General features: G+C 51.6%; 2 protein-coding genes and 1 long non-coding RNA gene across 3 annotated transcripts; 2 read left to right on the top strand and 1 right to left on the bottom strand.

Moving 5' to 3' along the window:
- Positions 1–219: 219 nt before the first annotated feature.
- Positions 220–8,410, bottom strand: Lfng (LFNG O-fucosylpeptide 3-beta-N-acetylglucosaminyltransferase). The gene is made up of 8 exons (XM_027413513.2): positions 7,890–8,410; positions 3,831–3,879; positions 3,352–3,451; positions 3,090–3,243; positions 2,885–2,970; positions 2,407–2,572; positions 1,479–1,564; positions 220–1,329 (listed from the first exon to the last, which is right to left on the bottom strand). Exons 1-8 carry the CDS (start codon positions 8,316–8,318, stop codon positions 1,263–1,265), a joined length of 1,137 nt encoding a protein of 378 aa, XP_027269314.1. The 5' UTR covers positions 8,319–8,410; the 3' UTR covers positions 220–1,262.
- Positions 8,411–11,285: 2,875 nt separating this feature from the next.
- On the top strand, positions 11,286–15,168 carry LOC118238806. The gene is made up of 3 exons (XR_004769989.1): positions 11,286–11,390; positions 12,551–12,590; positions 14,680–15,168. It is a non-coding gene; the product is annotated as an uncharacterized LOC118238806 (long non-coding RNA).
- A 2,522-nt stretch (positions 15,169–17,690) lies between these two features.
- Positions 17,691–51,559, top strand: Grifin (galectin-related inter-fiber protein). The gene is made up of 6 exons (XM_035444147.1): positions 17,691–17,851; positions 18,148–18,219; positions 47,852–47,945; positions 50,748–50,827; positions 50,911–51,070; positions 51,389–51,559. The coding sequence occupies exons 1-6, from the start codon at positions 17,691–17,693 to the stop codon at positions 51,557–51,559; spliced, it is 738 nt and encodes a 245-aa protein (XP_035300038.1).
- The last annotated feature ends 9,389 nt before the right edge of the window (positions 51,560–60,948 follow it).

The following is a 60,948-nucleotide window of genomic DNA, read 5'->3' as shown; positions in this document are numbered from 1 at the left end:
GTGCCTACTCACCAGTGACAAACCTACATGGAGCTGGTCACACTTCATCTGTTTTGACATCAAGTTTCCCTCCCCAGTATCAGCATATAGGATTCCTACCAACTACTTTCTCCATGGCATAAGCCAGCTTCCCCTTCCCTCATTTGAGTGTCCCCTGGAGTTACCTTGATGGACAGGTGGCTTAGACCCAATTCCCAAGCAAGACTAAGGCCCCTCATGTTGCTGCAAAGAGCACCTTTATTCAGAGGAAGGACATCACCATGGCAACAACACATCAATTCCCTGAGAGCTTTTCCCTTATCATCATTAGCTTGTCTAGCTAAGGTCTTTGCAAAAAGAACGCAACCCATGGGGTAGGGATGAGGTGAGGTGAGCCTTGGGGTGCTGGGGAGGATAGTGGGGGATAGCAGGATTCCAGATACTGGAAGGCATAAATACAGTACAAAGGCATTCATGGTCCAGCGTTCCAAAGACCAAGCCCATTTGGCTTCTGCTTTTTCTGATCCACAGAAAAGATAAAATAAGACCCTCTCCAGCCCACCCAGAAAACAACCCCCCTCCCTTCATACCCACCCCTCCCATCTCATGAAACAGCACAGTAAAAAATACTGTCACAATATTTACAGGAACACCCACTATGGGCGACTTTCTCTCTACTAAGGAGAGGAGATAAAAATGTATAGCTCTGAACCCCCTCGTGTGGGAGACAAAGATAGGATCTCAAGGGGCAGGGCTGAAGACTTCACCCCACCCTGGAGGGCAGGGAGGGAGGCACTATTCACCTGAATGGCCACTAGCAGTGCCCAGGCCAGAAGAAGGGGCCCAAAGTAAAAGGCCTTTTACTACCCAAAACAGCTTCCCTAGCACTGGGCATGGCTCAGCTGACAAGGAAGATTCCAGGTAGGCACTGGCACCCCAACTTAGAGACTGTGCTACAAGATGGCACTCATGTACCCCAAGGTGTGCCCTGATGCCTCCCCCCGACTGCAGAGATCCAAACACAGATCCCACAGAACCCCTCGGAGTGGCTCTGAGAGTGTAGAAAAGATAATTAGGGACAGACATGCCACTCCCTGAAGAACACGACTGCCCAGCAGTCTGCAACATGGGTGGGCACACTACACAAACACACAAATATAGACACACACACATACACACAGCCCTGAAAAGCCTTGTACACCAAGGCCAGGACACACAACAGGGGTCCCTGGGCCCTTTGGATACCAGGGGTGCCCAGGGACAGGGTCTCTCAGCCACGGCTGCTAGAAGATGGCGGTGCGGGGACACCAGGGTGTGTCCGGGTACAGGAGGCAGTGGATAGAACGGAACCTGTAGGGATAGAGCAGAAGACTGGTCTGTGTAGGGTGGGGGGGCATGCACCCTCTGACAGTCCCAACAGCACTGACAGGGATTCCTGGGGGCCCCTCTATGTAATCTGGATGCTTAGGGGTATTTGGTGATTCTCTGCAAGCCTTTACCTGGATGGGTCAGTCTCCACCGAGAAGGGTCCCTTGATATGTACTGCATTACGCTTGTTTTCAAACATGCCATAGCTCAGGGTCACCTGTACCGGGAACAATGGATTGATGCTGAAGGGGAGGCAGCCCTGCCTGCCTGGCTATTCCCTCTGCTCTCCCTTGGATCAAGGACACCTGCTCTGCCCTTCTGGGGATGAAGTCCAGGGTGAGGACTATAGCCATGAACAAGACAGGGCAGGTAGGTTCTCTTAAAGGGCAGGACCAGAGATTTTAAAAGAGTCTATTTCACTATTTTTTGAGGAATTAAACTGTGGCGCCTCATACATGTAGATAAGAGCTCTACCACTGAGCTCCAGCCCCAGCTCTGGGTCAGCAGCTCAGTATAGATTGTGACACCTGAAAATAGGGTATCTCTGACACCCCTATTTAAAGCAGTGACCCCAGACTAGGGATGTAACTCAATTAGGAGAGCACTTGCCTAGCACACACAAAGCCCTGGATTCCTTCCCCAGCACTTCATAAACTGGTTGTGGGGTTGCACACCTGTACTCCTAGCCCAGGGAGGTGGAGGCAGGAGAATCAGGAATTCAAGGTCATTCTCAACTACATTCAAGGCTAGGCTGGAATACATGAGACCCATCTCTGAGTACATAAGCAAATAAATGAAAACATATATACATACATCCCTAAAGGACTTGAGCCAGGTGTGACGGCTCACAACTGAATCTCAGCATATGGGAGGCTGAAGCAAGAGGATCACTGGTTCAAGCCTCAGCTACATAGTGAAACCATCTCAACAAACCAAACATAAGCAAACAAATAAATGAATAAATAAATAAGAACTGTCTCTTCCTTGGAGATGCCCTTTCCCTTCCATCCCCGTTGAGTTCGCTCCTTGGCTACCCAGGCCTTGGGGATGCATGCACACCTGCTCATGGAGCTCGGAGGTGGGCACCTGCTGTAGATTCTCCAGGTGGGAATGGAAGAGGCCACTCCGGATGAGGGGCACTCCCAGCAGTGCTTCCACAATGTAGCCAATGGTGCAGTCATCAGGGAGCCGGATGCGCTCGGCCGTGTTCATGAAGTGTCCCCCACTGCAAAAGGGACAATAAGCGGAGGCTGAAGCCAGCAGCTGTGGAGAGGGTGGACAAGACCTTCCCAAACTGGGCTCCCTCCCTCTATGAACCATAATTCTTCCATGCCAAAGAATTTCACCCAAGGGTGCTCTAGCTAGGGCAGAGGTATCGGGAATGTCTGTAAACACAGCTGCATTTGGGCACCTAATGGAGAGGAGTGGGCAGGTGGGAAAGGATAGCCCAGCAAGCCAGGCCCTGCAGTAGGGCACCCAGGACCACAAATGAACACCCTGCTGTGTGGGTGGTCTTCCGTGTGCAGGGGGCACTCACCTGGCCCATGGGCCCATCTTTAGGGCTAGCCCTCGGCTAATACAGAAGCCAGCTCCTCCGGTGGCGAACCAAAAGTGGACAGGTCGCTGGGGGAAGTGAAATGGCTGTCGTGAGACTCTTGGATTCCACCAGGTTGCAGAGGTGTCTCAGCCCCTCCCTATCTCCTCAGGGTGTGTGCAACTGAGACAGGATGGGAGACACTCACCACCTTGTGCTCGCTGATCCGTTCTGTGGCCTGGATGGGCCGGTCCAGACTGGGTTTGCCGATGTAAACGTCTTGGGTGTGGGGATAGCTGGCTAGCAGCCGCAGCAGCGCCCTGAGGTTGACGTAGTTGTCATCATCCACATGGCAGAACCACCTGAACACAAGGCAGGATGCTGTTAGAGACTGTAGCCAGGGTGGGAGGACTGCCAGGCTGCCAGGGAAGGGGCATGGATGGGACACAGTGGGAAAGGGAGAAACTCACTTCTTCCCAGATTCAATGAAATGGTCATACTCCACAGCCATCTTGCAGGACAGAGCCTGGCGGCTATGGGCCGCAGAACAGTTGGTGAGTACCACATTGCCTGTGGACAGAGGAGGGCTGTAAGCAGGCCTGGGCAGCACAGGCAGTAGGCTCTTTTCCAACTGCCTCAGACTTTACCCCCAAGCCCACCCTCCTCCCCAGGGTAGCCGCCCCTGCCCATTCATTCAGCCAGCTTTCCCCCAGTACTGGGCCACCTGTTGCTGCTTGCAGGACTCAAAGGGTCCCCAGAGGATTGAAAGGGGCTCCTCTGCATAAGAATCGGGGGCCCTGGCAATGGTAGGGCGGGGCATGAAGCAAGCCAGCAGGGTAAACTGGCCTCTTAGATGGGTGACTAGTGACCTCTGAGCCCCAGGGTGCCTCAGGGGAAGAATCTGCTTAGCACCAGGCCCATCTTTTCCTTCTCCAAGCCTGGGACATACCTGTGAGCTTGGCCAGAGCTCCGTCCTCCCCATCAGTGAAGATGAATGTCTGGAAAAAGAGATAGGAACTGAGCTTGCCACTCCAAGTCCCCCACCAGAGTCACAGCCAAGGCACCCTGGAGTGCCCTCAGCTGTAGGTCTATACGCGTCCCATCCCCCAACCATTGCTCAAGTGTCCAGGGTGAGTGGCAGCTGGGCTATCGGGGGAGGGAGATTCACTCCCCAACTTCAAGACAACTGGGCCCCAAGGTCACCATAGGCAGCTGGAAGGCACGAGCCAGGTGGGGTGCCCCACCCACCAGCCAGGTAAACGGGCTGCAGCTAGCCCTCCAGCCAACTTGTGCACCTGGCGGGGCACACACCCTTATTGACACAGCCTGCCTGCCCGCCCAGCCTGCAGGCTTTCCTAGCTGTGGGAGGGGGTGGGGGACAGGAGGAGGAGGTCGGCTTTGGGAAGCTGAGCCTCACTCACTCGGGTCGGGGACAAAGGCCTCTGCTGGGCTGCTGCCAAGCCCTGGCAGACAAAGGGCCCCGGAGGGAGGATGAATCACCAGCCATTGTCCGCCAGCTTTGTCCTGGGCTGGGCTGGCCTTAACTCTGCCGAGTTAAGCAGGAGTGGCCCGACTGTCATTTCCATACAGCTGGCCTGGTTAACTGGGCCGGCTGGACAAGAGGTCCTATACACGGGGTATGGGTAAGGCCACTGGCCATGCAGTACTCTAGCCTGGACGTCCTGTTGTGCCCTATAGGGCAGGTTCCCCCAGCCACAGCAGCCAGCCAGGTTCTGAGAGGTCACTGGTGGTCACTGTGGTGGTGGCAAAAAAGGACTCTTGTTCTCAGGCCCACAGTAGGGCATCCAAGCAGTCAGCCCAGCTTAGAAGAGGAAACCTCTTCCCTGTTCACAGAAGGCCTTGCCCAAGGCCACAGCCAAGATTCCACCTGGCCCGGCACAGGGCCACCCCCTGCCAGGATTACTCTGCGGAAGAGGAGGGGGGTGCCGGGGCGGGGCCAGGAGCTGCCGGCGCCCGCCTGGGCCCGTCAGCACACGGGAAGGAATGTTCCTTCCTCCGCCGGCCCGCCCAGCGCGTGCCGCCTGCCGCACCCTGGCATTGCAGGGTGCAACCCCGGGGCGGGTGGGGGATGCTCAGAGTATAGGCGGCAGTCCCCGTGCCCCCTGTCCCCGCCCTGCAACAACAATCCTCACTTGCCTTTTGTGCACAAAAGAGTCCCAAGGAAACCGGGCTATGTGCAAGCCTGGAAGTCAGCATGTACTCAGCTACCCAAGGAACTAACTACCCCAGGCCTGACGACTGGGTGGCAAACCATGCCCTGAATATCCCCAGTTCTTTGCTCAGATTGACCAAATGCCCAGATGCTCACTCCAGTGAGGCCCAGGGAGGAGAGCAAAAGGTGAGACCTATATCATCTGCAAGCATGCGCCTCCCCTTCCAGGGCTCTGCAGACACCCGGGGCAGCCCACACGCACAGACTCGCATCCAGCCCCCCTGCACCCCAGCATCTCAGCCCAGGAATGCCGTGGGAGGTGCAGCGGGCCGGCCTGTACAGACGCTGCTACTGGATTAAAAGGAAAATGCTTTCTTAATGAGATCAAGAGAGAGGCCTGTTCTCCCGCGCTTCCATGGTGTCCTAAAAACCCAGCCCAAGGCTACGGAGATTAAAGTCACCTTTGTTCAGTTGGGGGGGGGGGTGCAGGAGGCCCGCCAGTCTTTGAGAGGTGGAGCTGTGGAATATGAGGGTGCCCCGCCTGCTGTCTCCCCAATACAGGGCAATCAGGAGAGGAAGGGGCAGGGGCTGCACCTGTGGGTAGCTCTCAGCCCCTAGGTACACTGTAAAGTGGGTTCAACACATCCCGCCTGTGCAGAGCCAAGTTCTAGGAATGGAATCATCTTCTTCCTAGTGTTCCTGGGAGGTGGGTACCATCGTCTCCATGGTATACAGCAAAGAGAGGACCTATGATCACACTCAGGAAGAAATAATGCCTTCCAAGGACCCACATATCCCAGCCCCCCTCAAACTTCCCCAAGGAGGGCCATCAGGGCAGTGAGGGCAACAGAACTGGTGAGGGCAGGCAAGGGGGTGGGGGAGAGACACACAGGAAGCAGCATTGTTCCTGGAGCCGAGATTCAAAGAAACACAGGATGCCAAGTTCTGCCCCAGCCATTGTGGCTGTGGCGGTGGCAGCCTGCAGCCTGGCGCACTCCTTAGTGGTGGGGGAGGAGCAAGCGGGCCAGAGGCCAGGCGGCCCGCCTGTCCCCCACTGACCAGCTTCTCCACCTCTCCAAAGGTTGCCTACTTTTTTTGTATAACCCCACAATCATGCTTGATGCCAAGATTGCCCTTCCTGGGCCATAGGACTCTGGTTCAGCTGGAACCACCACCACCACCACCACCACCTCCTCCTCCTCCAGGAAGCCTTCTTTCCATTCATACCCAACTGGGGCTAATAATGTAGCCTCTCACCTCCCATCAGATGGCAGCTGCCCTGAACAGACAAGAGAGCCTGCCCTTTGCTACAGGTTCCAATAACCCTTGTCCATAGCAAACCAAAAGAGGAGTTTTGCTTGCCATGTGTACATGAGCTGACTATGGAGGTAAATCCAGCCTTTTCTGGGTAGAGGGGACCCTTACTCTGAATGACTTCTGGGATCTAAACAAGCCTCCAAAGTTATAGTCCACTTTATAATACCTTATTAGAAAGACAATTGTTTCCCTTTTCAGAGAGCAAGAGACGGAGGGTCAAAAAGGCCCTAGGCTTTTCTCCAGACCACATAGCCCAACTGAGACTTTTTCTGGGTCTGCTCTGCCAGAGAAAGTGCCCGAATCACAAAATGAGAATTTCTCAGAACTGGTGGTGGGCCCAGAGGGGGATAGATGCTATCCAATATCACACAGCAGGAAGGCTGAAGGCGGGGGTGGGGGGTGGGGGGTGCCCTGGCTCAGAGATCGTGCCCCACGAGGGCTGTCATTCAGGGTTGTGGGGAGGACACAGAGGCCCCCTCATCGCCAGGCAACCTGAGTGGCCAGCACGCCAGCCAACGGTTCCCATGGAGCGCATAGCTGTACACAAGAGGCCGACGCCTTTCTCGGCTGGAGAAAGGGGCTTTGTTGCCTTGCCCAAGGGGCCGGCGTGAGAGCAGCCTAGCGCTGGGAATCCTAACGGCACCGCAGCCAAACAAAACCCATGGCCCCCGCTGCCCCCTCCTGAAGGCCTGCTGAGCCCCTGGGAAAGGGACGCCTCATTCTCAGGAGGCTGCCGTGGGGTTCTCAGGGCCCCTCTCTGACCAAGACTAGATAGGAGCTTGTTCTCTTAACCTCCACTCTGTCCTAAGACAGAGCCTAGCCAAGCCTGATGGCCCTGGCTCCCTGGGGCTGGAGCAGGAAGGAAAATGAGCCTTCATCTTCACACCAAGTACCCACCCCCCCCCACACACACACTTGCAATGCACTCTGCTCTCCCCGCCCCAACGGTCCTGTTGTAGCCTCCAGGGAGATTTTCAAAGTGGGGTGTGTCTTTTTATTATGTGTATGAAGTTGATGTCCAACTGCGGGGAGCTCAGCTACAAAAGAAAAGGTTCTGCACAAGCCTGGAAAGCCAGCACCCTATTTCTTTCACTATATCTGGTCCAAGGGTGCTAAGCCTTAAGGCCCCTCCCTCACTTTCAGGGGAAGTACCCTCTAACCAAGAGGAAGGGATCAGTTCAGAGTGGAGGGGATTCAGGATGATTGCTGAGCCAATTTGTTCATAAAAGTTTGAGAACAAATACGACCATTCGCTCCAGTGTTTAGGGGAAGCATCACAAGGCCAACCCCAAGCTAGAAGCTACTCGTCCAGACCTAGAGTGTGTCTGGGGTGACCCTGGCAACATGGGAAGAAACTTCCAGGGCAAAGTGGGCCTCAGCAGCCACGCCGAGCTGGAATGGGACGGATTGGTGTCATCCCTTCCCAAATAGACCCAAAGCTATTGATGCAGTCAGAGCAGCTATAGACAGAGAGTGATCCCTACTCCATCCCCCTGCCCAGGGCGCGCGGGGTCTCACCATCTCCTTATGGCGCGAGATCCAGGTCTCGAACAACAGGTCGAGACGCGCGCGGTGAAACTTTCTGGTAGTCTTGACCGCGATGAAGACGTCACTGGGAGACAGGACCTCGGCCGGGGGACGCGGGTGGCCATCAGCGGGGCGGGAAGCGACCCCGGGCGGTGGATCCGCGTCTCTGCGCGCGCGAGTGAGTAGACTGAAGTATTCGGAGAGGCTATGCACCTCGCGGACAAGGGCTCCGGGCTCCCCGGCCGCCCTGGACCCAGGACCCGGAGCCGCCCCAGCGGAGCCCGCCAGGCTGCGCAACGCGCGCCGTCCACGCTCGGCTGGTACTGGGGTCGGTGGCGGGTCGGCCGTGAGCACCAGGAGGCAAGCCAGCAACGCGCCCGCCAGCGCCAGCAGCAGGCGCCGGCCGCAGCGCTGGAGCATGGTGGCCGGCGGCAGCACGTTGTGCCCTCCCAGTGCCAGCTGGTCCGGCTGCCCGTGGCTCCCGGTCCAGCTGCGCGCCTCTAGCTCCAAGCGCTCTTAAACTTCCCCTGTCTACCACGCCTCCTCACGCTTATTGGCTGCTACTCTGGGGGCGTGGCCTCTAGGGCGTTCTCTCGCCCCCACGTGGGACATAGACGGGTGATGGGGAGGTGGAGAGGTGGGGAGGTGGGAGGTGGGGGGCGGGCGGACTGGGAACAACCCAGCTGGGCACCCACGGCACCAGCCCCCTTTACGCAGGAGCACGTCCGGCCCGCGCCCTGTCACCCTCCTGAGCTGCTCTGAGCGACATCCAGGCTGAGCAACGCCCGCTACAGCTGCACGTGGAGGGACGCGCACCCACCCCCACCCCGACGCTGGGACCTGGGTGATAGAACCCGTGCTCCTCCGCGGGCGACATCCTTAGCTTCTCGCTATGCACTTCCTGTCCCCGAGCGGGTTTCCTTCCCTGGGGACCGTGCTGACTGAGCCAAAGTGGTGGCCTGCGGGGTGTCCATGAGCGATTGGTTGTGGGCTGCCCCTACTGACTGACATGTGTACCTTAGGTGCGGTTCAGGTGAAAAGGTATATGTAACTAAATTCTACAAACCCCTCAGCAGGCCAGTCCTGACATTATGTTCCTATATGGGAAGGACTGGTCCCCGAAAACCTCAGGCGCCCTTTGGCGAGGAGACACTCAGGCCGCCCCTTCCCTCACGGGATGAAAGGCTACCTTCTGTTCCATTTGGTTCCTCCGCACTCCGACCAGATGTGACCCAGCTGTGCTCCCTTCCAGCCCCGCCTCCCCGGCACACGGCCCCCTTCCCACGGGCGGGGGCCTTGCCTGCGCCCAGCACGAGCGGGGGCGGCAGGAATGCGCGCCTGATGGTAGGGTGAGAGGCTGCGGGTCCGGAAGTGGCCAGAGATCCCCGGAGTGGGATCAGGGTCCGAGCCCGAGCCCGCTGCATCTTCCGGGAGCGCAGCTGGGGGCGGCTCTCTGCTTGGATGCCCCTGAGTCTGGTTGGCTTCAGTTTCCGCGTCCCCCTCCAAGGGAAGTCTGAGCCCACCCTGCCACCATGGATAAATCGCTGTTCCTTCTGTCGCCGATTCCCTGGGACTTATAATTAACACTGGAGTGGCAATTTTAGTTATTTATATACCACACTCTTATTGTCTCTCCCTAAGAATGTCAACATATGGCTGGATCCCAGGCTGGATCAGGTACTCTTAAAAAGACTTATTGAAGGGACTGGCCAGATGCCTCAGTGGGTAAAGGCAACTCCTGCCTGGGCTGCCGATTTTTGAGTTTCACTCCCAGGATCCACGTGGTCAGAAAGAATCAAGTTTGTTTTCTTCTGATCTCCACACGTGCAATTTGGCCTGAACAACATACACAGAACTGCCCTCAAATTAAATAATTTTTTAATTTTAATTAATTAATTTATTTTAGCTTTCTGAAGATAGGCATGTTAGCCCAAAACAGACCCTGAGATTTTAAAGGCAGCCTGACTTACATAGTGAACATCAGGTCAGCCTCTCCTATGTGAAAAAATGGGCTGGAGATATAGCCCAGCCCGAGCAGAGTTCGTAGAGTGCTTGCATAGCATGCAATGAAGTCTTGGTTCCATCCCAGCACTAAATAAAAGCGGGTATGGTGACCCATTCCCGTAAGAGGTCAGAGCGAGATCTTCCTCAGCTAGTAGTTTGAGTCCAGCCTGAACTACATGAGACACTATCTCAAAAATACAATAAAATGACATTGAATTGATGTGTAACCAGGCTCCTTCACCACCCTCCCACCCGGCCCCAGGAGTTGATCTGTGGTCCATTTGCTCTGAGGACCCTGTGGAACAACACTGGCCCTCTGTGGTGGGAGGGAGTGGGATATAGTGGTTCCCAGGCCTCTTTCTGCACACCCCCCCCCCCCGTAATTAGGAGACACCACCTCTGGTAGGCAGATGCCTAAGCAGATGGTGCTGGCTATGCCCGAGTGACAAGTCTCCCATGGCGTCACCTCCTGCAATAAACCTCTCTCCCTCTCCCCTCCCCCCTGTCTGTCAGAGCCCAGTCCCTCTAGGACAAGAAGGAAGAGGTCCTACCTGATGTCTGGTGGGCTGCCCTCCAAACATTAACCCACCCATCCCAGCAGATCTTTTCCCACCACCAAGCCCTGCCTATCTGCCATCCAAATATTTTAGGATGAGGTTCCTCTCTGAATTCTCTCTCCTGGACCACCCTGCTCTGATACCCACCCCCCTCAAAATAGACTATTCTTCCATGGCTCCCTGCTGTCACCTGTGAATCCAATACTCTCCTGGTGTCCACATGTCTTGTGGCAGTCCTAGCCCCCCTCCAGTCTTCTTCATTTCCCAACCACTCAAGCCTGTTACCCCCCTCCCCAACAACAACAACAACTTTCTTCATGGCTTCAATTTAAGCCAAGGGCAAGGATCTTTAGTGGGCAGGTCTGTGAGTGGGAGGAGAACAAACAGGAATTAGCCATACCTTCCACACCCACCTGAGCAGGTCTTAGACTCTGTGGGGCTCCATCCCAGTCCTGGGACTCCCTCAAGCCCCTAAGAACCAAGCCTCCAGGCTCCCCATTTTTCATAGCTATTGTGGCTTTGACACAACCAGGAAGAGTGAGGAGTGTGCCCATTGTAAAGAAAACAAGCCAATGTTCAGACAGGGGCTGGTGCAGCCAGCGTGCAGTAGAGCAGCGGAGACAACAGTCAGCCATGCTCACGAAGCTGGGCTGAGGGGAGTGAGGAGCCCTGTTCTGGCTGTGGCTTCTGATCTGAGAATGGCAGGTCAAAGCCTTACAGCATTCTTGTGGGGGCTGCAGGCTCTGGCCAGAATGACTCAGTGTCTTTGCTGTCAGGAGAATGGAATTTCATGGTTACTCCTTGAGGTCTGAAAACCAGAGGGAGACATGACTGGCCAGCCTCGCTATTGCTTCCTCCGCCCAGCTCTGACCGACACACTCCCTTCCCCTGGACCCCAAGGCTTGCTTCAGGGACCCACTGGGAGTAGGAGGTAGGGCACTTATTCCAGTACAGAAAATGAGGGGCTGTAGAGAGAAGACCAGGACATTCAGGAAGCCCCTTGGGGTCCTCAGTAACTGTCTTGAGAAGAGAGATTCTAGAGTCAGGGGCCCAGGCCTAGGCCCAGGAAGGAGCATAGGGAAGATCCCAGAAGGGCTGCTTAGCAGCTTTATCCTAGGACCTGTGACCTTGCTCTGTCTAGCCTCTGTATTCCCACCTGTGACTGCAGGATGGCATTACTGTCCTGTTTTGTTATTGTTGTTCCTGCTGATGGTAGTGGTCTCCATGCTTGCTAGGAGAAAGATCTACCCCTGAGCCACACGCCCAGTCCCTCACTGGGGGTGGGGGGTCGTAGGCAGGTGCTCTACCACTGAGTTATGCCCCAGCCCCTCACTGAGGGATTCTAGGCAGGTGTTCTACCATTGAGCCACACCCCCAGCCCCTTACTGGGGAGATTCTAGGCAGGTGTTCTACCACTGAGCCACACCCCAGCCCCTCACTGGAGGGCTCTAGGCAGGTGTTCTACCACTGAGCCATATCCCAGCCCCTTACTGGGGCAGAATTCTAGGCAGGTGCTCTACCACTGAGCCACACCCCTAGCCCTTACTCGGGGGATTCTAGGCAGGTGCTCTACTAAGCCACACCTCTAGATTCTTTTTACCTTTTTTTTTTATGACCACATTTATTTTGAGGCTGTGAGGTCTTGGGCTTCAGCTTCATTCCCTCTCCTTACAGTCCTGAGACTTTGCTAGCCTTGAAGCTGGAGAGCAGGTTAGTAGGCCACAGAGGACACCAATGGGAGAGCATCAGGGTTTCAGGAATCACCCTGGGTTCTGATATTACCATGTGCATTCCAGAGACACTCTTCATTCATTGTCATTCAGGCAGCACACTGAGAAAGTAACAGCTGTCTCTCTGACTCTACAGAAGTCCTGTCTCCACGGTCCCATTGCTTTCCATATCTGCTTTCTCCCCTCTAATCCGAACCCATTGCACGATCTTTTCCCTCCACCCTCATAGAGCAGGATTAGAATCCTACATTATCCTCCATGTCAGATTCTATCTGAATCCTCGGTGTCCCCTAATCTGATGCCTGAGTCACAGCTTTCATTAGGTGGCCAAAATTAACTTTACCTTGTTTATTGCCAACAGGGACATACTTGGGTTCCCAGCCTTCTTGGTGACAGAGCAGGTAAGAGTGCCAGCCTGACCCTCACACTCAAGGTGTAGCTTTTGCTTCCTGATTCACTCTGTTGGTTCCTGTCTGGTAGAAGCCCTGTTTAGGACTGTTCAAAACTGGTGTGCTAAGGAACAGAGTGTGTTCAGTGACTACAGTTGCCCTGTAGGCTGATCCAGGGGTCTCCAGTTGAAGTTAGACTCACAAAGTCCTTCCCTTGCCCCACTAGTCTCTTGAGACTAGTTTGGAAACAGCCATCTGCCCACCACCCCTCTCCTGGTTTCTTGAGGCTCCTGCAGCAGCCTGCCCTCCCATGCAGGGTCCTGGGAAGATCCATGAAGACTCAATAAGTGAGCCATTAACTCTGCAGGAAGCCATCCGAGGCAGCCCAGCACTGATCACAGCTTGGAGTTGGCAGTCTGGAAACCAGCCTTCCTTACCAGGGCAGCAGAGCTCAGAGAGGCTGGTCCTGGTGGTGGGAACACCTGCAAGCCCACCACTCAAAAGGCAGGGACAGGAGATTCAAGGCCAACCTGAGTTACATGGAATCCTGTTTAGTGTTTGTTTGTTTTTTTTTTGTTTTTCAAGACAGTGTTTCTCTGTATGACAGCTCTGGCTGTCCTGGAACTAGCTCTGTAGACCAGGCTGGCCTTGAACTCAGAGATCTGCCTGTCTCTGTCTCCCAAATACTGAGATTAAAGGCAGGAACATAAGCATGTGGGGGATGGGTACAAGGGTAGGAACAGCACGGCAGCTGATCCCATCAGCTGAGGTGGACACTGGGGTGGGCACTACGCAAGAACAGATCAGACAGACTCCAGCTGCAAGAGAGTGAGCCTCCCCATTCAGACCTACACATCTGCCCGCTATGCCCAGCACCCCTCATCGCTGCCCACACTCTGTGTGGTCCTGGGCCAGTTCCCAGATCACTGCAGGCTGAGGGCTTCACTCACCCTATAATAAAGACATGGCTGGCACCTTCTACCCTGGTGCTGTGCAGGCATAATTCAAGGGACCCAGTTGCTTGATTGTTCCTGGGCCCCAGTGTGTTTTAGAGCCTGGTCCCTTTGGGTGTTTGGGCAAGGCTTCAGAGAGCACCCTGGCTTAGGGTATCCTGACAAGCCCCAAATGGTGCCCATTTCCCAAACCTTGTCACCTCTCATCTTGGCACTTACCATGTGAATGAGAATACCTAAGTCCTTCTCCCTGAAGTCAGGGTAACATTTTACTCCTTGTCCAGGTCTGACACAAAATAGGGCTCAGTAAGAATGCTACATAAAGGGTAGAAGATGGACAGACAGGCTGTGGGTGGATGAATGGGGTAGCTAGAGGGTGGGAGGATGGATGGATTGTGAATGGATGAAGGTGCAACCAGGTAGATGGGTGGGTGGAAGAGTAGGTGAATGGAGTGGGTAGGTGAATGGAAGGATGGATGAATGGAAGGGTAAGAGAATAAGTGCATGGATGGGCAGTCTGATGGATGGGAGGATGGGTAAATGGAGTAGGATGAATGGATGAGCAACAGAATAGGTAAATGGTGTGGATGGATGGGCAGACACCAGAGAGAGATGTGGATATCTGCAAAGGTGCCAGAAGTCAATTCCATGAGAGCAGAAACTGTCAAGGCTCAGCCCATGCCCAGAGCAAGAGCCTGGCATCTACTATATGAGTAATGGACATGTGTGAGACAGACAGATGGGATAACAGACATACACACATGCTGTGGGTTGAGGAGTCATTCTGTTGCCTCTGTCCTCCAAACCATAAATCTTAGGAGTAATAAGGTGTGGCAGGGCCACCTGCTCTGAGCTGGCCCAGGGCACAGACCTCAGGCAAGCACCTGGGACCAGTGCCTGAGGCTAGCCTTTGGGTATTCTGAACAGAGAATAATACCACAGCTATCACACAGCCTCCCAAGGGTTTCCCTCAGACCTAGGGTTTGAGAGAGAAAAGGAGGCATGTGCTGGGCTCTGCAGCAGGGGGAGAACCCATCTGCCTTGAGCCGGATCGTCCCTGCCTGAGCTGGTGGTTGGACCTCCCTATGACCCTATGAGGGCAGCCAGGCTGGGGGGCTAGCTGGCTTAATGTTATTTGCAATCCCCAGTGATAGAGTTCGACCACCACCCAGATCTGCTTCCTGACATCCTGCAAAGGCCAGACACCCTCGAGGGAGACGCCAGAGCCATCACAACCCAGCCAGCCTTTGTTTCTTTAAGAATGGCTAACTTGTGCAGCTGCCATAGGCAGGCAGGGGTGGGTCTGGTGGTACTGGAGCCTGCTGGTCGTGACCCCATGCCCAGTCAGTGGAACAGGATCCCAGGAACAGTGGGAGGAGGCTGAGGGCTGGGAGGTGGAAGCTGAGGTCAGAGTCTCTGCTCAAATGGGATGCTGCTTATTAAGTGATGGAGTGAGTGTCTCCCTGACTGTCAGCTCTTCCTCAGTAAAGTTACCTGTTGTTGCTCCTTCTCATTTTATTTTATTTATATATGATTCAGTAGTACTAGGTGTTGAATTTAGGGCCTCAATATGCTGAGCAGATGCTCTACTACTGAGCCACACCCTAGCCCGTCACTGGGGAATTCCAGGCAGGTGCTCTACCACTAAGCTACATCCCTATAGCTCTTTTAACTTTTTTTTTAAGATTTTATTTATTATGTATACAATGTTCTGCCTGCATGTATGCCTGCAGGCCGGAAGAGGGCACCAGATCTCATTATAGATGGTTGTGAGTCACCATGTGGTTGCTGGGAATTGAACTCAGGACCTCTGGAAGAGCAGTCAGTGCTCTTAACCTCTGAGCCATCTCTCCAGCCCTCTTTTCACTTTTTGATTTGAGACAGATCTGGCAATCCTCCTGCCTCCATCTCTCGAGTAGGTGGGATGACAGGTTTTCATTACAAGGCCCACTTCCTTTGCTCTGATTAGAGTGAGATAGAAATGGCATTTGAGGTAATCCAGGCTAGTATGAAAAGTGGTGGGGTTGAAGGGACCAGCTTCCCATTTCGGCAGCCATAACAGCCGAACATGTGCTTGTCTGACCTTGCCTTAGTCACTAGGAGGTCAGATGCCTGCCTCATGGCAAGGAACCAATCAGAAGTTAGCTGGTGGTGCTATGCTTTGTGGCTCTGGGTGTACTTTACGGACAAGTGCACAGCAATGACATGCAGAGCATAGCAACCACCCTGGGAGGGCCTATGAGCCATAACAACCAGTTGACCAATCAACACAGGGCAAACCCTCCAAGCCTGGAGGCACACCAATCCTGAGCCTGTGAATACCCCTAGACACTCCCCTTACTCTGCCCTATAAGATCTCTATGCAAATGCTTCGAGCGATCTTTCCTAGCCATCCGCCATGGTGGGTGGATGAAAGACCCGAGCTAACATGGGGTTAGCTCGTTAAACAACTATAATAAAGCCTCATGCAGTTTGCATCAAGCTTTCGACTCTGCCTGGTGACTGGGGTGACCGAGGTCCTGGGCTGAGATCCTGGAAACCTGAGCTTCCAGGGATCTTACAGGGTGGGATGGGGTTGGGGGCTACATACATACCAGAATGACAACTACATCCCCAGAGACAAGCTACCACCATTAGAGTGTCAATGATGGGCTCTGCTCAAGTCTACTCATTTGTCTGTCTGTACAACTGTCCACCCATCCATCCTCTCTCCTATTTCACCCACCAATCCAATGTAGTCCCTAAATTTACTTAGTTTATTTATTTATTGGTGTGTGTGTGTGTGTGTGTGTGTGTGTGTGTGTGTGTGTGTGTAGGTGCACTCATCTATGAGTTCATGTGTGGAGGACAGCCATCTATATCAGGTGTCCTCCTCTGTCACTCACTCACCACCTTACTTTTTGAGGCAGAGTCGCTCACTAAACCTAGACTATGTCAGTTCAGCTATACTTGTCCGTTAGCAAGCTCCCTGTAATCCACCTGCCTCTACACCTTCCCCTGCCTTGGGATTACAGGTGAGTTGTGTACCATCAAGCCTAGCTGGGGATCTAGTTAAGTTCTCATGCTTTTATGGCAGGCATGTTACCCATGGAGCCAACTCCTTAACTCACATTAACTTAAGTAACATTGGGTGCCCTAATGTACACTAGGCTCAGGATGCCACATGAGAGAGAGTAGGGAACCAGGGCGGGTATGTGAGCCTAAGGGAAGTGCAGCAAACTGCATAAATGAAGAAATGATTGTGAGTCCCATGTTGGTCCACCCTGAGCCTCTAAGTTTGCATATCTTTGGAGCCTTGAGAGGTAGAGGACTGGGAGGGGCATGGAGACTGCCTGGGCCAGCTTTTGTTTTCTTTCCTTGCTTCCTTGGTAGGCTTTAAGCAATGTTAGAGTTTAGTCTTTCAGGGGGTGAGGGAACTATAGAAAGAAGTAGGCATTGCCAGGTAGGTCAGAGGTTCACCAAGGGAGGGGACAAGAGGCTCTAGGCATGCAGGGAACAGCTGAGGCTAGCATAAAAGGGAAACAGGGCTTCTGAAGCTCTGCCCTCTCTCTCTAGCTGGGACCACTTTGCTCCTTGGCTGTCTTCAGGGCCTATGGCCAAGTGGGTTTCATTCAGGGTGATTCCTGTCCTGGACATCTGACAATGAATGACAAGAAGGAGTTCTTGTTATCACAATTGAGCAGAAATGGGTTTAGTTGGTGGCCCAGTGGTAGAGCACCTGCCTAGAATCTCCCAGTAAGGGGTTGGTTGTGGCTCAGTGGTAGAGCACCTGCCTGGAATTCCCCAGTGAGGGGCTGGGGTGTGGCTCAGTGGTAGAGTACCTGTCTAGAATCCCCCAGTGAGGGGTTGGGGGTGTGTCTTAGTGGTTGAGCACCTGCCTAGAATTCCCCAGTGAAGGGCTCAGTGATAGAGCACCTTCTTAGAATTCCTAGTGGTGGGGGGCATAACTCACAAAGCCCTTTATCCCCAACAGGGCACCAATATGCAAGCACAGTTGGGGAGAAATGTGCATATGCTGAGCATTGGGGGAAAGCCAGGGTGCTGCTAAACCACCCAGGTCACACAGGACGCGGCACCCCACAAAGAATCTCACCCACAAAGTGGCTGCTGAGAAGTGGCAGGCCTCTGCTCAGGGGCTCCCCAGGGTGGCTTTCCTGCCATGCCTGAGCTCTTCATGAGCTGGGCATGTGCCCAGCAGTGTGGCCCAGGAGTTGCTTTCTCCGGCCTTCTTGCAGGAGGTCACTGGAGGGCAGAGGATGTAGCTGCAGTCAGGACATGTGGCCGCCAAGAGCGGAAGGATCGCACTGGGGGCTTCCGCAGGTAGTGGCCTTGATGGGTTGGGGACACTGGGACAGGAGCCAGGCATTTTGGGGGTCTGAACAAGGTCCTGAAGAGAGCAGAAATGGCAGAGCCATCCCCCACCTGTCCCTGGCACCCTCAGGGCTTCCAGGTGGAGCGGGCTGTGGACACAGTGGAGGGAGGAGCCTGGTGCAGCTGTTTGCTCAGCTAAGGTTTAATCTCCAAAACAGGAAGGCTTGTATTGACACAAGCCACAGCCACAGACGGAACTGGGCCTCATGCCTGCCAGGTTCAGCTGCCGGCCCCCTCCCGCCTAGTGCAGGGAGCTCCTTGCAGACGACGCCATCCAACATTGGTGCTTCCAGCTTCCCATACCCCCACCCCACACGGTACCTCAGGACTATCTCTCCTGCTTTGCAAGCTCCAGGGTGGAGGATGGGAAGGGGGTGTTTTGATGATCAAGGCATGAGGAGCAGGAAGGTAGAGGCCCTCCCTCCCCCAGCCCCATTTTATAAATAAGACACAGTGGTTCATAGAAGGAAGTGAGCCAACCTGGATCACACAGCATGAGTGGGGGCATCTCATACATACTTGGGTGTGACTCTGTTTACTCCCAACACACAATATCTACCCAGCAGGGGAATTGGATCCCAGAGAGTCCCCTGTTTCCTGTCTGGTACACTTGGAGGGACCACGCTGGTATGATAGGAGTGGCAGCTGACACTGAAAATAGACCCCCTTACCAGAAGCGAGGGGATGTTCCAGGGGCTGAGGTGACATCAGGGGTCATTCTAGGCAGCCACTTCACCAAAGAGGTCTGGCCCAGAGGGTGTATAATGGTCCTGCACCTGCCCCTGTCTTGGTGCCTAAGGGTCTCTCATCAGAGCTGAGGCTACCCCACTGTGCTAACCCATGCATCTCTCTGGACCAGTCTTTCCCTAGACCACAGTCCCATGCCAGCGCTATGGCCAGCTTCCTCTTACTTCTTTTTCTGAGCTGGAGTGGGGTGAGCTTTGATGAATAAAGAAGGCTGACTTCTGCATCCTAGAGATAGGCTCTGGTCCGTCCCCTTCCTTGGGAAGCCACCAGGATTTGAACCCCGATGAATTCCCAATTTCATTTCCTGCAGAAAACCCTGGACTCAGCCACCCTAGGTGGCTTCTGGATTCTTTCCACCCCACCCTTCAGCTCAACTAGGAAGGCTCCACCTCACTGCTCAGTTTCTGTCTCATGTAGGAAGTCTGGGTTTGCAATGCTCCTCCATCCACCCTCCTTTACCTTGTCCCCCCTAGCCCTGCACACAGCCTGGGACCTGATAGCAGCAGCCACCCAAACACAAAGGATAGTTTCAGATATGCTCCTTCCCTGCGGATGCCCAAGGTCCCACCTTCCCAACAAAACAGTGGACCTGGATGGTAGACAAAGTGAGTGACAGATCTGGGGCCCATGTCTTCCCTGGTGCCCACTATGGCTATGGGTGTTTCTCCCCTGTCTATCCAAACAGCCCAGAGGATGCTGGGATCCAGTTTGAGGCCTGGGTTCCAGGGGCAAGCAGGCCAGGCTCTGTCTGTCTGGGAGGCCTAGGTTCCCAGGCCATCACAATGGCCACACAACAGGGGTCCCAGGGGAGGGAACCTAATCTTGAGCTATTGAAGACCTGAAAGCCATGGTCCCTACCCCAGCAGGCAGACGCCTGCCTGCCCCACCTGGGACACCTGATCCACCATTGGACCTGCCTCAAAGGGGGACACTGTCCCCCTAGGGTCTCCTGCCCCGAGGCATAGACAAGGAGAGAAACTGGGTCATAGGGATAGAGTAACAGCAATGGCTGTTTTGGATGAGACAGAAGGGAGGGGTGGCCCATTGCAGGACAAAGCACTGGGGATGGGACAGTCTAGAAGAAGAGCTGTGGGGCATGGGGGTGACAGAGCCTTAGGAGGGCTGATGTGAGATCTGAGACTAGGCACACACACTAGGCGTGCTACAGGCTGGACCAGGGAGTCAGGCCTATGCATACCACTTGCATACCACTTTCAAACCTGCTCCTAAGATGCACAGTGATTCCTGTGTGTGGCCTTAAGCAGGGCCTGCCTTTCTGGCCTCACCCTTCTCCTCTGTGAAATGGAACTTTAGCCCTAAAGCCCTTGGGGACCTCTTTGTGGTTTCATGCAGTGGCTGGACATCCAGTATGTGACCTTGGCCACTGTGCAACCTACACAGAGGTTTACAGAAGCCCTGACAATGTCCTCAGCCCCACCTCCTTGACCTTGAGACTCTCTTCATTTTTTTTTTAAATTTATTTTTATTTTATGCACATTAGTATTTTGCCATGGGTGTCAGGTCCCCTGGAATTGGAATTACAGACAGTTGTGAGCTGCCATGTTGGTGTTGGGAATTGAACCTGGATCCTAAGGAAGAGCAGTCAGTGCTCTTAACCCCTGAGCCATCTCTCCAGGCCCCTCTTCAGCTTTTCTTGCTCTCTTTGGCAATGTCCCCACCCACCCATGCCTGCTTAAATAGCAAGGCCATCTTTCCCACCCCCACTGAGAATAGAAGGCGCACTTATTGGCCTTGTGCAGAAACCCAGCTGGCTTCTTTTGGTGCCTCCTCTCTCTCTCTCTCTCTCTCTCTCTCTCTCTCTCTCTCTCTCTCTCACACACACACACACACACACACACACACACACACACACAGAGGACATCACGTGGTTTATTACCTAAACTAGGACAAGTTAAGTTTCAGTATTGAGCATGGAACCTAGGGCCTTGTATTCTACCATTGAGCATTGCCACTGCATCTCACTGGGGAATTCTAGGCAGGGGATCTACCACTGAAAATAGTCTCCAGCCCACTTTAAAAACAAACAAGGAAAAAACAAAACAAACAAACAAACAAAAAAACAGGGTCTCACTCTTTAGCCCTAACTGTCTTGGAACTCACTCTGTGGATTAGGATGGCTTCAAACCCTGAGATATCTGCCTGCCTCTGCCTCCCACTATGTACCACAAGTGGGAGGTATACAAGGGGTATATACAAGGCTCCATTTTACCTTTTATTTGAAGACAGGAGTTCACTAAGTTGCCCAGGGAGACCCTGAACTTACTCTGTAGCCCAGGCTGAACTTGAACCTGCTTTTGTCCTGCCTCAGCTCCATCTACCAGTGTTGAATTTACAAACATCTGCTAACCTGCTGGGCAGTGGTGGTGCACACCTTCAATCCCAGCACTCAGGAGGCAGAGGCAGGTGGATCTCTGTGAGTTGGAGGCCACCTTAATCTACAGAGTGAGTGCCAGGACAACCAGGACTACAGAGAAACTCTGTCTCAAAAACCAAAACAAACAAAGAAAACATCTACTACCAGGCCTTGCTCAACAGCCTCTTTGAACCTTCATATTGGCAGCTGCTCTGGTCCCACTGAGCCTGGGTATGGGGACTGATGTGCTCGGACTGTGATTGTGTCTCTTGGTGCTAGGCCTTGTGACTTACAAGGAAGCCCTTAGTGAGGCAAGCAGACTGCTGGGTAGCTCCTACAGGGAGCCCTTAAGTTTCCCCCATTGCCAGTCTTGAGTGACCTCCAGTAGCTGGAAATATTATTGAAGTGTCACCTCAAGTGGGATGCAGGAGAAGGTGAGTGAGTCACAGGCAGTCTTGCACCCTGGAACCCAGCCAGGACTCTACATAGATTAGCACAGTCAAATAAAAGGAGACAGAGAAGGGGGGCTGGAGAGATGACGCAGCAGTTACAAGCACTTGTTGCTCTTGAAAAGGACCCAGGTTTGGTTCCCAACACCCACATAGTGACTCATGACCATCCATAACTCCAGTTTCCAGGGGCTCTGACCTCTGTGGGTGTCAGGAATGCACATGATGCACATACATGCAGGCAGGCAAACTCTCATACCCATAGAAATATAAATCAATTTTTTAAAAAATGGAGACACAGAGAGAGATGTGTTTGCTGCCAAGACTGACACCCTGAGTTCAATCCCTGGGACTGTGGCCTTGAGCCCACAGAGATCTGACTGCCTCTGCCACATGTTGGTCATGATGGAAGGAGACAATCAACTCTTGAAATTTGTCCTTTGACCTCCATTTGTGTACATACACATTCACAAGTGCACGTGTATACACACCTGCACATACGCGAGCGAGCACACACACACACACACACACACACACACATATATCAATAAATAGTTTTAAGCTTCTTTTTGAGAAGTGGACAGATAGTGGGCTCTGGTGACATATACCTTGTAATCTCAGCACTCAGGAAACTGAGGCAAGGTCTTATGTTCAAGGTTAGCCTGGGGGTAGGAGACATCGAGTCTAGGCCAGTAGATATATGGACTGAGATATGGAAGGTGTCCTGAGGCCAGTAGGGACATCATCACGGTGTGGGAACCATAGAGGACAATCACGGCCCTGTGCTTCTTCTACACTGGCTCCTTCAGGGAGAGTCTGCGTGGCATTTCCTGGAAGCCATAGCCGTGCTGAATGAGAAAGCTTCAACCTTGCAGGGAATTGGGGTTCCTACGTCAGAAGTGGACAGTTTGGGTTGGGATGAGGGGCTGTTTCCTCAGAGAACTAGAAATCCCAGTCTGTGAGAAGTCTGGGGTGAGAGGAGTCTACCTCCTACCTCCTGGGTGGCAGCAGGAGCTTTAGCTGGACTCATACCCATCCTGGTCTTTTGGGGAGCAAAGGTCCTCATTATCCCAGGAAATATGCCCTGTGGTGACCCATAGCCCTCGTGGATCAATGGCCTAAACCTAAGTGAGGGCTCAGGTCTGTGGAGCCTCTGCAACCATGGAAGGTTGCAGTTTGTCTGAGTGGTACCCAGTGGGCCCCCACTCCAGTCCCCTCCTAGGCACTGGAAAATAAGGTTAGAGCTGCTGTAACAGGTGCGTACCAGCTGGGTGGATTTAGCAAGAACTGATTCTCTCCCAGTTCCCAAGGTCAAGGTGACAGCTCCCTCAGAAGAGGGCCACCATCTGTTCCAAGGCAAGCTGATGCTTGGACTGAGACGCAGAGTGTGGCCTGATGTTTGTGGGAGCATCATTCAGGATAGGAGATCTCAAGGGCAAAGGCCCCTCACTCAATTTCCAATTCCCTCACGCAGGCTTTGCCAGGTTTTCATGGGAACCTCAGTGAGTTTTCCTCCAAATAAGTTCCTTTTTTTTTTTTTTTTTTTTAATAAAAAAGTGTTTTAGCCAGACAGTGGTGGTGCAGGCCTTTAATCCCAGCACTTGGGAGTCAGAGTCGGGAGGATCTCTATGAGTTCAAGACCAGCCTGGGCTACAGAGAGGTTTCCAGGACAGCCATGGCTACACAGAGACACTGTCTTGAAAAACAAAAACAAAAAAGACAGGGCCTGAGAGGCCAGTTCTTCCCTCACTGCTAAGCTAGCTCTCCTGCCTCAGGAGTCATGGGTGACATCTTTTCCTGTGGAAACCTGGAGTGGACAACACTCCTCATGGTGCAGGCTGGTATGCCAACTCAGAGAGCCTGCCTGTTGGAATTGTGGCCAGCAAGTCCCACCCCAGATGACTGACAAATCAAACATCCCTGTGCTGTTCTTTCTGAGGCCTCTAGAGACTGGCCTGATTTAAGAGACAAATATATTCATGACTCTTCACCCTCAGACCTGCTACGGACTCTGTGCGTGGTCTTCTCAAACGCAGCCCTCAAGTCCAGGCATGATGGCTGGGCAAGGGGCCACTAGATCATCCAGAGTGAGGTCAGGCTCCCTGGGAATGTCCCAGCAGCCAGAGACGTCTTCTGCTGCACTTTAATCCACAATCTCCCAGCACATCTCATTCATACAGGTGTGTCCTACCCTGACTTATTTATGTGGTGTTGGGAATGGAACCCAGGGCTCCGTGCTTTGCTAAGCAAGCACTCTAGTAACTGAACCACAGCGCTGTTCAGTGTTCATTGGCTAAGGACAGAGACTAAGGCCAAAAGGTCTCAAGACCCTTGCCTGGCAGATGCAGTTTGGGCAGGCCAGTGAGGCAGCTCGCCCCACCACCTGCTGCCCTGATTCTTCCGTGGCTTTGTCTGGGGAGGCGATGGGAACCAGCCTTTGCTTGGCCTCCCAGCCCCCAGGCTGTCGCCCCCCTGGGAGGCCTGGTCAGCAAGCTCAGGTGTCTCACACAGCCGGTTCCTCTGCCTCTTACAGAAGAGCCAGGGAAGGTCACTCCCGAGAGGCCACAGGCAGCTCTGGCCCCGCCTTCAGGGACAGTGGACAGGTGGGGTGGCCGTCTGGTGTTAGGCGAGCCCAGCCAGACTTGATGCCATCTCTCTGTCCCTTGAGAGGAGAGGCCGCCCAGTTGTGTCCACAGAAATATCCCCTGAGGTCCCTTCCCACGACCTCTGTGTCCACCCCCAGGGCCACCATGCCTGGCAGCGTGACTTGTCATTTTCCTCTGTCACCCACTTCTCCTTGGGGAGCCAGGCTTATGACCCTGTTTCTCTCAGGTAGCGAAAGAAAAGATCCTCATTGTGTGTGGAGCAGATGAACCCTAACCCCTCAAGCTGTTCCTGTGAAATCCATGCCTATCTTGAGTTTGATCTTGGATCCTAGTGGGAAACTGAGGCAGAGAGAAGCTAAAGGCTTTGCTCCAGGACATCTACCTGCTTTTTGAAGTCATACTACCAACCTTAAATCAGACTGGGGATGTGGCTCAGTTGGTACAGCACTTGCCTAGCATGCACAAAGTTCTGGGTTCAATCCCCTGCACCACATAAACCCGGTGTGATGACATAAGACCTGTAAGTCTAGCATTTGGGAGGTAGGGGCAGGAGGACCAGGAGTTCAACGCATGTATCCTTGGCTACATAGTAAGTTAGAGGCCAGCCAGGGCTATGTGAGATCTGTCTCAAAACAAAAAAATAAGCCAGGCATTGGTGACACACGCCTTTAATCCCAGCACTCGGGAGGCAGAGGCAGGTGGATCTCTGTGAGTTCGAGACCAGCCTGGTCTACAAGAGCTAGTTCCAGGACAGCTTCCAAAGCCACAGAGAAACCCTGTCTCGGAAAAAAATAAATAAATAAAAATAAACAACAAAAACCAACTTAGCTTTGCTAGTTATTTGCTGGGTGACCTTAGGTGAGCGGGACAACCTGTCTGTGGCTCAGCATCTTCAACTATAAAATGGGAATGTTAGGAGGGCCCTGTGAGATTGATAAACTAATATGCGTGAAGAGTCACACACATGGTGCCACGCAGTTAGGGTGCAGGAATCAGTCACACCTGCCCCATGACAGTCACTACAGAAAGCCAGGGCCCAGGGCCCGTGGGCAGGAGCTTGAGCCTTGCTTTGCCCCACTTCAGCTGTGACCTCCCACACTAATTATCTTAAGAAACCTCTAGGAAAGCTTGTGTTCCTTGTGGGGTTCCTAGGCCCACCAGGCGGGTCTCACATGGCTGCTTTTATCCCTACCAAAGATTTGAGCTGAGAAACCAAGGCTCAGAGAAGGCTATACAGGCTTTGCTCCTGGCCCACTGGCCAGGAGAGAAGCAGGAGGCAGGACTGGGGGTGGGGACTTCCAGCTGCAACAGGCGGGAAGCTGTGTGGCTTCCCAAAGTGTGGGCCCGCTCCGACTTGCAGACTGGCTCCATTCTGTGCCCAGACGCCCACACGCAGCAGAACCACGGGCCCAGAGGGGCCTCTGCCAGCCTTCAGGAAAGGCTGCCTGGATCCACCACGTGGGGGGGGGGCGCGAGGGCAGAGGCTGTCTGTCCTCTGCCACCCTATGGAGGACACCCAAGAAAGCCATAGCCCTCCAACAGGACATTCATTCATTCACTTATTCACTGGCTCACTTATTCATTCATTCACTCACTCCTGCTCTCATCCACTCATTCATGCGTTTTGCAGACAGCAGGGGGATCTTCCTACATGGCCTTGATCTTCCTCTTGTCCTTTCTGGACTGTGGTGGCTCTCATTTGTCAAGGGAACCTTACTTCCACAGCTGGCTGAGGACCTGGGGACATGCAGGAAGTGCAGAGTGGAGGTGACCTTGGGCCCCAACATGGTGGTTTTCTGGTTGAATCTTTTCTATCTTGCTGGACAGTTTTTGGAATCTGGTTCTTGCCCACTTACTTCAGGGAGAAGCTCCCTGTCTGCCTTCCCAGCTCGTTCTCAAAAGGTCTGTTGACACCCCCTTCCCATGTTGGGGTGTAGAGGGGAGGGGAGGGGGCTTCTGCTGAGTCTCTGGGGAACCCTGTGAAGATGATGATTGATTACTTTCTTTCTTTTGTTTTGTTTTGTTTTGTTTTGTTTTGAGACAGGGTTTCTCTGTGTAGCTTTGGAGCCTATCCTGGCACTAGAGACCAGGCTGCCTCCTGAGATTAAAGGCTGATGATTGCTTTCTAGCTGAGGAAACGGGCTGCTTAGAGAATCTACCCAGCCTGGAACTTCATCTTTGTGTGTGTGTGTGTGTGTGTGTGTGTGTGTGTGTACACATATGTGGGTGCATGTGCACATGTGTGGAGGCCAGAAAACAACTTAGGTGTCACCCACAGGAACACTGTTTACTTCCTTTGAGACAGTCTCATTAGACTGAACCGGGCTAGTAGGCCAGCCTGGCAGGCCAGTGAATACCAGGGAGCCGCCAGTATCTACCTCCCAGTAGCTGGGATTATATCTGGTCTAAAAGAGGTAACGATACTATGATTTTGAATTGTTGGTTTGGTTTGGTTATTTGGTTTTTGTTTGCTTGTTTTTCAAGACAGAGTTTCTCTGTGTAGTCCTGGCTATCCTAGAACTCACTCTGTAGACCAGGCTGGCCTCCAACTTAGAGATCCACCTGCCTCTGCCTTCCACATGCTGGGATTAAAGGCCTGGCTCACCATGACATTTCAAACAGTAACTGCAGCTGTAGACTGTTGGGGGCACAAAGTCCTTGTGCCCACAAAGTACACAGGATGAATTACCTGTTTTATACCCAGAAAGCTGGCAGTGGATTTTGTTAATGGCCTGGTGACCATTTTGCTCTCTGTGGAGGCAGACCTCACCCACCTTTTGCTGTGGAAGCAGACCTCACCCAAATCCCCCAGAATGAGTACCCCAGACCTTCCCTTCCCAGACCCCTCCCCATCCTTAGGGGAGATGTCACATGTACCTTATGGCCTGCTGACCTCTATGCTATCAGTCAGACACCACACCAGATCCTAGGCCTTTTAGCTACAGAACCCACCCTCATGGTCACACGACTTTGTAAAGGCTCTTTATGTATTCACACCTTAAGCTTTACTGTGTACCTGCAATTGGACTGGTTGTTGCCTGGAAACCTTTCCCCAAATGGTACCGGGTTTTTTATATGCTGACAATGAACCTCCTGGCATTAGACTCGCTGAATCTGATCCAGGTTGACAAAGTCAGTCTGAACAGAGTTTTCATTCTCATCTCTTTTTGGGCTTAATTTCCCTACCTGGACACCTGCTGGGTCTCCCTTAACTGAAACCCAACAGGGGGCACATGACCTTTAGAGAAGGTAAGAAAAATATTATTTAAATAGAAATTGAAGCCAAGTGGTGGTGGTGCAAGCCTTTCATCGCAGCACTGGAGAGGCAGAGACAGGTGGATCTCTGTTAAGTTCAAGGCCAGACTGGCCTACAGAGCAAGTTTCAGGACAACTAGGACTGTTACACAAAGAAACCCTGTCTCAAAAAACTAAAAAAAAAAAAAATCAAAATATTGGTCAACTCTGAAAAACAATTATTTGGTTATGTAAAAATAAACACATCTGACTCATTAGTATGCAGATTTGCTTTATTGTTGTGTGTACATATGTGTGTGGTGTGTGGTCTTGTGTGTGCTTGCAAGAGTAGTTGGCATGCACATGTAAGCCCATGCTTGCGGAAGCCTAAGATGGGTGTAGAATATCTTTTCCCAATCACTCTGTTGTTCTTTTGTTTCAGATAAAGGACGCACTAGACAGGACACAAACAGGAGAGATACATTAACCAGTTTATTACAGGGTGGGAGAGCGAGAGGGGGAGGGACGAGAAGAGACAAAAATGGTTAGAGCAGAACAATAAGAGAGAGAGATGAAGAAGAGAAGAGGAAGGTAAGAGTGAGAAAGTAAGTGGGTGAGGGTCTGTCTTTTAAAGGGGTCCTCTACACCTGTGTGTAACCTGTTCCCATGGAACCCTGGGCTGACCAGGGCACTGCCTGAGTGCATTCTGCCAGGTAACCGAGGCAGGCCAGCATGATGCCTGAACCTTTCACACTCTCCTTATTCTTTTACTTGTTTTGTTAAGACAAGGTCTTGCTGTGTAGCCATGGCTGGACCAGGACTCACTCTGTAGACCAGGCTGGTCTTGAACTCATAGAGATCCTTCTGCCTCTCTGTCTCTGCCTCCTGAGTGCTGGAACCAAAGCGTGCCCCACCCTGACTGGCTTCCATCTTCATTCTTTTCCTTGAGATGAGATCTCCAACTGAACCTGGGGCTCATTGATTCAGCTAGGCTGACTGGCCAATAAACTTTGAAGATCCTCCTGTCACTGCCCGACACTCCACCATGCCAGACTTTTCACATGGATTCAGGGGATCTGAACTCTAGTCCTCAAGCTTGTATTGAAGGGACCAGCTTCCCTTTCGGCAGCCATAACAGCTGAACACGTGCTTGCCATAAACCTGCCTTGGTCACTTAGAGGTCAGATGCCTGTCTCGTGACAAGGAACCCATCAGAAGTTAGTTAGTCACTAGAAAGTCAGATGCCTGCCTGGTGACAAGGAACCAATCGGAAGTTAGCTGGTGGCGCTATGCTTTACGACCCTGGGTGTGCTTTACGGACAAGCTCACAGAAATGACGTAGAGAGCATAGCAACCACCCTGGGAGGGCCTATGAGCCATAACAACCAGTTGACCAATCAACACAGGGCAAGCCCTCCAAGCCTGGAGGCACACCAATCGTGAGCCTGTGCGTACCCCTAGACACTCCCCTTATGCTGCCCTATAAGATCTCTCGGGAGCCCCTAGGAGCCGTCTTTTCTAGCCATCCACCATGGCGGGTGGGTGAAAGACCCGAGCTAACATGGGGTTAGGTTAGCTCGTTAAATTACAATAAAGCCTCGTGCAGTTTGCAGCAAGCTCTCGAATCTGCCTGGTGATTGGGGTGACCAAGAACATGGCCTGGGACCCCGGATACTTGAGTTTTCGGGGGTCTAACAGTATGGACAGCATTTACTGATCAAGTTATCTCCTCAGCCCCTATCCTCTAATAAACTGTGGGGTCTTATGTATACCAAAGAATTGTTTTAAAATAAATGTCTTTATGATTTATTGTCAGGAAACTCTGATTTGTGGACATGTCTTTATGTACCTATATATCTGAGATTGTGCAAAAATTTCTCAAATGTTATAATTTGAGAAAGGGGTCATGAGTGGAAAACATTTGAGATGGCACATTTCAGTGACATACTGGTTTGGAATCCTAGATTCCAGAGACCTCCATCTTCTGGGAACAGAAAAGGAAGATTCGTGGTCCCAAGGGAGATGGGAAATTAAGTCTTCCAGGCAGGGTCAGGCCAGTCCAGACAAGTACTTCAGCTTCTACTTGGTGCCAGTGTCTATGGAACATGGCCCCTACCCTGAGCAGGGAGCACTCACTATCTCTAAGGATCGACCATACCCTTGGCCCTGGAACTCCTGCCCCAGCAGAGCCGTCCTTCTAGATAGACAGTTGGCAAATGATCATGGATTTGAGCATGGCCTGAGCTACATGATGATACCCTGTCTCAAAAGAAAAAAAAAAAAAATCTTAGAAAGGGGGCTGGCAGTTTAGGTCAGTGGGTGCAATGCTTGTCTGGCATACATGAAGCCCTAGGGTACATCCCCAGCACCACATAAACCAAGAGTGATGACTCACACCTAGAACAGTGGAGGTAGGGCTGAAGAATCAGGAGTTCAAGGTCATCCTTTGCTATAAAATGAATTTGAAGGCATCCTAGGCTTCTTGAGAGCCTGTTCCTAGAAGTTTCAATGAAGATACAGGGCCTGTGGCTTTGGAAATGGTGTCATTTCTGTGAACACTTGACCACTCAGTCTAGTGAAAGCAAAGGCCCTGAGGCAAGAGCTGGCCTGGTCCACTCCAAGAGCAGAGAGACCATAGGTAGAGCATAGCATCGAGACATAAAAGTGATGACCACTGCACAGAGGGTTGGCCACAGAGGACAGGATGGGGACCCTCTTCTCCATAAGAAGAGAAATTGGCCACCTGGCTGGGTCCTATTCCCGCCAAGCCACTGTAGTTCCCAGAGAACTGGAGGGCTAGGGATATGGGGACAATGCCGGGGACAAAGAGCTGGAGCCAGGGGCCCTGGGGGTTGGATTTATGGCCTCTCCTGACCCCAGCAGAGAAACTAGCCTTGTTGGCCACAGCCAAGTCACAGAGACCAGCCTGGGGGTGGGACAAGGGCAATGAAAAGCCCAGAGAAAGGATTAGCCCAAACCCAAAGGCCTGGCAGGTGCCATGGCAACCTGGAGCCTGAGCTGGGACAAAGGGCCTGTGTTAACACCCTCCTCCCGCCTCTGTGGGGCTGGGGGCTTGTTAACCAGCTTACTAGGCTGAGGGCCGCCATTCACATGGAAATACAGGCTTTGGAGCTGAGGGAGTAGGAGGTGATAGGGCAGGTGCTAGGACAGAGGCAAAGTGAGTCCTACCTTCTTGCTTGGGCCCCATTCCCCAGGGTCCACATTGCCTCCTCCACAGCCCTGTGTCCTGGAGGGTTACTCAGGCATTAAAGGCAGCCCAGAATTTATGGGACCCAGTGTTGTCTGGCTTGGCACTCACAATATAGGGGCGGGAGTTAGTGAGGGTCCTGGGAAGGGCAGGAGGGTAGGCTCTGGAGGTAAAGACTTGTAGGTGGAGGTGCTTTGATGAGGGGGTATACCCACCCCATGAAGTAAGGTGGGGAAGAAATGGACACTCGGGACCGGTGACCCAAACCAACCTCACCCTGAGGACTTTAAGGGCGACCTTTCCCTCTCAGCTCTGCCCCTTCCCCCACTCCCCAGCCCCTCTCACCCCACCCCCCTTTGTCTGGCTCCAGCAATGGCCTCTATCTACTGGGGAGGCTGGCCTCAAAACTTAGTGTCCTCTCTCACTTAGCTGGCTACTCTGCTCTCTGCCTCCTCAGACTTCTGTTCTTTCTGCCCAGCCCCAACCTAGAGCTCCCACAGGCCAGCCCTGAGCCCCCTGCCTAACAGAGATCCTTTTCCAAGAGCGCTGTCTTCTACCACAGCTAAGGCACTTGGTGAGACCTCTTGATTTCTTTCAGCTTTCCCATTCTACCCAAGCAGGCCGGCCGCTCCAAACTGTGTCACCCCCAGCCCTAGGCACTCACACAGGACTTGCAAGAGGACCAGTCCAGGACCAGATGGGAGGGATGGCAACAGGTCTCCCCCACCACTCCCCTCCATACCCCCCCCCAGCCTTCTTCTGAAGTTGTATGATGCTCACACCAGTGGGGGAGAGACAGAGCCCTGAGGCTCCACTATGGCGCTGGGGAAAGCCCCTTGCAAGCTGAGATGCCCTGGAATGCTTGGGCAGGCCAGAGTGACAGGGAAGGAACCGAGCAGGTGTCTAAGCCCCTGTTGATGCAGGATTACCGCCATCTGGCTGCATCTCCGGGCAGGGTCCCTCCCTCCTGGCTCTGGGAAACCACCAGGAAAGCGGCGAGGTGGGGGTGGGGTGTTAGTTCCTGCAGTTCCAGGATTGCCTCAGTGTCCCCATTGGGAGAGGGAGCATTTGAGGTGTGGAGAGGCAGGCTGGGGCAGCAGCAGCCTGTGTACTGTTATGATAAAGTGCGAGGGTAACTTAGGCAGATTCCATGGCAGGCGACAAACACGCTCGGCAGACAGAGTTTAGTGAGAAGTTTTATTAGAAAGGGAAGGGGTGGTGGTGGCGCACGCCTTTGATCCCAGCAGAGGCAGAGGCAGGCAGATCTCTGTGAGTTTGAGACCAGCCTGGTCTACAAGAGCGAGATCCAGGACATCCTCCAAAGCCACAGAGAAACACTGTCTCAAAAACAAGAAAAACAAAGGGGGGGGGGAGAAAAGAGGTAAAGAGACACAGAGAAGAGGGAAACAGGAAAAGTACTGTCTGCCCTAGGGAAACAGTGGGAAGAGATCGGGAAAGAAAGGAGAGCCCAAAGAGAGTGTAAGTGGGCAGGGGTCTTTCTTTTAAAGGGTTCCTTTGCACCTGTGTGCAGACTACACACCCCTGGGCTGACTGGGGCTCTGCCTACCTGAGTGCATTCTGCCAGATGACAGGGGCAGGTCAGCATAATGCCTGAATCCTTATAGGAACCTCTAGGCTGATGTTTTTGTTGGTGAGTCGAGGGAAGGATGGGGAGGCTGCCATGAGAGAAAGAAGCCTTGAGAGCCTGTCCAGCTGAAAGCTGTGGTCATGGCCCTCTGCCAGAGGCAATGCCCTTGTGGGGAAACTGAGGCTCAAGGGGAGACTCTTGCAACTTAAAAAATATTTTTATTGTGTAAAATATTAAAAAAATATTTTATATTAAAATATTAAATATTAAAAATATTGTGTAAAATATTTAAAAATATTTTAATGTGTGTGATGCATGAGTATCATACATGTTAAGGTCAGGAGTCAGGTCTCTCCTTCCACTACTGGGTTCTGATGCAAGTCATGGGGCTTGGCAGAAGTCCTTTTACCTTTCCTACGGAGATATCTTTTTTAGAGACAGGGGCTCGTACTGGCCTTGAACTCATGTCTAACCCGCCTGTCTCCACCTCCCAGTGCTTGGATGGCGGGCATGTGCAGCCACAATGTTTTCTTTCATCTCTGTCCTGAGGTTCTCCATTCTCAAACTCAGCTTCAGGCTCCTAAGCCCTGGGTACATGTGAGCACACACACACACACACACACACACACACACACACACACACACACACAGAGAGAGAGAGAGAGAGAGAGAGAGAGAGAGAGAGAGAGAGAGAGAGAGAGAGAGAGCTGTGTGCCATGTGGAGACCGTGGGGGTTGCTGAAGACTTAGAACTTATGGTGGGAGCTGTGTCTATACTATGCTGTCTAGTTTTTTCCCCCAGGTGATATCACCTGTAAGATCCCAGATTTGGGCTCTCTCTTGTCACCTCTTTTCCCAGCAGAGTGTCACAGCAGGTCACTAGTTGGGGGTCAGGGAATCCAGGAGATCTCAGGATCCTGAGCCCCATCACCATCTCTCTCTCTCTCTCTCTCTCTCTCTCTCTCTCTCACACACACACACACACACACACACACACATACACACACACACACACACACACACACACACACACACACACTAGTGTACACTAGTGTTGGGTTTCCTCGGAGCAGATTGAGGCCCCAGCTGCACACAGCTGGCAGAAGGGAGGGGGCACACTGGAAACATGAGCAGGCTGTGCCTCTACCCCCAGCTCCCAAGGATGAGCATTGGGTACCACCAGAGCCTCTGGCAGGGCTAGCCACCTCCCCCCATCCTCTCCACTCCTCCCACCCCCCAGCCTGCCATCTGCCTCTGTCTCTCCTGGAGAGGGGGAGGGGCTGCCCACATTCCTCAGCATGGCTCCTCCTCACATCTGGCACTTTCCAAGTCCCCTGCCTTCCCTACCTTGTCCAACGACCAGACTGGTCCAAAAAGAAGTGCTCCGAGAGGCAGGCACCTCCCTTCACACACTGCCTTCTGCAGCTCCCCCAGAGTCCCTCCCAAGGGTAACCCTCACTCTTTTGAGAAACTTCCTAAACTTGTTGGCTCCTACTGTGCTGGGACATTCAGGGACTGGATGAAGAGGGCTAACTGTATACCCACCACATGTCTGACTCGAGTCTTTTCCCATGAGGGACTGGGAGGGCCCAAGGAGGAAGGTACTGGGGGTTAAACTGGCAAGAGTTCCAAGGAAAAAGACTGATCAAAGGAGCCCCAGACCCTTCCCGATTCTGGGAGGCCTTCCATGGACAGGCAACAGAACCCATCTTGTCCTCAAAGGTCCTGTGTATAAGCATAATAGAATGTGGGATACCTAAGCTGGGCATTGGTGGTGCACACCTTTAATCCCAGCACTCGGGAGGCAGAGGCAGGCGGATCTCTGTGAGTTCGAGACCAGCCTGGTCTACAAAGTTACATAGAGAAACCCTGTCTCAAAAAACAAAACAAAACAAAACAAAACAAAAAAAATGTGGGATACCTAGAGTCCCCAGAGGATACAAAAAAAAGGCCTTCCAGGCTTCATCCAAGCTCTGTGCTTAGCCCTGCTGATTCCCAGAGCCAGTCTGAGCTTCATGGATGACTTAGGGGAATGCACCCACTCAAAATGGCATGTCTGCTACATTCACCCCCCTCCTCTCTCATTGTTTTTTGAAACAGAATCTCAAGCAGAACATACACACACCTTTAATCCCAGCATTTGGAGGCAGAGGCAGGCCCAGTTCAAGATCAGCCTGGTCTACAGAACGAGTTCCAGGACAGCCAGGGCTACACAGAGAAATCCTGTCTTGAAAATTCAAACCAAACCAATCAAAACAAAAAAACAAAAAATTAAAGAAAGAAAAGACAAGAAACAAAATCTCACACTGTCACCTAGGCTAGTGTTAGCCTTGAAGTCACTGCATAGACCAGGCTGGCCAGAACCTTTGGCCCTCCTGCCTTAGCCTCCCTGCTCAAGGCGTTGCCATTTTCTGAGCTCCTACATAGACCTGACAGTTGGGTCCAAACTGCCGGGGGAACTTCACCTACCCAGCCAACACTGATTGAGCACCTGCTGTGTACCAGACCCCTTGCTGCACAACAAGGACAGGGTAGTTCACAACCACTATCCCTTTCAGGGGACGCTCTGGGTGCTAGCTGTGAAGTCAAGGGGACATGAAATGTGCGAAGAGGGTCTGACTGAATTGGGGCAAGGTTCTTGAAGGGATGCTTGACAGACAAGGTATATGCAAAGATCCTGTGGGCAAAGAAAAACAGTGACTAGCTAAGAAACCAGTGAGAAAGAATTTTTGTTTTAGTGAGCCTGGGGTTGATGCGGGGCAACATGGATAGAGGCTGGTCTAACAGCAGTGGACTGTTCCCTTCTCTGTACGACACCCCTCTAAGCTGGCCTCCAAGCCTGGAGGGCTGGAGCCTGGAGCTGACTTGGGACGAGCTGCTTGTCAGCTATAGCTAACCTGGGTTGAAGCCCATGTGGCTCTGGGGCTAGAGTACACATCAGTGACGTCACCTAGTCACCTATGCAGACTCACATTTAGGGACACTCAGAGGTAGAGGCCAGTGTGAGAAAAACAGCCTGCCTATGACCCATGCTGTCTCTGTTCCCTGCACCCCTCCCCCTCCCCCTCTCCCCCCAGCGCACAACAGCCGCCAGGCGGGTACTCTTTCCCCCGGGCCCCCTTTCTCTAGCTCCTCAGCCAAGCAGTTGCTTGAGACTAATTGAATGTTCCGCCTGGGAAGGGGCTGGGGAGTTCAGGGCGGAGCTGGCTGGGAAGACCTTGTTAACAAGGCTGGTGCCCTCCCTCAAGCCCTTCTCCACCCGCCCCTTCCCCCAGTGCCTCTTATGGAATGGGGGTGGAGTGCTGGGGAGGGGGCCTGGGAAAAAGTGGACCAGAAGTCAGGAGGCAGCACCACCCTGGAGAGTCCTAGTCTATAGAGGAAGGTCCGATGGCAGCCCTAGGTCTTAACTGTCCTGGATGAGGCTCACTGGGCCTCAGTTTCCCTTCTTGCCCCAAAGAGAATTGGAACCGAGCTGGATGCTTTGGTAGAAGCCAGACTGAACTCACAGCCATTATGGAAGCCACCCTGCCCTGTGGGACCCTCCCTATTGCTGAGTGTAGAAGACCCAATATCACAAGGCAGGGGGTCATATGCAAGGATCTAAATGTGCAGAGGTTCTATGATACCTGTCAGGTCTTCCCCCAGCAGACCCCTCTTTTATAGGCTCCAGACCCCTAACTCCTACTTGGACAATACTCCAGACACTCATAGGTGACCGACCCAACCACATGCTATTCGGAGCCCTTTGACCCCATCAGCATCCCACCGGTGTGTGCTGGTGGGGTGGGAGTGGGAGCCAGGAGGGGCAGGCAGTGAGGGACTGTGATAAGCAGAGTTGGTGACTGGATTCCTGTGCCTGTGAGTTTTGGAGGCCCAGGGCTGGCTAAGCACAAAGAGGTAAGAGATCCTAAGGCCTTGTGGGGGGACAGTTGCCATCTACATACATGTGGGAGAGAAACAGTGAGACCTGGGTCAAGCTGTCAAGGTCCCTGTCTATGGCTGCTCGTAGTCTGCCTCTGTTGGCATCCAGCATGGCAGTGCAGAACTGTCTGGTTTCTGATAGGGAAACTGGGTCAGCCTAGGGGAGGGTGTCTGGAAGGGGCAGGAACTGGGTAGGGTGACTGGAGTGACACAGACCTCTGTGCTACTATCTACCCTGTTGACCTCTGGGTGGTTATGACACAGCCCACCTCCCTTCCTGCTCTGGCCCTCAGGGTAGTAACTCCCCTTCCTGCCACCCTTGAAGGGCACATGCTGGGACTCCACATGGCCTCAATGGTCTGCATAGCTAAAGGTCATATGAGAAACCCATAGGGGACATTGAGTCATCCAGAAAGATCAGGACAGGCTCTGGGGACAATGGCAGTCACTGCCTGGCAAGGGTCAGGAAAGAGGATTTCACTCCACTTTCTGTTTGAGACATCTCACCCCCACCCCTCTCTATCCAATCACCTACTCTTCACCCCATCCCATCCTCAGCACTTTCCTGAATGCCCGCCATTGACTTGGGTGATGCTGGGACACAGGCCATGACCACACATATATCCTTCTCTGGAATCTCAGAATGGCTACACATCAGCACTCCAGGCAGGCAGACAGGAAGGTCTTAGGGACAGCAGGGAGACATGTGTGGACTGGGTCACTCCTGGTATCCATAAGGCCTATTGAAGGATGAGTTTCTTAGTGGACCTTGAGGCTGGGCAGGAGGTGGAATCCCAGGCATCACAGACCAAGGCAGAACATTTATAGAGTGGAGCTTACAGAGGGCTCTCAGTGCCCCAGATGAAAAAGAGAATGTAATGGGGAAGGGGGTGCATAGAGATGAAGACAGAAGTGACAGAAACAGAGTGAGGGGCACAGCAAGGAGTCACAGAAAAAGTCAAACAGTGGAGCATGGATTAGGAGGGATAGACAGAAGGATAGAAGAAAGTAAAGTATATCAGAGTCTTGTCCTCAGGGTAAGGGCCATGGAGTTCAGGGCTCGAGGACTAGGGGCTCCTTTGTTCAGGAATGAACCATCCACTGGGGAGGGCTTGGTAGTCCATTTCTCGTTTGTAGGCATTTTTTTCTCATCAAATCATCCTGGGCTGGATATTCCTCCATAAGATCCCTCTGGTATCCTGCCAAGGGTCTTCAAGGGCCCTTTTCCACACCCTCTTTTAGAACCCAAGGCTTGCACGTTCCCTGAGCTCACAATAGTGACAGGCAACCATGCTCTCACTTGTCCTGAATCAGACAGGCATTGTACTATGAGTGTTGTCACTGGGTCAGGACAACACTTGCGGTCTTCTGGAGACCCATGTAGATGCAGGGTTGCTCACTGTGCCTCATTTCTCCATCTAAGAGCTCCTTCTCTGAACAGGTAAGAGGCTACAGAGGAGACCATTGGTCCCCAGGGTATGTGTCCACAGTTCAAGAAGGAGCTGTGAGAAGAGTGGGGGTGAACTAAGGAATGGGAGGCTTCAGTTTATCCTGTCTTCTCCCACATTTCCCATAATTCTCTGATTCTTCCCACTCAGCATCCTGTCTACATGAGTGAAAAGAGAAACAGGCAATGGATGGACAGAGGGATGAATGGATGGATGGATACATGGATGTATGTTTAGATGAATGGATTAGTGGATGTTTGGATGGATGGATGGGTGCATGTTTAGATGGATAAAAGGATAGATGCATGTTTAGATGATGGATGGATGGATGGATGGATGGATAGATGGATTAATGGATGTTTGGATGCATGCATGTTTGGATAGATGGATGATGGATGGATGGATGGATGGATGGATGGATGCAGTATGTTTGGATGGATGGATGGATGGATGGATGGATGGATGGATAGCTACAGTCATGGATCAGGTAGGTGATAGATGGAAGGACACATGGTTGGATGGGTGGGTAGATGGGTGGAAGAATGAATGGGTGGATATATAGGTGAAGGGATACATAGAAGTATGGGGGTGGGGTGGATGAATGGTGTGATGACTATCTTGGTTGTTAACTTGATACATCTGGGAAAACGGACCTTCAATTGAAGAATGATTCCATCAGATTGGCCTGTGGACATGTCTGGCATTTTCTTAATTGCTGATAGATATAAAAGAGACCAGCCCACTATGAGTGGTACCATAGTGGTAAGGTTGCTAAGTGTGGCCCTGGGAGTAAGTGATCCAGTTATCAGCATTCCTTTTTGTGCTCTATTTCAGTTTCTGCTTCAAGCTCCTGCCTTGAGTTCCTGCCTTGGTTTCCCTCACTGGTGGACTGTAGCCTGAATCCTGCTATAAACTCTTTCCTACCTATCTTAGTGTTCTTAGAGACAGCAGGACCAAGGCAACTCTTATAAGGAAAAACATTTAATTGGGACTAGTTTACAGTTCAGAGATTTAATCCATTGTCATCATGGTGGGTGGCATTCAGGCAGACATGGTGCTGGAGCTGAGAGTTCTACATTTTGATCCACAGGCTACAGAAAGAGTCTGTGTCCCACACTGGGCACAGCTTAAACACAGGAAACCTCAAAGCACACCCCCCACTACAGTGACACACTTCTTCCAACAAAGTCACACTTACTCCAACAAAGCCACACCTCCTATGGGGGCCATTTTCTTTCAAATCACCACACTATCCAAGTTGTTTGTATCATGGTGTTTATCACAGCAATGGAACAGATGGGTAGATGAAGGCATGAATGGTCAGAAAGATGGATAGAAGGATGGCCTAGGTTTATTCCTCGTTGGTAAATTCAGACAAAGCCTTCTGCTGTAGGCTGGTTGACATCCTTGGCTAGATGACTAAGCAGAGGTCAAGGCTTAGACACTCTGAACTTCTAAGAAAACCCCAATCTCTAAGATTGTCAAATTGTGCGACTCAGAGCATAAACATGAGCTAATTCAGACAGAAATACCTGGATAGGGATCTGGAAAGGTGGCTCAGTGGTTAAGAACACTAGTTGCTTTTGCAGAGGACCAGGGTTCAATTCCCAGCATCCACATAGTGGCTCACAATCATCTAATAACTCCAGTTCCAGGGGATCTGAAGCCCCCTTCTGGCCTGTGTGGACATCAGTCATGCCCGTGGTACATATACACACATGCAGGTAAAAACTCTGTGCACATAAAATAAATAAATCTTTAAAATAATTTAAAGAAGAATGAGGAAAAAGGAGGAGGAGGAAGAGGACGGAGGAGGAGGAAGAGGAGAAGGAGAAGGAGAAGAAGAAGGAGAAGGAGAAGAAGAAGAAGAAGAAGAAGAAGAAGAAGAAGAAGAAGAAGAAGAAGAAGAAGAAGAAGAAGAAGAAGAAGAAGAAGAAATAATCTAGTAAATCTTCCTCCAGGACCACAGAGAACCCCAAAGGCCCTTGTGTGGAAGGCAGTTGGTGTGTCTGAGCAGAAAAACAATCTTCCAGCTTCTTCCTGGTGTAGGCCCAGTCAGAGGGTGGAGGCTTGATCGGCCATGTGGAGGGAGCCAAGCCTTCAGGCTCACCTCTCGATAAACAAGCCCTGCAGACCCCTGGGTCTCTCCACCCAGCCCCTGCTTTGGTGACACAGACATAGGACACGTGTACAAATGTCTTTCTGTGAACATGGACTCTACATGGCTGTAGTTGACTCTTGACCCTGCTCCGCCTCTGACCTGTGACCTCTGCCCCTTCCTGGCCTCTGTGTCCTGCTATGGGCTAAGAACATAAGTCCTTCATCGGTGGGGGATGGAGGGTCTGGCCTGTGCGAGGGCTGCGGGGCTGGGTGTGGACCAGGTCCTCCTGAGCCAACTTGGCCCCTGCTCCTGTGTCTGACCCCCACGCTTCCTCCCTGCACCCCCTCTGGGGAGGGACCTTAATTAACATCTTCCTGTTCAGTTTCCAAAAACATATTTGGGAGGATTATTTTGCAAAGGAAATGTTTTTGAAAGAATCTCGAGGCCCGTTGTTCCAACCCAGGGAAGTGGGAGCAGCGGTCAGAGCAGGGGCATCGAGTGGGGCTTGGGGGGGACCCTGATGGTTAGGTGAGCAGACCTGATAGGCTCTATTCCCAAGCCCCCTCTTAGAGCTGCCATCCACCTCCCAAGAGGACAGGGTCCTGGAAGCCAAAGGATCAGGAAAAGAGGAAGACAAAGGGGGAAAGTAGGAGCACATCCTTCACAAGCCACCACACCCTTTGCAAGCCACCATGTCAAGCCCCGGGTGTGTCTCAGGCCCTGTATCTGGATTCCTTACCCCACTTCTCCCAACCCCATCTATTGTCTCTCCTCACTCTCCTGTTCCGCCAAAGTGACCCTAGGATCTGTGTTCAACCCACTTTGGACTGTCCTCTGCCCGGGAAGACATGTCTCCTCCAGCACCTTGGGGACTTGTTCCCTGTAGAGCCTGTGTCTGTTCAGCAGTGGGGACACCTTAAGTTCATGTTGTCTTTCCTTTGAACTTGGTCCATGGAAGACCCTTTGTCTACTGCTGAAGTTAAATGTATGTCTCAATCCTCCCTCCCTCCCTCATTCCTTTTTCTCTCTAAGATAAACCAAACTCCTTTTATTTTTATTTGCATGTGTGTCCATGTGTAGTATGTAGTCATGCAGGTGTCTGCAGAACTGAGAAGAAGGTATCAGACTCCTTGAAGCTGGAGTTATGGGAGGTTGTAAGCCACCGGATATGGGTGGTAGGAACTAAACTTAGGTCTTCTGCAAAAGCAACAAGAGCTCAGAACCACTGAACCATCTTGCCAGCCTGTCTGACTACCTTCCTTTCTTTCCATGGGGTCTCAGGTATGTGGATGGGACTCAGGGCCTAACACTAGACAAGCACTCTATCAACTGAGTTACACCCCAGCCTCTCTCTTCCCCAATGCCCCCCCCAAGCATCCTTCTTTCCCTCGTTCCTCCTTAATTATTTCCCCCAAGGGCTGGAATTACAGACATAAACTGACTACTTCTCCCCCACCCCTTTCTTCTTTTTCTTTCTTTCTTTTCTTTTTTTAGTGTAGCCCAGGCTGGCCTGGTGCATATAAGCAAATACCCTATCCACTGATCCACATCTCCAGGCCCTGCACTCTTAGTTCCTATCTTGAGAATCAATTGCACTGCGACAATCCCACTGCCACAAACCCAGCAAGGTTGCTGGCGTGTGGGAAGCACTAGCCATGATCACTTCATGTTAACCTCCTCTCTGAAAGAAATGACTTAGAGAGGGCTCAGGAGACCCCCATGGGTACTGCCCTGACACTGACCCAGGAAGACTGCCACCATCTCTCAGCTGTAACCTCTCAGTGCTAGCTCCCCCTTCACCCCATGAACACATGTAGCTTTCTGCTCACTCTAAGCTTATGTCCCAGCCTGTCACCTACAGCTCCTTCCTGTCCACCGTGAACCCTCCCACTAGATTTCAGTCCACAAGGTGTGTTTCATAAAGTTTGTTGGATGACTGAATGATGACTTGGTTATGGACCTAGAGTAGGGTCTCAAAACAAACAAACAAATAAACAAACAAAAACCCTTTAGCTCAAAAGAACACCCCTCGGGTGCTGGGGATGTAACTTAGTAGGGGGAGTGCTTGCCTAGCATGCAGGAAAGCCCTGAGTTCCATCTCAGAATCCCATAAAGAGGGGCTGGGGGCCAGTGTCTATTATCCCATAACTTGGGAGGTATAGATAGGAGGATCATCCTCAAGGTCGTCCTCAGCTATGTGGTGAGTTCCAGGCCAGTCTTGGCTACATGAGATCTTCTCTTGGCAGGGGGGCAGGGAGTTGGAGAGAAGGCTCAGCTGTTAGGAACACTGGCTGTTCTTCCAAAGGACCAGGGTTCAATTTCCAGCACCCATGTGGCAGCTCACAACTGTCTGTAATTACAAGATCTGACCCCCTCATACAGACACACATGTAGGCAAAGCACCAGTGCACATAAAGTAAATAATAAAAAAAGAGTGACCCTCTCTCAACAACTACAGGAAGCACCCTTCATTCAGTTCCTGCTTCCTAGATACCCATGCTCCTTGGTGCCAGCACCTTCCTATGCCTCAGTTTCCACCCTATCTTGACTTCCTAGTTACAAGCCAGTCTCAACTCTCCACTGGCCTCTGGCCCCTTCACACTGGGAAATTCCATAAGCTTCATCCAGGGCTGGCCACTCAGAGGACATTTCTCAACCCCCTCGGGGACTTGAGGCAGGGGTGGAACAGTGGGTCAGAGTCTGCAGCCAGCTGGGCAAGTGGTGGACAAGTGTGAAGGGCACGAGGCAAAGGGACTTTTTTCTCACTGTGGGCTGGAGATCCTCTGGCAATTCCCCTAAGCCTATCTGGGCCTCAGTTTCCCATTTGAGAAAAGGGTTTGTTGGGACTGCCCAGCCTGGGATGGGTACTTACTGGTCTCTTCTATTCTCTTCCATTTTTGCCTGACTGCTTCCACGAGTGTTTCTACCTATCTCTGTCAATATCACTTTTCTTTTCTCCACTCCCTGCCTTCTTAGGATTGAACCTGATTCATGCATACCAGGCAGACATTCTTCCATAGCACTTCATCTTTCCTTGGCCCTCTGTTTATTCTTTATGTTGAGACCGATTTGCACCATAAGTTGCCCAGGCTGGCATTGAACTCATGATCCTCTTGCTTCAGCCTCCCATAGAGCTGGGATGACAAGCTGCTGACACCAGGCCCTGCCATGTCTACTTTTTTTCCATCTGTTGCTTTCTCTTTGTCTCTGGGTCTGCCCTCCTGTCCCCATTTCCAGCTCTATGGGGCCTCTTCACAGTGTTCGTGGGGGCTCATAGCTCCTCCCCATCCCACAGATGTCCTGGAACTGGTGTGAAGTTATTTTGGGAGTTGGTGGCTCCCCTGGGTCTTTCCCAAGCGCCTTGGCGGGATGAGACTCTTTGGAAGCCAGTGGACTCTGTGCTGCCTGAGGCTGAGGGGAGTGTGGTTCAGGGACACGGCACAGACTTCCTGGTGACAGAGGCTCAGGCAGTGGCCAAAGCCTGTCCCTGAGGACTCTAGAGACGACGGCTCATTCCCAGCCATGGGCACAATATAAAACTTATTTTCTTTCTCTTTATCTCTTCGTTATATTTTATTTTTTGAGACAGGATCTCATTTAACCTAGGATGGCCTCCAACTTGCTATGTAGCCAAGGATGACCTCGAATTTCAAATCTTCCTGCCTCTACCTCCAGAGTACAGGAAGGTTGGGTAAACACCAATCATTCCCAATTTATACAGTTTCGGGGATGAAACTCAGGGCTTCATGCATGCTAGGCAAGCAGTCTATCAACCAAGCCACACCCACAAACCCACTTAAAAAAAAATGACTGTGTAACCTAGATATGCATGGAACTCAGTCTCCCCTAGATGTCTCTTGACTGCAGGAACCATAGATGTGAACCATCACAATTGTCACGTAAATTTTCTCAAATGTTTAAGAAAAATAAAAAAGATTCATGGGGTGCTAGGGAGACAGCTTGGTGGGTAAAGTGCTCACTATGCAAGCATGAGGACCTGAGTTTGATTCCCCAGCACTCATGTAAAAGCACACCTATAACCTCAGAGCTGGGGGTAGGGATGGGCAGATCCCTGGAGCCAGCCAATTGGTGAGCTGCAGGTTCAATAAGAGACCCTGCCTCAAAAACAAAACAAAACAAAATAAAAGAACTAGTAAGGTGGAGAGTGACAAAGGAAGCCACTTGATGTGGACAACCTCAGACATTCATGGATACACACACATGCATATACCACACTTACATGAACACACACACACTTAAAATTTTTTAAATATTTTTTATCTTATTTTTCGCTGCATAAGTGTTTTGCTTGTGCATCATATATACAACTGGTACCTGCAGAGACCAGAAGAAGACATCATATCTCCTGTAGGTGGAGCCACAGAAGGTTTGTGAGCCACAGTGTGGGTAATAGGAATTGCACCTCTCCAAGAGCAGCCAGTGCTCTAAACTACTGAACTACCTCTCCAGCTCCCTCCCCCAACGTTTTCTAAGTGCACAGAATAAATTTTAATTATATACTTCACCTAACCCAGTATGTCAAAACTTTATCATTTAAACATGTAATCAATATAAAAATCATTACTGTGATAATTACCGGAAGATAGTAACCGCACAAATTTGTGGGCGTTACAGGGACATTTCCATTCCTGCGTGAGTCATGGGTTGATCTCAACTACCCCCCCTTTCCTACCCACTTCCTACTCCTTCCCCAGCTCTTACCATCCTTAATGCTCCCCTTCTTTATGATTTCTGGTCTTTTTGGTTTTTGGGGTTTCGTTTGAAAGAAAACATGTAGCACTTGTCTCTCTTTTTACATTTTTTTTTTTAATTTTGCTTTGTTTTTGAGACAAGGTTTCATATAGCTGGGGCTGGCCTTGAACTTCTGATCCTCAGGTGCTGTGCTAAGTCAGGCCTGGTGATACATGACTGTGATCTCAGCACTCTGGAGGCTGAGGCAGAAGGATCTCAGAGAACTCAAGGCTAGCTGGGGCTGAGGAATGAGACCAGCCATGTCTCAAAAAAGGGGAGGAGAGGGCTGGCCATGTGGTACTGGGAACAGAGCACTTTCCTAGCATGCATGAAGTCCTGGGTTCCATCCCAGCACCACATGAACCAGGCATGGTTGTGCACACCTGTAATCCGGGCACTCAGGAGGTGGAGGAAGGAGGATCAGGAGATCAAGGTCATTCCCAGCTACAAAGTGAGTTCCAGGGCAGCCTAGGCTACATATGACTCTGTCTCCAAAGGAAGAAAGGAAGAGATTATTAACACCAACTTGCATGCCTTTTGTCCTGATTTCAGAATCTAGTGTGTGCTACACACTCACATCTCCATGTAACATTTCGGATGCTTAATGGATGCATTCTGTCAGTCTCTCCCTCTGCAATACAAACTACATAAACACAGGCAGTTGGCCTTGCTTTCCCAGGATCTACACATACACCGACTTAGTTGGTGCTCTATTAACACCCTAGCTGGGCTTTGTGTGGCAATGCACAAGTGTGTGACCTTTGCACTCAACAATTTGAATCTTCATTATTCACATTCAGGAAAAAAAAAAAAAACTGGGTTTGGCTGTGCCCACCTGTAACTCTGGTGCTGTGGGGGAATAGCGACCTGAGTGTCACTGAGGCTTGGGGCTACCATCCTAGCTCCAGGGTCACTTACAGACCCTGTCTCAAAGGAATAAAGCAGCAAGTAACAGAACAGGACGTCTGACATCATCATCACCCTCTGGCCTCAGCATGCATGCATGTGTGCGTGCGCATGCACACACACACACACACACACACTAAAATAAAATTGGGGCTGGAGAGATGGCTCAGTCACTATGAGAGTGTTGCTCTTGTACTGGAATTAGGTCCCCAACATCCAGCTCACTGTGAGGGATGATTCACAGCTACCTGTAAATCCAGTTCCAGGGGATCTAATACCCTCTTCTGTCCTCCACAAATACCCCCAAAGCACACACATGCATAAACACACACACACACACACATACACACACACTTTAGAATAAAATAATACTCTCATCTGGTGACTCTCCTTGGTTCTGGGCCAGTCCTCAGAATTCCTGCACCTACATCTTTAGGACAGCTTGAAAGGGATCCCCCAGACACTTGGCTGTCTGATTATATTTGCAGCTCTTCCTTCCTCCAATCCAGCCCCCAGGTCTGTTTATAGCTCTGGCAGCCTGCGGTGTCCCTGGAGCCTAGCATGCATCTGGAGTAAATATTTGGCTCCCTCCAGGTCAGATGTTAGTGGCTAGGCAGAGCATGGCCTAACCTGTCTGCTTCAGTGGCCTGCTCCTGTTGTGTCTGTGTCCCTAGCAACTCTCTGTGTGTCATTCCTCAAAGATGGCTGTACCTTGGGCTCATTTACTGTTAGCATCGGATGAATTAGTTTTCACAGCCCAGCCTCTTGTGCTTTGGATGGTTGGGAGGGAATCCCTTTTCCACCACCCCCATCTCCCACCCCTGCTTCCGTCACCATCCTCTCCTGCCTCATGCCATTACTGACTTGGGTATCTGGGCATCTTCCTTTGACTTGGCTCCTTACTGCCCCCTGGAGGCTGTTTACAGCAACAGCCCACACAGGCCAGCAAGTGGCCTATTTCTCCATCCACGAAAGGGAAGGTTCTAGTCCAGCAGGGCTATGAACAATGTGAACACTCTTTGATGATTGCAAAGCTTATGGATTAATTGTAAGTTTGGCCCAGAAACTGAAGGTGTAGCTGAGAAAAGGGGATTCCTCTTCATTCTGTCTCCCCCAAGCCTTTTAACATGCTGGTCTCACTGTGAAAAACCCTCGTGCGAGTATACCAGCCCTCTTTCCTCACAGTCAGCTATGATGCCACCTCTTCCAGAAAGTCTTCCTAACAGTTCAAATTTAGCCCAGGTATATCTTCATTCCCCCTTCTTTTTATTTACTTATTTTTCTTTTTCTTTTGAGATAGGGTCTCGATATGTGATCCTGGGTGTCCTGGAACCCCTATGCAGACCAGGCTGGTCTCAAACTCATAGAGGTCCACCTGCCTCTGACTCCCTAGTGCTGAGATTAAAGGTCCCACCACATGTGGCTTTTTCTTTTCCATATTCCCTCCTCCTCCTCTTGTTCTTCTGGTTGTCCCTTTTTGAGAAAGGGTGTCACTCTGTAGCCCAGGCTAGCCTCCAACTTTAATCCTCCTGCCTCAGCCTCCCGTGTCCTGAGATTATAGTTCTGGGCCACCACACCCAGATTGTTGTTGATTTGGGCAGCTCCCCCCCACCTTCTGACTCCTGTTCATTCTGCAACACCCACCCTCAGTGTCTCCTCCTCCTGGAAGCCAACCCGATAGACCCCCATTCGATGAGCAGCCGTGCTTCCAGGGGATGGTCCAGCACTATGTTTAGGGTGGGGACTCAGACACACTGGTGGCTTCAAACCCCAGTTCGGTGATGCCCTAGCTGTGGATCTGTGCTCTTGAATCTCTTCCAGACCATGAATTTTAGAACCAACCCCACAGGTTGTCAGGTACAGAAATGCATGTAAACTGCCCAGCGGGTACCTTGCAGAGAGCAAGCCTGGGCTATGCATAGTGACCCTTTCTTAACAACAACCTGGTTGTAGTGGTACAGATCTGTAACCCCAGCACTGAGAAGGCTGGAACAGGAGGATGGAAACTTGGAAGCTAGCCTGGGCTACATAGGGACATTCTTTTTTTTTTAATTTATTTTTTAGTTCTAGTTAGGGAACAAGCTTGTTTCACATGTAAGTCCCTTCTCCCTCCCCTCACCCCCATCCCTCCTCCCTCACCCCCAGCCCCCCCACCCCATCCACCCACCACTCCCCAGGCAGGGTAGGGCCCTCAACGGGGGCTCTGCAAAGTCATAGGGACATTCTTTTTTAATTTATTTTTATTTTATGTGCATTGGTGTTTTGTCTGCATATATGTCTCTATAGGGATGTCAGAGCCCCTGGAACTGGAGTTACAGGCAGGTGTGAGCTGCCATGTGGGTGCTAGGAATTGAACCCAGGTCCTCTGAAAGAGCAACCACTGTTCTTAACTGCTGAGCCATCTCTCCAGCTCCCCATAGGGGCATTCTTAAAAACAAATGAACAGAAGAAAAAAGAAAGTATATGAAAAGGAGGAAGAAGAGGAGGAAGAAAAGCAAAAGGGAGAGGAAGAAGGAAAGGAGGAGAGAAGGAGAGAAAGAGTAGAGAAGGAGAGCTAGCACAATGCACTGGGCAGGGTTTGGCCTAGGTGGCTACCTATCACCTATCCTGGTATAGCTCCTCCCTGAAGCTGCGTGGAGACCTGCTCCTGCTTCTGAACCTTCAAAGTCAACAGCTCCAGGCAAAACCACACATCCGGGTGGAGGCGGAGGTAGGAGGTACAGTGGTACCTAAATATCAGGTCTGTTATTCTCAGCCCTGAAACCACCTCGAATGGCAGCTGCCCCACTGGATAGAATGTCACATAGGAGTACCGCCCACCACACCATCCGGCCTCACAAGACCAACCAGGCCAGGCCAGAGGCAGCCAGAGAAGGATATGGGCTACCTGGTGTTGGTGTGAGGCCAAGGTGCATCTTGGGTCTCTCCTTGGCCCATTCTGTCTTCTGGGCTGTGTAACTGCCTGGGTCATCAGGAGCTATCACGGTCTCCTGCCCCAACCCTACTGGACACAAGTCCCAGCCGATCAGAGGGTTCTGAACACAGGCCTGCATGACACCATGGGGTGGAGCCCAGATGTGGGTGCACAGTGGACCTCCTCAGAATGGCCTGGACTTCCAAGGTATTCCAGAGCTGTGGAGACTGGGTGTGGGCAGTTCTCCTACAGCACAACCTCCATAAACCAGAAGAGAGGGAGGCTCACAAAGGAATGAAACAGCTGGAAGCAAGTACTTTGGCCTCCCTGCCCCAGGCAGCAGCACCTGGGCCTCCTGTCCAGCAGGTCTGGGCCTCCCACCATACCCAGACCTCCTTCAAACTCCTATCTAGGGTCTCCAAGCAGCCAGACCCTGAGAACAAGGTGCCCACACCAGCATTCTTCTCATCCTAGAAAAGATGGAGGTATGGTGACTAATCTGATTCCCTGTCCAGCTGCATCTGTCTTTATTCGCTTTTCCTCACCAAACGGACAGGGACAGTGAGTGAGGCCAGTATTGGCAAGCCCAGTGTGAATCTGATAAGCCCAGAGAGGCCCCTGGCTCAAGGTAGCCAGAGTCAGAATGTGTTCCACACTCCCAGCTGGGGGCTCTTCCCTCACCGTGAGCTCTGGGCACTGACCAGCACTGCAGTGCAGGTCCAGAGAATTTAAGATGAACATCTAGTCCCAGCACCCCTACACAGCGGACAGGAAAACAGGGAAGCCATGGAGCTGACCTGCAACTTCCTACTAGGCCCTGTGACCCAGGGGTTTTGAGTCTATGTTTTTTGAAAGTCTCTCACTGGGGCTTGCCTATTTGGGTATCCTAGCTGGCTAGAGAATTCCAGAATCCTCTAGTCTCTGTCTCTCTGGCTTTGAGATTACCAGCACAGGCCATTCACTGTGTTCTGTGTTTTGCCTGAGTGCTGGGCATCAAAGCCATGTCCTCATGCTTGCATAGCAGGCACTTTACTGACTGTGCTAAACTGTACTGACATAAGTACCAAAAGGGGGCTTCTTCATGTTCCTCTGGGGAGGGGAGTGTGTAGGGTCTGCAGACTCTGCACCCACAGCAGCTAGACAGGCAGGCGGTGGGGGGGGTATGAGGGATGGGGGGAGACAGGGCAGGCCCAGCAGGCTCACCCCCATGGAGCCTCTGTTGCCCTTGGCTGCCCCCTGCAGGCACAACCAGCCCTGCCCTTCCCTGTGGTAGAGAAATACTAGGTCACTCACTGTATTGCCTTGCTAGTGAGGCATCTCTGTGTCCCGCCTGACCTTGGTACCCACCACTCCATGCCAGACTGTCCATGCAGCACCACCTTGGAAGAGGCAAAGCAAGCCAGAGGTTCAGCCCTGCCAGGGCCTGGAGAGGAGAATAGTAGTAGAGATGACCCATGGGGACAGGATGAAGGGGGTGCAGGATCATTATACACTCATCTGCAGGCAGTAGTCCCAAGCCTAGCTGCACTCTGGCCCAACTTCCCTCCTTGGAGAGTCCCAGAGGCCCCCACAGCCGCCCCCACAGACTTGGGCTTCTCTCCTCTGTCCTTGAGGGGGCCTCAAGGGCCCCAGCGGACCCCTCTTATTGGCTCAGCCTAAGAGGCAGCCGGCCAGGAGGGGCGTGGGGGTGTGGGAAAGGACCTCCCCATCTGTAGACTGGGGACTGGAATGTGCTGAGCAGAGCCCAACCTAATCCCCCATTCATCCCCTTGAGGCCACTGAGCCACTGCACAGGGCAGCCCCCAAGGGGGGGTGTGGGAGGGGGAATCACACTCCCAGCATGGTGGACAGTGGATGGATGGTCAGACAGACCCCATAAGGTCAGCTAGGGTTCCATAGGTGGGCATGCCTCCCTCACCCTTTGAGACAGGTGGGCCAGTTTGGGACTCTAGTGTATGGGGGCAGACCCTGATCATTTCCTTCCCACTAAAATGGGAAATCTATCCCCAGATGTGTGCAAGTCATGGTATCAGAGTCAGACAGACCTGAGGAAGTGTGTTGAGGGGACTAGTGACCCTGCTAAGAATGAACCCAGGGCAAGAGCTCTGCCACTAAGCCATGCTCCAAGCTCCCTCTCTAGTAGGGGTAGCCTGAGCGGGGAGAGGAAAATGGGGCACAGAGGTCCATGTGACCCAGACAAAGCCCCCGGAGGTGGGGCTTCTGTGCCCCGCCCCAGCGAGCTCTGCTATATCCCTAGCAGGCAGCTAGGTCCTCCCCAGTGGCTGAGGGCAATGGCATTGCAGGTGGGTAAGAGCCACCACCATGGGTGGTTGTGTATGTTGGAGGGGGAAGGGTGGGGGCATCCAGCAGTTCACCTACTTACCACTATAGAGCTGGAGAACATCTATGTCTTCTCTTCAGACCCCAGGCAGAGGGACTGTGGGGGTAAGGTTTCTGGACCACCCCACCCAGAGCAACACTGAGGTGGAGGCCTTGGGCTGGGTGGGAATGGGTACTCCTGAATAAACAGTACCCTTGGAGGGGAGGTAGGAGGTTGCAGTCTATGGGGCTCTGTTCCCTGTGTTTTTTTACCTTCAGTTCGAAGCCTTCTGTGCAGGGGGCCTGGCCCCAGGCTGGAGCCTGACAGTACAGGGACATGCAGATACTGGAGAGGACAAGTAAGAGCCTCCCTTTCTTCCTGGGGCCATGGTAGGGACCCTCCAGCCACACTCCTGACCCTGAGCACACTCCTCACCCACAGGTTTGAAATCAACTTCTTAACTGACTCGGGAGACATCGCCTTCCACGTCAAACCCCGATTCTCCAGCGCCACCGTGATAGGCAATGCCTTCCAGGGAGGACGCTGGGGACAGGAGGAAGTGTCCAGCTTGTTCCCACTGACCCTGGGAGAGCCCTTTGAGGTGATGGGGCCTGTGGGAGGAAGGAGAGGTGGGGATGGGGTACCAGGGCCGATGGAGAAGAGACTATTATGGATATTTACATGGGTTGGTGCAATGGCCTCCCTGCTGAGCCTGGGTGGCCTCCCTTTCCTTGGTTCCCATATTTGTTCACTGGGATGCTTCTCTCTCTGGCTGCCAATTTCCCTGCCCTGGAGAAAAGAGGGGTCCCCAGCTGGGAACTCAGGGTCAGGTAGGCCATACTCTGCTTTGCCAAGTAGCTGGGATGGCCTCTGTGGCTGGGACCCAGGGTTACCCCTGCCCCCCCTCCCGCCCCCGCAGATGGAGGTGAGTGCAGATGCAGAACACTTCCACATTTACACCCAGGAACACAAGGTACTCCAGTTCCCACATCGTCACCGGCCACTGGCCACGATCACCAGAGTGCGGGTACTCAGCGACCATCGGCTGGCCCAGGTGGAGCTGGCCAAGCGGAGCCTGAGCTGGGGGTAATGTTCCCACCCTGCTCTCCCACACACCTCATCAGGGACTCTATTCACCCACACCCCGGGTAGTTGTACTATGCCACCCTCTCTCTCTTTTAAGGTTTTATTTATTATGTATACAGTTATCTGCATGCATGCTTGCACACCAAAAGAGGGCACCAGATCTCATTACAGATGGTTGCGAGCCATCATGTGGTTGCTGGGAATTGATCTCAGGACCTCTGGAAGAGCAGTCAGTGCTCTTAACCTCTGAGCCATCTCTCCAGCCCCCCGCCACCCTCTCTTGACCTTGCATATCTGTCTCCCCACTCTCACTCCTCACCCCCCTCCCGTCATCCCCATCTGGTCAGCGAGAGCAGAACTGAGATCGGATCTTTGGATTCTTGCAGGGATGGGGGCTACTGAGTGGACCACACAGCCTCCAAGAGCCAGCCTTGGCTATCCTGTGTCCTCTGCCACTGGGAGCCATACACTGTGGCTGCAGGGAGCTGAGGTCCAGTGTGACCTTCCAGCTTTACCTTCAATAAAATGAGCAGGTTACTGTACTGGCTGCTGTGGAGGTGGTGACTTGGTGTGAGAATGGGACAGTCACAGATGTGCTTGCCAGGGCAATGGGCTTCCTGAGACCAATGACCCCCTCAGGCACTGCCCAGTCCCTCCCCTTGTCCCTAAGACCCTGGAGTCTGGGGTTGGACTTCAAAGGACAACCTCTGACACTCTGTCGTGGGGTGGAACATGGCCACTAGGTCCCTCCAGGTTCTGCCCCAGGGTAAAAGGACACTCTGGATGGGGTGTTGAACTCAAGTTGGGAGGGTTGGCACAGGGCTCTGTCTGGCCCAGTCTAAGACACCACTTCAGAGGCCCCCCGGGCTTCCTGGACGCTTCCTCCTCCCCCTGCTTCCCTTTGGAGTCCTTCCTGTTTCTGCTCGTCCCACCTGGAAGGGAGACGTGCTCTTGTCCCTGTCGCCTTCTGTGAGTGTATGACAGCCAGGCTCAGCATAGTGGGAGGGAGGGAGGACCCCAAGGGCCACAGACAGGAACCAGGCTCAGCCTCAGCCTTCTGGCTCTACACCTTCCACAAATCCTCTACCCAGGCTACCCTGGAGGAAAACCCACGCCTGCCTGAGAAAGGCCAAACCTTCCAACCACAGCCCAAGAGCTCCTAGGGGCAGGCAAGGGGACTGCAGGGGCTCACTCACTGTGACAAGAGTACTGGTAGCTTCCAGGTGTGTATGAATTTTAAGATGCTAGAATGACATTGGTCATCCACTCATCTCTTACCTATCCATCTAATTATCATCTATCTACTCAATATATATGGGCACATGTGGAGGTGCACACACCTGTGTGCATGAGGAGGTCAGAGCAGGATGGGTGTCTACCTCTACTGGCTCTGCCTTATTGCTCTAAGAAAGGGTCTCTCAGTGAACCGGAAGCTCGCTGTTTGACTAGGCTGCCGACTTGTGAGCTCTGGAGGTCCATTCATCTCTGTCCTACAGTGCTGGGGTTACAGGCATGAACAGTCATGGCCAACTTTTTACATCAGTGCTGGGATTTGAACTTAGGTTTTCATGCTTGCAGAGTAAGTGCTCTTAACTAAGTCATCCCCCAGCCTATTCTTTGCTTGTTCTCTCTAAGTATCTGTTTGTTGGTCATCTACCTATCTATTATTTTTCTATGTATGATCTATCATTTGTTAGCTATTTGTAATTTATCATCTATCTTTTTAACATTTTTTATCACCTATTATTTACCATCTATATTTATTATCTATATCTGTCATCTCCTATCTACATTCTACTTTTTGGGGTGTGGTGTGCAGTTGGTGTTTCGAGCCAGGATTTCCCTGTGTAGATCAGGCTGGCCTTGAACTCTCTCTGTAGACCAGGCTGGCCTCAGAGATCTGTCTGCCTCTGCCTCCCCCAGTGCTGGGATTAAAGGTGTGCACCACCACTGCCTGGCAATCTATAGTCTATTTTATGCTTGTTTATTGACCTGCCTGTCTGTCTACCTACCTACCCATCTGTCTACACTTCCTTTCTACCTAGGGCCCAGCTCTGTCCTAGGGCTTAATCACAGCACCAGAAGTCCCTGGGTGGGACTGTGGCCTTTTCAGGTGAGTTCATGAGAAGAAAGCAGTTGGTCAGTGATGGCCTATGCAGGGAACAGTGAGTGAAGCCCTAGACTTTGGAATGGTAGCTGGGCTGAGTCTGAGCCCTGCTTCACTCTACAGGAAACTCCGGACCTCTGTCACAGTAAGGTGGCAGAGCCCAAGATGCACAGGGTGCCGTGAAGCCTAACCCTGTCAGTTCAGGAGATGTGCTGAGACGGGACAGCTGCACTCAAGTATCCTCTACGGCTTATAGTGGGGAAACTGAGGTTAGGAGCAGGAAGTCAGCAGGGGTCAGGGAGGCACCTGGGTCCATAACTGGGCAGGGTTTAGAGAGCTGCTGGCGCCGACCCCCAGGTGGACAATGGCGGCCCAGACTCCAGCTGTGTAGCTTCCTGTCTCTGCTCACTTCCCTAGCCTGTGTCTTGGCCCAGCTAGCCTGGGGCCCCTTCCTGCCTCCTCTTAGGAGTTCTGGTCTTTGTGTCAGTCACAAGGGGATGGGGGCTGCCTACAATGTGTCTTTCTTGGGCAGGATTTGGCTTTGGTAGAGTGTGGAGAGGGTAGATGAAGCCAGCTCCTATGGGGACCGGGTATATGATCCCTTCAGACTTCCTTGATCCTGAGACTCTGAGTGTCCCCAAGGTGGATGCCTGCTTGAAGTCCCAGGTCCTCACCTCAAGTCCTGAGCTGACTGACTGCTTAATGTCTCTGAGCCTCAGTTTCCCCACAGTGTAAAGCGCCACCTCTTCATCAGCATTACACAGTGCAAGTGTGGAAAAAGAGTAGAAGGTGCCAGGCTTGTATCTGACAGGGTGGAGAAGCCTGAGGACAGGCTCACAGTGGGACAGCCTAGCACAGGTCCCTATAGACTTAGCAAGAGAGGTTAGGTGACCTGCTCAAGGTTGCTTGGAAGTGAGAGAGGGGGCTAGCGAAGAAATCCAGACCCGATACACAACCTGTGTGCGACTCACACGCATCTTTGCTCAAAGAACCTGTGTGAGTACACTCATCTGTGTAAGGACACACATATGCATCCACCCCTCCCCCCACGCACAAACACATCCATGCACACACACCTGTGCGCATGCACACGCCTCTCTGTGCCTCCACACTGGCCCTCAGTTAAAGGCAGCTGTGCATGGGATTAGGGGAAGGTAATCCTGCTACAAGGGAGGGAGGCCCCTGAGTTTGTCCATAAGATGGAGTGCAGGGAGCTGGGGTCCCAGATCACCCTGCTGCATGCCTTTGCTATCACATCTGCTGTGGTTCCCGCTGTCTTCAGTGTACAGCCCTGGTCCAGCACTGCAGCCAGGCCAGCTGAACGACTTGTTTTCTTGGCTGGTTGACACCTCATCCAGGAAGCCTTCCCTGGTCTCCATCCAGCCTTGTCTACAGGTCAGAGACCAAATCTAACCCCAGCTTCAGCCTAACCCCACTGAACTCTGGAAATGTTTGTTGAATGAAAGAGTGAATAAGCAGAATACGTTCCTGGAGGAAGTCATTAAGCCCTTGAACAAGTCAGAGTCCTCTCCTGTCCAGGGACTGAAGGACTCTAGAAGCATCTATTGTGTACATATGCATACATGCGCTTGCAAGTGCACAAGGGCGTGCATGCACACACACACACACACACACACAAACACACACGCACACACACACATGCACATGTAATGGGAAGGTACCCAGTGCCTTCCCCTGTGGCTCTGGCTTCCTCTCTTCCCAGGATGGTACCTCCTTTCCAGCCCAGACACTGACTCCAGCTGTGCCCCAGGACCTTTGCATCAGCTATTTTCTGCATTTTCCTTTGTAACTTCCAGCCTGGCCAACTTTCACACATCATCTCAGCCTTTGGGAGACACAGGATAGGGCATGACCTCCTGTCCCTTCTCCCATACCCCAGCCCCTTCCTCAAACCTTTAGGCCTGTGAGTAGCAGACTGACCAGCAGAGGGCATGAAGGCTGGGGCCTGCTTCACCCTCTACCTCCACTTTCAAAGATGCTCTTCTTGCAAGTGTTGATGGTGCACGCCTTTAATCCCAGAATTCAGGAGGCAGAGACAGGCAGATCTCAGTGAGTCTGCGGGCAGCCTGGTCTACAGCGCAAATCCCAGAACAGCCAGGACTATACAGAGAAACCCTGTTTTGAAAAAACAAAAACAAAAAAATTAAAATTAACATTAAGGAAGCCAGTTGCCAAAGATAGACTGGAGAGCCTTCCCCATCTTAGCTTCATCTAACAGAACATGCATGAGAAAGGCCCACTGTATATATAAAATAATAAAAGTGGTGGATGCTGTGTAAGCATTCTATAATGGGCCTGGGACCCAAGGTTTGTGTGGCTTTTCGCTCAGCTCAGTAGCCCACTCTCATTCTCAGGGTGCTTCCTCCTCTCTCTGCCTCTCTCTTTTGAGACAGGGTCTCACTATGTAGCTCTGTCTATCCTGGAACTCACTCTGTAGATCAGGTAGGCCTCGAACTCATAGAGATCTGCCTGTCTCTGCCTCCTGAGTGCTGGGATTACAGGCATTTGCCACCACTGCCTGGCAGTGTGCCACCACACCTGGCTCCTTTTCTTAATAAACTATTTCTAACCATGTGTCTTTGGTGCAATTTACTGTCCTTGGTCACAATAATCTGGATATGTCCTTTTTCGTCTTATTTATTCATTTATAGAGTAATGAAGTGAGTAGCACACACAGTGCATTGGCAGGAGCCCTTCTTTCCCTCCACCTTGAGGATGCCAGCGATGGATCTTTCAGGCGATCAAGTTTGGCTGCAAGCACCTTTACCTGCTGAGCCATCTCACCAGCCCAAGAATGGGGGTATTTGAATGGGTGCCCCTTGAGCATTCATCCCAGGCTCTGGCCTGTGCTATTACATGAGATCAATACATAGGGAGCAAAACCACCTCCAAGCAACAGGAGCCTGAGGGGACAGATGCCACCCAAATGGACACAGTCTATGATGGTGAGGCTGCACCCTGAAGCAGAAATGATCACCTCCAGAGAACCACTGTAGCTCCTAGAGGTTCTCAACCTGTGGGCTGTGACCCCTTTAGCAAACTTCTATCACCCCAAAGTATTTATATTACAATTCACAACAGCAGAACTACAGTTACGAAGTAGCAACAAAAATAATTGTGTGGTTGGGGCGTCACCACAACATAATGAGGAACTATGTTAAATGGTCGAGGCATTAGGATGGTTAAGAACCACTGCCTAGGGCAACGAAGACTTCTCTAGTCCATTTTGTAGAACCTGAGCCGAGATGATGACCAACCAGACTCCATCTTGACCCGGGCTGTGCACACCCTTCATCCCTGGCCCAGTTTTTTCTCTGTTCAAGTGCCTCAACTGGTGCCTTGAAGATGGATCCAGAGCCACTGGACCCATTTATCTGTTCCTCTTCCCAACTCACCGAATATATCCGGCCCCTATTAGTTTTTGCCAATTGATACAAACAGAAGAGGGAACTTCTGTTAAGAAATTGCCTCCATCCAATTGGCCTGTTGGACATATCCCTGGATCATTTTCCTGACTGAATGATTCCTGAGGGAGGGCTCAGTCCACTGTGGATAGTGCTACCCCCAGGCAGGTGGTCCTGGGAGGTATGAGAAAGATGGCTGAGCAAGCCAGTCAGTCAGCAGCATTCCTTCAGGGGCTCTGACTCAGTTCCTGCCACCCCCCCATCCCTGCCTTGAATTTCTGCCCTGACTTCCCTCAGTGATGGACTGTGGTATGATCAGGACATGTAAGTCAAACAAACCCATTCCTCTCCCAAGTTGATTTTGGTTGGTGTTTACAGTAGCAACAGAAAGCAAACTAATGCATATTTATTCATAGCTACCGACTATACATGAGGGGCTGGATGCTGTCCCAGCAAAGCACAATCTAAGCTGTAATTTCAGCACTTTTGAGGCAGAAAGACGAGGACCAGAAGCTAAAGGTTCTTCTCAGCTACATAGGGAGTTCAAGACCAGCCTGGGCTACATGAAAACCTTATCTTAAAAAAGGTAACATCTTAGGACAGACAGGTCACTGTAGCCTGTTGGGACTGCTAGAGCTGTGGCAGACTCTGAAGAGCAGGAGGTCTTTTGTGGGAAACCCAACACCAGAGTAAGCCCCAAGCATAGCTCCTTCTTGGGAGGGGTGTGACTCTGGATCAGTGGGTGGGTACTGCCAGTCCTCAGAGCCTGCAGGGATATGTGTGCAGAAGCCCCACACATAGAGTCTCCTGTAGAAGGAATAGAGAAACTGGCAAGCACAGCCTGAAACAACCTTGGTGCCCATAAAGAGGGGATCTGATAAATAAGCACCTCTGTGGGCACGTGGCTCAGTGGTAGAGTATCTGCCTGGAATCCCCCAGTGAGGGGCTGAGGTTGGGTGTGGCTGGGTGGTAAAATATCTACCTAGAATCCACCAATGAGGGAACACCGTACAGCCTGTAATCTTCACATAAAGTTTGAAGTGAGCCTTGGCTATACTTGGCTATACATTTGCACCTACATAAAACTCTGTCTCAAAATAATTAAAGGAAATAAAGTAAATATAATCATTAGGACAACAGTTGCCAGCGTTCCAGGAGGGTGGGGACACTGGGTGACAAGGAGCCTCAGTGGCTCCTCTGCAGCTCTGTGGCCGGAAGCCATGCTCCGGACAGTTGCCAAAACCATTGAACTCCGAAGTACAAAGAGGCACCTTCACTGTATGCAAATTTTTAAAACATTAGCCAGGAAGCCAGGGGAGCAGGAATGGAATGCAGCCTGCACAAGGGATGCTAATTGAATTACAAACGTGTGACATCATTCATGAACAGGGAGGGAGAAAGGGGCTGAGCTAAGCAATTTGGGGCACTATTTTGTTCAAAGACTGTAAGACCAGGGAAGGAACTAACAAGTGTCCCAATACCAGGCTTGGGAGAGTGACACAGTTTCTCACAGGCATATATATGGCTTAGCGGTTCTGAGATCCACAAACAAGTTTGGAAGGAAGAGGGGGATAGATTGGAGATGAGGGCAGCCGCTCTGCTTCCCATGCCAGAGAAAGAAACCAGGCTCAGACAGATTAACAAGGAATGCTGTGACAACAGGACAGCCCCAGGCAGGGGACAGGCTGGACTGTTGCCTTACTCCGTAGGCAAAAATTAATGCAAGCTCCATCAGAGCCCTCAATGTAGTGGCTAAAACTACATTAAACTCTTAGGAAAAAAAGTGGGGTGGAGGATATTTGGATTTGACAATGACTTCATGAATAGGGCCCCAAAAGTTCAGGCTGTTAGGTTTTTGCTTAAATTAGAAATAAAGAAGGAAGGCAAGATGGTCTCATCTTGAGAGACTAAGAGAATACATTAATCAGTTTATTATATCACAGAGAGTGTGTGAGAGAAAAATAGAAGAGAGGAGGAGAAGAGGCAGAGAGAGAGAGGCAGAAAGAGAAGAGAGCGTAAGAGAAGAGAGAGATTAGAGAGCATAAGTGGGCAGGGGTCTGTCTTTTAAAGGGGTCCTCTACACCTGCGTGCAGACTTAGTTCCCATGGAACCCTGGGCTGACCAGGGTACTGCCTAAGTGGATTCTCCCAGGTAACAGGGACAGGCCAGCACGCATGAACCTTTCAATCCCACCTTTACTTATTATTTAAAAGGTGGGGTGTTAGACATGATAAATTAAGGAATAAGGGCATTGAATTATCAAGACTGCTTCCTGCTGACCTGGGGGGGCGTTGACCATCTTTGGGGGATCTGAGAAAGCTGGGATGCTGCCACGTCCTGGGATAGCTGGTTGCTCCACCGAAGTCCAGGCTGTATGGAACTCTGGCACCTCTTCGACCTGGCAAGATGTTGGCAGAGCAGAGGACAAGGTTAAGTTTAGGAAAAAAATTTTTCTTAGGTCCTGGCACTTGAGGGGAAGATTGTAAGATGAGGGAGGGGTTCCCAAGATAAGGGTAGGGAGTCCAGGACCAGGGAAAGATTGAATAATATTTATTTGGAGTGAATCTGACCTGTTTGTTTGGATCCAATTTGGCTCCCTGGAACTTACAAGAATCCTTTGAGTTTGTGAAAATATAAATTTTAGACACATTAGCAGCATATTTATATTAAGAACAACTTGGCTGAAAACATTATGACTATGAACAGTAGCATGAGAAAGAGAGAAATCTGCAACATATTTCATTCTTTTTAATGTCTCAACTCACTTTATCGTCACTTAAGCCTTTTTATCCTCAGGCCTTCATAACTTTAATTCGTACATCTTATGTTACCATCTTAAGACCTTCCATTCTTGGCCTGGAAAGAAGGCTCAGTGGTTAAGAGCACTGCCTGTTCTTCCAGAGGTCCTGAGTTCAATTCCCAGCAACCACATGGTGGCTCACAACCATCTATAATGAAATCTGGTGCCCTCTTCTGGCCTGCAGGGATACATGCAGGCAGAACACTGCATACATAATAAGTAAATAAACAAATAAATAAATGTTAAAAAAAGACCTTCCATTCTCAGACCTTCATAACTTGCATTTATCCACAGTGTTAGACCTTTCCATCCTCAGATCTTTGTAACTACATTCCCAGACCTTCATACTCCTTACACTTACCTATCTTCACATAGATAAACCCTAAAATACTTGTTCCTGAAATCTGTTTTGCCCTAAACTAGCACGACTACCAGTCATCAAAAGCATCAGAGTTCTTGAGAAGGATAAGATTTTACCTGAATTAATGATTAAAGAATAACAGAGACTTGCCAGCGGACTGTATGGACAGCCACCCCTGAGGTCCTCTATCCATGGTTGTGGGCTGCAGGACACCTGCCTTCTTGCCAAAAAAGGACCCATCCGTCTGAACTGAAAAGCCATTTTCAGCACCGCTCATGGAGCGGGATGCCAAACCTGACTCTGGGGAAATTTAAGGGGTGTCGTACCAGATTACAGCAAACAGGCAGATGAGTGGGTTCCAGAGATCCTTAGTTTGAAAAGCGGTGAGTTGAAGTGTACAGAGTTCCAGCATCTCAGGCCGCCAGAGGCAGGAGGAAAGGCCAGGAAAACCAAGAGATGGAAAGTGGGTCATGAGTTCAGATTCTAGGATCCCCGAAATTTCCCGAGCCACTGGAGGGAGAGGTTACAGAGAAAGCCTATCCTGCCAGTGAGCGCCGAGAGAGCTTACAGAGAGAGCCTAAACATTGGATGTTAAAATGTTAGGTTTTTGCTTAAATTAGAAATAAAGAAGGGAAGAAGAGGAAGGATGCAGAGGTCATGAGGGAGCAGAAAGGTTGAGTCAGGTGAAGAATAGAAGAAA

This window comes from Cricetulus griseus, chromosome 4 (assembly GCF_003668045.3).
Source record: "Cricetulus griseus strain 17A/GY chromosome 4, alternate assembly CriGri-PICRH-1.0, whole genome shotgun sequence".
NCBI lineage: Eukaryota > Metazoa > Chordata > Mammalia > Rodentia > Cricetidae > Cricetulus > Cricetulus griseus.
Note: the sequence above shows the minus strand (reverse complement) of the source record. Positions and strands in the feature narration are given on the sequence as shown.

What these genes read in the sequence shown, in the direction of transcription:
- Lfng (XM_027413513.2), bottom strand. Translation starts at nt 8,318, where the DNA reads ATGCTCCAGCGCTGCGGCCGGCGCCTGCTGCTGGCGCTGGCGGGCGCG. An exon ending in AGCTCTGGCCAAGCTCACAG is followed by an intron (nt 3,452 to 3,830) that starts GTATGTCCCAGG and finishes CTCTGTCCACAG; the next exon opens with GCAATGTGGTACTCACCAAC. An exon ending in AAGATGGGCCCATGGGCCAG is followed by an intron (nt 2,573 to 2,884) that starts GTGAGTGCCCCC and finishes TCCCTTTTGCAG; the next exon opens with TGGGGGACACTTCATGAACA.
- Grifin (XM_035444147.1), top strand. Translation starts at nt 17,691, where the DNA reads ATGCCTGAGCTCTTCATGAGCTGGGCATGTGCCCAGCAGTGTGGCCCA. An exon ending in ACATCCGGGTGGAGGCGGAG is followed by an intron (nt 47,946 to 50,747) that starts GTAGGAGGTACA and finishes TTTTACCTTCAG; the next exon opens with TTCGAAGCCTTCTGTGCAGG. An exon ending in CCCTGGGAGAGCCCTTTGAG is followed by an intron (nt 51,071 to 51,388) that starts GTGATGGGGCCT and finishes CCGCCCCCGCAG; the next exon opens with ATGGAGGTGAGTGCAGATGC.